Here is a 52,421-nt window from a genome sequence, read left to right as displayed (position 1 = left end):
AGGGAATAGTAACACCAGAGACGAAGCATCAGGGCAAAGGTCAGAAGGGATTAGCTGGTTCAGGGAGCCTTTAAAGGTCTGCCTAGGACTGGGGCATACAGCGGGAAAGCAACATAAAGGGGCAGGTCTGTAAGGGGAGTTCCAGGTTCTTCTCTAGTTGGAGGAACTGAGGATATTAAGAGGAATGTTTTAACAGGCTGACATGACATTTGAGTGTGGTGAATGCATGCAACATAAGATTTCCCATGTTCCCCACACCTAACCACATAGCTTAGCAGCATAAGCCATGTTCAGTGTTGTGAAGGGATCCCTAGCATCTACCTCCAGAATTCTCCATCTTCCCAAACTAAAGCATGGTCCCATTGACCACAGACTCTCCGTCTCACTCCCCTCAGCCCCGACAGCCCGTTTTTGGTCTTCTGTTGTCTCTAGAGGCCTTCTAAGAAGAGAACACTGAAGTGTGATTCATCACGGGACCGGATCAATTCTTTGAATGTGTTCTGCTCCAGGTTCATCCATGCAGTGGCATGTGCTAGAATTTATTCCCTCTTCAAGGCTGAGTGTACTGTGTGCTTGGTCCACACCTGCCTGTCCATTTATCTGTGGAGGCTTGGCGTGCTCTAGCCTTTGGCTGCTGCAACACTACCATGGATGCTGACATCCAAGCATCTGAATCAGCACTTTCTAGTGCCTTGGATAAAGACGAGGAGGGGAAGTTGCTGAGCTGTGAGGAAATTGTGCATGGTCTCTCTGCTGAACTCTTTAAGGACCTGTTGTTCTGAATCGTCTTATGTCAATTTGACACACAAACTAGAGTTATCTGAAAAGAAGATACCTCAATGAGAAGATGCCTTCGCAAGATCCAGCTATAAGGTATTTTCTTAGTGATTGATGGGGAGAGCCTAGCCCATGGGTGGTGCCATCTCTGGGCTGTTGGTCTTGGGTTCTATAAGAAAGCACGCTGACAGTCAACCATTGGACTGAGGTCAGGGACCCCCTAAAGAAGAGTTATGGAATAGATTGAAAGAGCTGAAAGGGCAGCAACCCCATAGGAAAACCAACAGTATGAACTAAACCAGATCTCAGAAACTAAGCCACCAACAAAGAGTATACATGGCTGGGCTGCAGACCCTGGCACATACATAGCAGAGGGCTGCCTTGTCTGGCCTCCATGGGAGAGGATGGGCCTAATCCTGTGGAGACTTGGTGCCCCAGGGAAGGGGGATGTGGTCAGGGGGCAGGGGGGATGAAGTGGATATGAGTGTGTGAGGGGGATGGGTGGGAGGGTGAAGAACACCCTCTCAGAGGCAAAGGGGAGGGGGTGAAGAACTCTTGGAGGGGGGACCTGGAAGGGAGCAACATTTGGAATGTAAATAAATAAAAAAGAAAGAAAGAAAGCAGGCTGAGCAAGCCAGAGGGAGCAAGCTAGAAAGCTGCACCCCTCCATGGCTTCTGCTTCAGCTCCTGTCGCCAGGGTTCCTCATATGAGTTTCTGTCCCGACTTTGTTCTGTAATGAGATGTGCTGGGGAAGTATTAGCAGAATAAAGCCTTTCCCGCCTAACTCGATTTTTGGTCATGGTGTTTCCTTGCAGCAATAGAGACCCTAAGTAAGACACCTCCTGACCTCCTCAGCAGCTGTCCCATCTTAGATTCAGGTAATGGGTGAGGCTCCACATTACTTGTAACTTTCCTAAGCCTGTACTCCAAATCCTGCCCCCATAACAGCCACCTTGTTAGCGTGGGGTAGCTTTTACCCGTGACTTGGTTTACATTGCTCTGTCTGTCAGTGACAGTGAGAACCTTTAATGTGTTCCTTGATACATCATCTTTGAAAAGAAAAATGCCGATTTGTGTCCTTTGTCTATGACTAACTTGCATTTCTTGGTTTTGTTTCTCCCAACTGTCTTGTTATTGGCTTTATTGTTCAGGATTTTACATATTCTAGACATTAATCCTTTATCCAGTCTGGGATTGGCCATGGTCCTATTCTATCCTTACCTTTCCATAATCGAAGGAAAAGGACTTATTTTTATTTTGTGTATGAATGCTTGCCTGCATATATGTCTGTGCACCGTGAGCCTGCAGTACACAGAGAAGCAAACCAGAAAAGGACGCCAGATCCCCTGGATCTGGAGGTACATATATTTGTGAGCTGCCATGTGTGTGCTGGCATCCAAACCTGGGTCCTGTGCAAGAGCAGCCATCGCTCTTCACCACTGACTTTAGACTGAGGCTCTGGTTCAGTTGGTAGGGTGCTTGCCTAGCGTCAGAAAGCCCTGAGTTCCAGCCCCAGCACTGATAAAATATGGATGGCAGTGAACACCTGTAATCCAGGCACTTGGGAATTGGAGACGGGAGAATCAGAGGTTCAAAGCCAGCCTCAGAGACATAGAGAATTAGAGGCCAGCTTGGCTACATGAGACACCGTCTCTTTAAAAAGTAAATAATTTTAACTTGATGAAATTTTACTTTTCTGGTTTTTTTCCTTCTCTGAGCTTTGGCCCCACAGACACTTTTCATTCCCGAAATCTTTGCACATGTGTGACATGTAACACTGGCTCTGTAACATAGGTACAAATCAAATAATTATGGATGATAAACGAAAAGGAAAATTATTTAAAAAACAGTTTTGGGGTGTAAATGTAATTTTACCACGTATTGGAGATAAAAAGCAAATTTACGTACTAATGAGATGGATTGCTTGAGCTTTAAATATTTAATTTTATTTTAATTGTGCATGCTGGGCGGGGGGTGGGGGGTAGTGTAGTGTTCAAATAGTCCCAGAGGCCAGAATAGGGTGTCCAGTCCTCTGGAGTTGAAGTTACAAGTGGTTATGAGCCTTCTGGTGTAGGTGGTGGGAACTGGACTCTGGTCCCCTAGAAGAGCAGTAAGTGTTCCTAAGTGCTGAGCTGTCCCTCTAACCCCAGATATGCTTGCTTAATTTTGCATAACGAATTGCATCTTGGCTGAATTTGAAACTGCAAGACGTAGAACATCTTTGATGTTTTTAAAGCCAATTGATACTTTGAATTTACAATAGTAAAAGCTTAGAATGTCGCTTTACATAACTATGTCCACGAGCTCCATAATGGTGGCACATTCTTTTCATCCCACACTAGGAAGGCAGAGACAAGGGGATCTCTGTGAGTTCGAGGCCAGTCTGGGCTATATAGAGTCCCAGGTCTTCCAGGGCTACACAGAGAGACTGTCTCAAACAAGCAAGTGCTGTGGGGTAAATGGTTGCCAAGGGTTTAGAGGGTTTTCTGCGTTCTTCTAAGCACTTCATAATAATGGCTCATTGGCTCTGGTATTTACACCCTTGATCTACTTGGAGGTCATTGTGCCACTGGTGAGAGGTAAGGGTCTTAGCTCACGCCTTTGTTACTATTCCTTTCTGCCCAGTTTTTCCAGTATCATCCCTGGTGTTCTTGACACACACACCTCAACTATCAATAAGCAGTGAGAGCCCACCTCTGGGTACTCAGTTCTAGCCCCTGGCTATGTACGTGTCTTTCCCCACGATGGTGTGGCACTGCTTTTGTTGTATATATTATTAATTTTATATTACATATGTATATGTTATCCATACTGTTTCACATATCTAGAACCATCTTGTGGTCTCCTGACGTCCCATATGAAGTTAGGGTGGCTTTTGAACTTATCAAAAAAGATACCATTAGCCAGATATGATGGCACATGTCTTTTATCTTAGCACTTGGGAGGCAGAGGCAGATGGATCTCGGTAAGTTCAAGGACAGTCTGGTCTGCAAAGAGAGTTCCAGGACAGCCAAGACTGTTACACAGAGAAACCCTATCTCAAAAAAAAAATCCATTGTGTGGTGTGCATGCATACATATGTGTATTGTGTGAGTGTGCATGCATGAAGCTGTGTACATGCATATGGAGGTAAGAAGTTGGTGCCAAGTATCTCCCTTGATTACTCTCCACCTTAGACCTTGAGCTATGGTCTCTCACTGAACCCAGAACTTTCCACAGCTAGTCTAGCTGGCTAGCTCATTCTAGAAATCATTCCTGCATTTACGTGGGTACTGGGTGTTCAAACTTGGTCTTGTACTTACAGAACGAGTGTTTTAACCTTTGAGCCATTTCTCCAGTCCCCACCATTGGAACATTTATAGGGGTCATATGCAATTATGTGCACGTTTTCCACTTTCAGTCTTTAAAGGAACTTTAGGTGAGTTTTGCAGTTCTTAGTATTACCTCCTTGATTAACTTTATCCCTAAATATTTTATTCTTCTTGATGTTGTGCAGATGAAATTGTTTTCTTTCTAAACTTAAAAATGTTTATTTTATGTGTATGAATATTTGCCTGGGGCAGTGCCCATGGAGGTCAGAGGCTGGTGCGTTAATCCCTGAGTCTGGAATTACAAAGATTGTGAGCCCTCATCTTTGTGCTGGAAATAGAGCCTAGGTCCTCTGCAAAACCCACATGTGCTCTTAACCTGAGCAATCTCTCCCACCTCAAAAATAATTTTCTCCATTTCCCTCTTTACTTGTTCTTTGATGCTGTACAACTTATTCTTAATCAGCTCCGTGGAGGAATTTCAAGGGCTCTGTCTATAAATTCATGCTTCTTTCAACTGAGTAATTTCACATCTTCTTTCCCAATTCAGTGACTCTTAATACTTGATCCTGCCTTTCTGTGCCCAGAAATTCAAATGTAACATTAAACAAATGTAAAAGCAACTTTGTATTCATTTCTGGCTCCAGAGAACTTTGCGTTCACTCCTGACCTGGGAAGAGACCTGAGTGTGACGTTCAGGGTAGGGATTTCACACATGACTTCTGTTATGTCCCAGAGGTATCCTGCATTGCAGGCTCTGTTTTGAGTATTCAAATCAACGTGGCCACAGTTGCTGGTCTTCACTCTGTGAACGTGGTACACCGACCGCTAATGGATGTTCATATCCAGAACCATCTTTGCATTCCAAGAATAAAGCCCTTGGCCATACTGTGCAGTCCTTTCCCCCATTTAAAAAAAATTAGTGTTTGAGAATCTCAGACAAGTATATGATGTACTTTGATCATACCCGCATCCCGCCTCCACCTCCAACTCCCCGTGGGACTCCCCCAGCTCCTGCTTCAAAGTCATCACGCGTCCTCACAGGTACTCACACTCTTTGCTGCCATGTCTTCACCATCATGACGGATTCCATCTTCAAACTATGAGCTAAAATAAACCCTTCCTTTCTTAGGCTGTTTTTTCATCAGGCGTCTGACCTCAGTACTCACTACCCACTGTGCAGATGTTTTAAGGGCTTCCATGTTCACTTGGCTGGTATTCTGGAACTTTTTACACCAAAATTCACAATGGGATACTTGGTATCTCAGCAGGTAACGGTGAGTGCGGCTCCTGCAGTGAACTCTAGTTCAGTTCCCAGTAGCCACATAGGTCAGCTCACAACGACCTCTAACTCCTGACTCCATGGATTTGACACCCTCTTCTGGCCTCTGAGGTTCCTACATTCACCACACACACACACACACACACACACACACACACACACACACACACACACACAAACACACACAAACACAATGAATCCTCTTTAAAAATTTAGCAGTAGGATAGACTGAAAAGATGACTCAGGGGTTAGGAGTGCTTGGTGCTCTTGGAGAGGACCTGCGTTCTGTTCTCAGCACCCACATGACAGCTCACCACCATTTGTAACTTCAGTTCCAGAGGATCTGATAACCTCTTCTGGCCTCTTCAGGCACTTCAAGTGTGTGATGCACACATACACATGCAGACATAGACTCTAAGACATACAGGATTTTTTTTTTTTTTTTGGTTCTTTTTTTCGGAGCTGGGGACCGAACCCATGGCCTTGCGCTTCCTAGGTAAGCGCTCTACCACTGAGCTAAATCCCCAGCCCTGACATACAGGATTTTTAAAGCAAGGTCCTGGCTTCATAGAATGATCCAGGAAGTGTTCCTTCCTCTTCAGTATCTTAGAAGAGTTTGTGGAGAATTGTTATTGATTTTTCCTTAAACATATGGTAGATGTGCTGACCAGGTTTATGTCAGTTTGGTACACACTAGAATCATTTCAGAGAAGAGACCCTCTAATTGATAAAATACCTCCACCAGATTGTGACCTGGATGTGTACATAGTCTTAGCCACTAAGCCCCCAATTTCAATTTCTTAATGTTTATTAACTGTTTTGTATCATTTAAAAAAGATTTATTTATTTTATTTATATGAGTACACCAGAAGAGGGCATCAGATCCCATTACAGATGGTTGTGAGCCACCATGTGGTTGCTGGGAATTGAACTCAGGACCTCTGGAAGAGCAGTCAGTGCTCTTAACCACTGAGCCATCCCTCCAGCCCAATATTCTTGTATCTTAACATTCAAAATAATATCAAAGTTGGGGCATCTCCAGTGTAATATGTAATCTTGTCAGTTTGATGGAATTCCGACTGCCTTAAAAACAAATCCCCGGGGAGCATCCTTCATGGGCTGGGGTTCTGGGCTGAACAAGAATAGCAAGCTGAGCTGTGTTCATCTCTCTGCTGCTTGACTGCGGCACCATGTGACCAGCCACCTCTCTGCTGCCAGGCACACACAGACTTCTACCATATACCAAAATAAACCTTCTGTTACTTAAGCTGCTTTTTGTCATGTATTTGACCCCCAGCAATGAGAAAGGTGATGAACATGTCCATAATTGATAGAGAATGTTCCAAGGTAAAACGTGGCTCCTGCAGTAGCCTGTGTGTGTGGGCACATTGGGTCTAGGCTTGTTTGAGTCTTCCTGGATCTGCTCTGTCCTTGATCAGCCTGATATTTGAAAGTGTGATGTTGACATCTCCCGGCATCATTCCCTAAATTCTGACTGTTTGCTTCACGTATTTTTTGATTCTGTTGTTTGATACATATGCGTTCATATCTGTTGTCTCTTCTGTCGAATCTTTGATTTTGTTAACATGTAGTGTCTTTATTTGCCTCATATAAACTTCTGATCCTAATTAGTTTTATTGTCATTTGAGGAGGAAGTCTCAATTGAGGGGTGGTCCAAATCAGATTAGCCTGTGAGTGAATCTGTTAGGGATCATAATTGATGCAAGAGGGCCCAGCATACTGTGGGTGGCATCATTCCCTAGAAAGGCTACTTGATGATGATCCTTTGCTATTTCCTTGGGAATCCTTGAGAATTTCTCTTTTGTTGCTTTTAAGATTCTTTCTCTGGGGACTGGAGTGGTGCTCTTACAGAGGCCCCAGGTTCCTTTCCTAGCATCCACAGAACAGGTTAGCAGCTGTGTGTAACTCCAGCTCCAAGGGCTTGATGCCTTACTCTGACTTCTGTGGGCACCTTTAAATGGTACACATACACACAGAGACACACACAGACACACACAGACTCACATGTATACACACACACAAACACATATACACACACAGACATGGACAGACACACAGACACACATACATATACACACACAGACACACATGTGTACATACACACAAACACATATACACACACAGACATGGACAGACACACAGACACACACATATACACACACAGACACACACAGGCACACATATACACACATATGCACACACAGATACACGTATATGCATACACAAATACACACAGACACACACGTATACACATACACAGACACACACATATACACATACACAGACACACATATACACACACAGACACAAACACACACGTATACACACGGACAGACACACGTATACACAAACACAAACACACACACATACACACAGAGAGAGACAGAGACAGAGACAGAGACAGAGAACAAAAAAATAAAGTCTGGGATCACCTCTGCCACATCTGCTGTCTTCTGACCTCTCCCCTCCTCACTCTGTCTTTCACAGTCTTCTGTGTTTAGTTGGACTTTTGAAGTAGCAAACTATGACGCCCTTCTGGTCCCCTTTTGCGTGTTTTCTGTAGATATGTGCCTGCTTCCTTAATGATGTGCAACACTGTAAAGATGTCATCATCTCAAATCAATGCCAATTTAACTTTAATTGCGTGAAACTCTATTATTTCCTTCTGTGTCACAGTTTTATCTTTATAACCTTGTATACTCAGTAGTTTATAATTATTTTTATGCATTTGTCTTCTAAAGCCTGCTGAAAACATAAATGGAGTTATGGAGTTACAAACCAAAACTATAACAATAGTGGCTTTTGTATTTCTCCACTTCTTTAGTTTCAGAGAAGATATTCATTTCTTGGTCCAGCTTTGAGCTGGTGTCTAATGACCTTTTATTTCAACCTGAGGACCTCTCTGTAGTGTTTCTTGCAGGACAGATCTGGTGGCGAGAGACCCTTCAGCTTTTGTTGATCTGAGAATTCCTGATTTCTCCCTAATTTCTTTCTTTTTTTTTTTTTTTTGGTTCTTTTTTTTGGAGCTGGGGACCGAACCCAGGGCCTTGCGCTTCCTAGGTAAGCGCTCTACCACTAAGCTAAATCCCCAGCCCCTCTCCCTAATTTCTGAGGAGTAACTTGCTCGAGTCTTGTCTGGTAGCTCAGCGCCTGGACCCTCCCAAGGCCAGTGTATGTTGTTCCTGCTAACAGGGCCTGTTTCCTTGTTTCTTTATAAGCCCCAGATCCTTGTATGACATTTTTTGTACATGCAAATGATTTATTTTGATACTATTCACCCCCAGCCCTCCACCTACCTCCTCTCTGACCTAGGCCCCATCGTCCTACACTCCCACTTCATGTTCTCGGGGTTTTTTGTTTGCTTGTTTGTTTTATTTTTATCTTTCCTTTTAACCTATGGAGTCTAATTTGCACTCTCCTTATACTCTTGGCTATGGGATCATCCACTGGAACGTGTTTGACCTACCAAAAAACCACATCCTGATATTAATCTTTATTAAACTCTGGTTTCCTTAACTCATGTTTCCACTAGAGTTTTGACAGAAATTTCTCTGAATTCCTGGGTCTTCCCGCACTTGTGCACCTTGGCTCTGTGCTCAGGCCTCCTACAACACTGAAATCACGCTCAAGGTGGTGTAGATCCTCGTGGGAGATTTCCAGCACACAGCTGCCTGTAGATGCCCTCATTTCTCAGAGGCCTCCTCTAGTTCTAGCCCAGGCCTTACATGGTTTCCGACTGTGCTCTTCCCCGCAGGAGTCTGCGGGCCTGTGATCTCCAGAAGCATTTACAAGCTGTGCAGTCTGCTCTTCCTGCCCCAGTCAGGCAGAACAGGGATGGCGACTTTGCCACCCTAGTGCATGCTGGCAGATGAGAGCATGGGCACACAGTCCACTTTGAGGACTGTCTGCTTGCTCTCCTGGCTGTGGGGAGACAGAGGACACAGAACCCTGGTGTTCTGTGCCAGATCTGCCACACACAAGCATGAACCTGTGACGCTGTTTTGGAAGTGGAGTCTTCTTGATTCTTTGCTTCATTTCTGGAAAACTGTCCATCCCCTAGAGCCCTGGCCAAGTTAGGTCAGGCAGCATCTTCTTGCTTTGGCCCAGATCTGGGTATTTCTGCCGAGTAAGGAGTATAAGGTTTTCCAGTCTGCTGTTTTGTTGACTGATTAATTCCTTTTAAAAAGTAAGAATGTGTGAAGCTGGGGCTGGGGATTTAGCTCAGTGGTAGAGCACTTACCTAGGAAGCGCAAGGCCCTGGGTTCGGTCCCCAGCTCCGAAAAAAAGAACCAAAAAAAAAAAAAAAAAAAGAATGTGTGAAGCTGTGTTGGGGTAAATCATTAATTAAGCAATTAATTGATTAATTAATTATATAGAGCTCAAACTTCTGGTGTCCGTCCAGCTCCCGATGCTGACAGACCTAGACTCCTAAGAATTTTGGTGAGAGAGAAGCTTCTTTTTCTAGCAGACAGCAGTCAATGGAGAAATATATCACTAGCCATAATGCTTCCAACCAGAGACTGAATGCTCAGCCCTCAACAGGACACCCATCACACCACCCACTACTGAGGCTCAAGGAGCATTGTGGAAGGGGAGGGGGAAGTGTTAGAGTCAAGGAAGGGAAGCAGTGCTGTGAAAGCTCACTTCTAGATGAACTCATGAACTCATAGTGGCTATGGTCATCTACGCAACGTCAAGTTAGCCAAAACTCTGGCAGAGATGGGGCCTTACTCCTTACTGAAAAGATATCGGCAGTTGACAGCACCTGAGGGAGGGAGAATCAATTCTTCTTTAAGGATGTGGTCACTGATAAGCCTCCCTTCCGGTAGTGGGTGCTCTGCAAGTGTGAACAACACTAACTGAACTTAGGGGGCTACCATAAAAACAAAAGAAAAAAGTTGGGGGGTTAATAAAGGGATTAGAGGGGGAAATAGAGAATAGATATGCTTGTATTTCATTGTTTATGTGTATGAAATTCTTTAAAACAAAGAAAAAATTAAAAATCGGATAAAAGGGAAAATCTTTCCTACAGAGGAGCACCAATAAGAAAAGAGGAAGGGATCAGAAAATCCTGGTGGGTGCCACTCAGGCAGAGCCAGGCAGGACACTGATGGGCCCCACATATCCCCACAGCACTTACTAATCCCAGCGGCTCAACTTCTCAGTAGGGAAGTCCTGAGCCAAGTACGAAGGCAAATGTTCCAGTGTGGTCCAGGTTGGGGGAAAGGGGAGAGGCAGGAGGAGGGACGAGAGTGGGAGGGAGAACGAGGCAAAACTCACGTCCTTGACCAGACATGAGTCAACCTAACATGGAAAGACAGATTGTGGGTTCTGTGCCAAAAACCTAAACCCCTCAAAAGAGCAAAGTCAAGAAATACAGAAGCAGACGGGCAGATGCCTCGTGGTTAAGATCAGGTGCTGCACCTTCTGAGGACGCAAGTTTAGTTTCCAGCACCCATGCAGAGTACTTACAACCACCTCTAAACCCAGCTGTGGGGGACCTGATGCCTCTGCCCTTGAACGAAGAAAAAGAGGAGACAAAGAGGCACTGAGGACGGTTCCCAGAAGGCAGGAACCACAGGCACGAACCTCTGTACTTTGGCCATTTGTCAGTATCTATGACGAATGCAGCCACGGCTGAGGGGTCAAAGCCTTGTAGTGGCTCTCAGCAGCAGGGTAGCCTGGCCCCAGCGGGTTGGATGTGGGGATACAGAGAACAAGCTGAGAGGCCCAACACAGGCAGAGGTGAACAGCTGTGATGACAAACGCAGCCACACGGTGAAGGTCCCACAGTTCCAAATGCTGGCACCGTGGCCAGGTGAGCTCCTCTGTGTGACCCCCGCCCTGTGTCCAGGGGGCACACCCATATCTACCAGGGGAAGGGCACGCTTCTTAAACTCTGGTGGTTCGGAAAGGATTATGTACATACAGCATGCGTAAGCAAAAGTTGACGCAGACAGCAAAGCACACATTGGTTAATACAGGGAGGGAGCACAGGGGAGCTCCTGCTTCTATTTCTGCAACATACCTGGAAATTCAAACCCTATCAAGATTAAAGTCCCTTAGAGTGCTCTGTGATATGTGACTGGAAGACTTGGGTGGATGAGAGGGCAGAGCAGAGCAGCCACAAACCTCACCTGGGCACAGATGCCCAGGAGAAACGTGCCCAAGGACCAGGGTGAAGGCAGCAGCTCAGGAGAGGAGAGGGTGAATGTCTCCAGGATGAACCCCAGGAGTGGGTGGCACAGGAGTCTGAGGCAGTCAATGGATGGGGCAGTTGTTCCAGGTGTCCCAGCCACGGCCTAGTGTCCCTTCCCATTTCCAGAATGCCTACATAGGGCCAAGACCTTGTGGTGGCTCTCAGCAGTTGGGCTGCCCAGCGCTGGCACTGATAGGCAAGTTGAAACGTGTGTAGGGTTGGTAGAGAGAGAAAGGTGAGAAGCAGCCCCCTGCCACCAGGTTTGCTCAGGATTAGACAGATTGAGGGAGAGCAAACAGAAGTGGGGCCTCAATGTCCTGTCCCTGAACAGAGATGCCAAACGGACAAACAGGCCCTTCCCTCCTCTCCAGGAACCCTGTTGTTGACTTGCTGCCCACGAGGTTTGCTAAGAGGCCTATGGCCTCCTTCCCCCATGCCCCTGTGCTGAGAAAGGCACCTGGTACCAAAGCCAACTGGATACCCACACCCAGGCTGCACTGGCCTCTCCCCAGTAAGCTCATACCACCTAGCCACAGGGCCCCTGTGGTAACTGGGCTATGGAGCCCCAACCCAGCCAAAGGACACACCCTATGCAGGTCTGGGCACTGGGAAAAGGGACACATAGCCTGCCCTGTCCAACAGGTCTCTTGCAGGAGTCACAGGCCCAGAAAAACCCTCTGCTATCATGTTCAGATGCTTCCTGTCCCAGGGGCCCACTCGTGTCTCATGGCAGGAATATAGCCAATGCTCAGAAAGGAGCAAGAAGGAAACACATGAACTGTTAGTTCATGCTCCTGGGAGGCACGAGTCTGAGCTGCCCGGGGCCAGCATTATCATGAGAAACCCCAAAAGACACACTGCAGATATGAAGGAGTGACTTAGTCATAAAGTCTCTGGTCCATTCGCCCCAGACTCCTGTGTATGGAGAGGGGCTGCAGGCTGAAGCCCACAGATGGGCTAGCTTAGAACGGCTGCCAGGTGAGCCTGAACAGGACATCCATACATCAGTCAGGGAACCCGCAGGTATGACTAGACACACCCCCACATGCAAACAGTGAGCCATGGCTCTGAGCTCTCTAAAAGCAGACTGCAAACGAGCCCAATCGTCACTGCAGAGACCTTTTGGGAGGTGTGGATGGAATCTCAGCACAGCTGTTTAACATCCAGTTCTCAGGACAGCTGCCAGGCACTTCCCAAGCCAACACGGGCTCTGGTTCTAGCACGGCCACCTTAGCAGCGTACTCAGAACAAGGGCCCCGAACAGAATCCAAGTACAGGGTTTCCATGCTGGGGGACTTCATCCCAGCGTCTCCAGGGTTCACAGCAGGATAGAGTCTCAGGGATGCTCTTCTTTTGTGGAATCTGGAGGCGCAGGAGTTGCCTGCAGAAGATGAGCCCAGCCTCAGACTATGGAAGCTTGTCTGGCAGTGGGCCAGTAGGAAACTGATCTCCCTCTATTTCACAGAGGAAACCCACACCTGGCTTCATGCTGAGTAAGGCTGCATAGGGAGGAGGCTGACCCCTATCCTGGTGGAGCTGACTGGGATGCAGGAAGAAATCCAAGTCCAGAGATGGCAGAAACTTCTGAACCCCTGGGCTGTGTTTCAGTGTGTGAGGTAAGGTGTCCTTCTCACCTGGGAAATGTCAGAGGCACGGGCTTCTCTTGGTGGAAGGAAGAGAATGGAGCCAGAGTGTGAGTAGAGTGAAGCTGTCTTAGCAGGTGCCCCTAGATGCTTCTGTCCCCTTCAGTGTCCCCTGTGCAGGCTAACATCACTGGAGATCACTTCTCTAAGGCTGGAGCCCTTGGTGCTCTTAATGGGGGAAGTGGATTGAGACACTACAGAGGATATTTTCAGGTGGGTCTGAGCTAGGCACAGGCCTGGAGACCTATGGATAGTAAAGTGGTCTTGGTGACTGCTTGCTGGCAGCTGACTTACAGTGTCAAAGAGCATGAGCTGTTGCCTTGAAGGAAGATGGGTTTACACTTGACTGTGTAAGTTATGATCTGTCTTGAAGACATTCGCACACCTATACTCTACCTGACATCCCCACCAGGCCTCAGAAATCCATCACTCAGCAATGGGGACTTCAAGGATAAACCTAAGCATGGCCCATTAGGTGGGTTTGGGAATCTGAACAGCCTCTTCAGGGTTGGGGTAAGGTAACTATGGAGCTTGTGGTCGAACATGTCTGCACAGGTCTGCTCAAGGGTCCACTCCTGATCATCTATCTTGGGACTTGTAGACAGCAGCACTGTTTGCTTGCCTCTAAAAGCACTAAGGAGTCTCTCTTCACTTCTGAGCATCCTCAAGTACCAACCTGTCCTTATCTTAACTATTGGAAGACCACAGGTCAACTAGAGTTTGGCCATGGGACTTGAAGAGGTTTCTCATCCCTGACCACCAATGGACCATACTCCCCTCCTAGCCTTGTGCTGCTCCCTCTTGCCCGTAGATGCTTCAACAAGGGTTCCCCACCTTGCCTTTCGAGGAAGTAAGTCACAGGGAGCTGCACCTGGACTCTGACCTCAGACCAAGCAGATGCCCCACTGTGGGTGAAAGCAAGGTGCTGGGGTGCTAGGTGAGGGATCAGGAGGAGCCTACCCAGTCCTCTGTCCATCCTGTTCCCAACTTTGGAAGCTTCTAAAACATGGAGGGGGGACCTCCACCCTGCGCCTCCTACAAAGGTCCTGAAGTTAGTCCTTCTTAAGCCTTCATTCCCTTCAGAGGAGCTGGGGCCAACCCACTTTCATGGGGCCTTGTTCAGATACATCAGCTGTAAAAGTTTTTCTTGCCCCCTTCCATGGAAAGTCCAGGTGTGGGGTCAAGGGGCTACCCCTGTGGCCAGGGTGGAGACCATCAAGATGTGTGTAGGCTCCTGTCCAGCTCTTTGGCTCTTTTCAGAAACAATGCATTGCACAATCTGGCTGAGGCTGTGGTGGGGGAGGGTGTGTAGGTAAGAAAGGTAGCCATTCCCACCCTGGGGTATGAGATCTGGTTGCTTCCTGCCAGCACACCCGCCACGATTCTAGGCAGAAGTGACTAGGAGGGAGGACCTCAGTCCATGGGTACTCCAAGAGCTAGGGGATTAATGACCACCGCACTACCCCACTGAGAGGAAGAGGTGGCTCTCTGGGATACCTGATACTCTCCAGGGGCAATGGCACTGATTAAGGACTGGCAGCCACTAAGAGGTCAGTGGGGTAAGCGGGCAGCAGAGTAGACTCCCATAGCCAGCCAGCCTTCTTGCCTATACGAAAGGTCACGGTGCCTCAACCCGGAAGTGTCCCTCTCGGCACTGGTTGGGGATAGGGATCAAGCTTCAAAGCAGCCCATACCATGGGAAGCAAACAACGCAAACTGTAGGGCTAGGGGGAGTGTCTGCAACCCTTAATACTATGCTGATAGGACTTGTCTGCCTGAAACCCAATGCCAGGCATATTGTGAGGCCTGCCATTGGGACAAAACCCTTCTGACTTGGGGCCAGACAGGGACTAGATATATCTCTGATTTTCCTAACTTGAAGATTACATTCAGGCAGGATGGACCTGAAGGTGTCTTGGCAATCAGACCAGGCCTTGACTGGCAGGGCCGACAGACAGGTAGAAGGACTGTAGTTCTCCAGCTGAGCTGAGAGCTTGCCTGTCCAGTGGGAACATCTAGGAAGAACTAGAGGGCTGTTCTTACAGGTTCCCTTAGACTCTGGGAAACTCCTGTCCCCTCTAAGGCTTCAGTTCTGCTTTGTGCTGTCCACAAGGAGCAGTCTACCCAAGAACAAAAGCCCAGATCCAGAAGCCACAGAAGCCCAGACACAAAGGGGCAGAACTGGGCTTGCTCCACCTTATGGTGGCTTTGAGGAACACAACTGAACTCCAGAAAGCTGGTTTCCCAACTGGCCATGAAGGGTTGCAGGAGCCCCAGACTAGACCCAGCGGAGCCTGGTTCTTATATCTGAGGCAGCATGAAATAGAAGCACTGGACACTGAATTCCTGGAGGCTGGGCTTGAATACATGAGTCCGGGTTCCCATGTACGCTGCCAGCTTGCTGCCTTGCTGGGTCAGACACAAAGGCCTATGTGAGAACTGTGTTCCCCCCTCAGGCCACGCCACAGACATTTAGACAGGATCGGACCACAGCCCACTCTATCTACTCCACACATGTCCAGTGACCACAGCTCTGAGGTTCCCACCCTAAGCCCCAGGATGCTTCCAGGGACACAACAAGGTCTAGCTGTTTATCTCCTGTCTTGTCAAGTTATAGCTCCTGCTTGCTAGAAGTGTCTAGGTCCAAAAGACTGACATTTTACCCTCTGCTCCTAGTGTCTACTCTAGAATTATTCACCCTGCTGCCCTCCATGTGTCTGCTCTTGAGTTCTGGAGCAGCTGAGCACTGGAAAGCGGAATGGGCTACTCAGCCTCCACTTCAGGCCTCTCTGGGCCATGGGATATCCAAAGTTGCTTAGCTTAGCTGGTCACCACCAGATCCCTCTCATCCGTTCATACATTGATACGCTTACCCATTTACCACTCAGTCAACCACTTGACCATCAGAGCCTTCATCCACCCCCACAATAATCCACTCCTTCATTCTCCCACTCATTCACTAATTCCCTCACACGCTCACTCCACCACCCCTTCCTAACTTATTCACTCATTCTCCCACTCATTCAATTACTTACTCATTCACTAACTCACTCATTCATTCACTAATTCACTCAGACATTCTTCCATTGTCCTCTCCAAGGATGCTTTTGACTCTGAGCATCATCCAGGCTCTTGCCAGCGTCTGTGTAGTGACTGTCACCTTTTGGGATGTACCCTCTCTGGAAAAAGAGGCAGAGGACTCCTCAGTGGCCTTCACTGGGCTTCCAGGCCCCTAGTGAACAGCCTGACATATGAGCTCTCTAGAATACAGGCCCGACCTTGTTCAGCTCCTGTATCATGTTTGCTTGTTTTTGTTTTGTTTGTTTGTTTGTTTGTTTTAACAAAACAAAACACACACAGAGAGAGAATCCACAAATGCTCTTGAGTATATTTATAAAACATATTGGTCATTTCCTGGGGATGGGGGACACAGGAGCAGGGCTGAGGTGAGAGCGAGGCTGATACCTGCATCCAAGTGACTGTCACTCCTGGGACCCTTTGGTGATAATGAAGTTCTTTCAAAAGGAGCCCGTGGCCATCACGCTCCTAATCAGTGGAGAGGGGCCTCTCCCACCTCCAAGAACATCCGGGGTCCCTCTTGAAGAGGAAGCAGCAGGTAGGTAGAATTCAAGCCACTTGGACTAAAGTACACGTCCTGCTGGCCTCAGGAGGACTTCTTGGTTGGGACGGCAGTGCTGCTTGGTTTACTGGAAAGGCCCAAGGGTGTCCTCGCTGACCCTGGATGCTGACTGCTGGCCAGGTTCCTCACTTTCCTTGGACTTGAACTCTTGTTCTGAGGACTCTGAGTGGCTTGTGTCACCTGGAGCATGGCACCGCTGGCCCAGGCAGCCACACTTCTCAACCTGGGTGTAGCTGAAGGTCCGACTGGAGCCGTCATCACAGTGCAGAGTCACACTCCTCTGTGAGGTCTGCAGCTCCTGGCAACACTCACACGTGTGTTCCACCGTGTTGGCCTCCAGAGAGTACCTGTGAGTAGACCTGCTCAGCACCCGGTCTTGCTGGGAGCTGTCTGCCCCTGCCATAGATTCCATGTCCAGCTGGCATGGTGCCAAGCTCCTGAGGTCCTTGTCACCCTGTCTTCAAGACCCTATTTACTCACTTGCCAATTGCCCTGGGGCAAATGTTTCTGCTACAGCTACCATTGGCCACCAAGTGTCCTAAGTCTACAACTAGATGCACAGGAGGTCCCTGCTGAGTACCTTATATCTCTGATGCGTCCACAGATACCGCCTTAAAAGTAGTCAGTACAGCCCAAGGAGCTTGGAACCCTGCTGATGCTACCTCGGGATTCATGAGTTATTAGAACAGTCTAGAAGTCCCTCTTTCTCACTCTGCCCTGCAACACACACCCTACTCCACCCCTGCTACCAATAGCACTTCTGAACACCCTCTGGGCTCCCTGGCACCCATACATACATGGAGGTGCTGTCCCCACAATTGCCCTGGCAGTAGGAGAGGCTCACTGGGCCCTCAGAGCTGCAGTTTTGCTGACGGATGATCTGCTGTCTTTGGTGCACTGTACATTCTGGGAGGACAGGAAAAGAGGCAGAAGGCAAAAGTGTCTGTTCAGTAACATCCTGGGTGCCCCAGCCTGGGATCACCCCCTTCCTTGTCAGATCCCCACTTACTCTGCTGGGGTACGAGACAGTCATAGCAACATCCGTCTTCTCTCAGCTGAGCCCAGTCCTGTGCCAACAACGGGCCATTGTGAATGTCAAGGGTAATAAGGCATTGAGAAATGGAGGAATAAGACATGAGGCCAAAGGCAAACAAGACTAGGAAGCCCTTCCACTAGAGAGGATGTGCCGGCTGGTCATACAGCACTGCTCTCCCTCTCATCTCCAGGGAGCTGCCCTTTAGGAAGCCTACACTTACTTGTGGACAGTTGATCTTGGGGCACTCTATCTTCACTGTCACCACCGTGAGTACATCTTGGAATTTCTCACACTTATGAGTCACACACGGGTTCCCAGGTTCTGGCCAGAACTCACCAGGCTGCAAAGAGGCCCAGGCTGCATAGTGAATGTCCATCCTCTGTCTCCTTTCAGCCTATTGCTTCCAGGGAGACACTTGCATAGGCCAGGCAAATGTCTGCGAGATAGGGCTTCCCAAGAGCCCCCAAGGTTCTAGGACCTTTTCTACTCAGCCTGGAACCCTCCCAGAACCCTGCATGATCATCCCTGAGCTTCCAGGATTTAGGCCACTCGGGTCCAGTGCCCCCCCCAGAACCCTGATTGCTCTGTTCACAGATGTTGTCCGTTTTGTATTTTCTATACCTAGGTTAGAGACTTGGAGTAGTTTGGTGAGTGTTGTGGCTTTGCCCCAGCCTGGATGGAACCTTTACAGAGATGTGGTCTGCTGTTCCCAGCCTCAGTTCCCCTTCCTGAGGTCACCTAGCATGGCCCAGCAACTCACCTTGTAGAGGGAAGTGGAGTTATTGCTGTTTTTAAAGGGGCAGGTCTTCGGTACACACTGGCCACAGCAGTGCCCTGGAGTCGTCTGGTAGTCAAAGCCCTGAGGAAGAATGGTGCTGCCTGAGTTCAGGCCAGAGGCACAGGCTGGTGAGAGCAGAAATGGGACCAGTGCTCACCTTAGGACATTGGGTGTTACAGAGCTCAGTCTCACAGTTGACTACAAAGACATCAGAAAAGGCATTGCTGGAAACTTCACACAGGCATCTTTCACATAGGCTGGAGGAGACCACGTCACCAGGCTGGAAAGAGTCCCAGCTGGGCATTAGTGGGCTCAGGCTTGAAAGAGACTCTCCCTATACTCCAACTGGCCAGTTGCCCTGGCTGCCCATCAAGCCAATTCATTCCCTTGGTGTTTATTGTGAAGAGACCGTGATTCAGGTGCTGTCATGAGGCGGAACCTATAACTCTGTCTCTATGTCAGGGCACCCATGATACCACATACTTGGGGAATGGCATAGAAAAGCACTGCTAGGGGAATTGAGGTGCTGGCATATCCAGTATCATTTCAGGGAGCAGAGAGCTGCTAGAATCCTGATGGTCCTAGATGCCAGGTATTGGCAGCTTCAAGGATACGAGGGCCAACTTTAACTACACTGCTCTGAGCTATGTCCGTGGAGGCTTTGTTCATGGGTCTGGGCAGGGTCTAGAGAGGCTCAAGAGCTCCTTGGCTTCTCAGATGTCCACCTGAGCTCCAAAGGGCTAGTGGGAAGCCCCAAGTGAGAACTCAGTCCCTGTAGGCTGGAAAGCCTGAACACCAGTGATTCCTACCTGGTACAGAGTCCCGTTGACGTCACAGCCCTTCTGACCTGTTCAAAAGACATACTGGCTGCAGCCTGGGCCTTGCAGGGCACAGCCTGGCTTCTGCAGCAGTAAGTTCTGCTGCTAGATACTGGACCGCGTCAGGCTTCCTTCCCACCAAAGGCAACCTCCCATCTCCGAGTATCCGAGTATCCGTAACCCCATCCTTCCCTGGGGAATTCCAGACCCCAGTGTGGCTTAGTGCAGGGGTTAGGGGCACTTACTGCTGCAGTTCTGGCTTGGGCAGCAAGTTCCCTCCTCATATGTGACTATCAGGCTAGAACTCTCCGGGCAGTGCAAAGGAGGAGGGCAGTGGCTGGAGTTGCAGACTGTGGGTAGAGAAAGCTGTCAGAGGCTGGGCTTCCTCTATACATGCTTCTCTTCTGCTCTAAGAGCCCATCCCCCAACCTCAGGATGTCACGGCAGCTCCCAGAACCCCAGGAGCAGGCTCCTCAAGTTGGGCAGAGGAGTCTCCACCACACGAAACTGAAGAACACCTGCTTGCTAGGAGATTGTCAGCTCAGGACACAGCCAGGTCCCTTGGGCAATGTGCAAAGCCTGGGAAAGCATGGCTTCTCCTCCCCGCCTCCTGAGACCATGTACACAGAGCTGGCTGCTGACTCAGTGTACCTCAAGAGACAGTCCTACCCATGGATATGGGGGCAGTAGCAAAGGCTCACCACAGCTGAACTGGGAACAACACTGGCCAGCCTCCAGGGCTACAGACACCGGCACAAAGCCGGGTTCTGGACAGGTGGGCTGGGGGCATAACTTCTCTTGGCAGGTCAGCGTGCCCTCCTTACAGATGCAGTCCTGGCAGTTGATGCTGATGGTGTGGCCCGGCTATGAGGGAATGACACATGAGCCTGACCTGTGAGTGAACTGCTCAGCCCAGGGGCAGCTGTAGCCAAGCCTCACAGTCAAGCCCCACATGTGCTGAGGGCCTGTGCAGCAATCCTGGGGAGAAGGCTTCCCAAGGGCAAGGCCTGAGGCACGGAAGGCCAAGCATGGAGGTCAGGAGCTGAGGTGGGAAAGGGGCTTCATTTAGTGAGCAGCCCTTCCCTACAACTCATAGCATGTCTCTTCAGGGAATAAGGAGTCCCAGGAAAGAACAGGGCTAAACCAGTCCTTATGAGACACCCAGCAGCTCCAGAACACAGGCAGGACAAGCCCCAGGGAAGATGACCTTCCTGGATCCTGTTGGGGACACCAATACTCTCCCTGCCTTCACCTGGCCTTTGGCACACTAAGAAAGCCCCCACCCCAGCCCTACACCGCCTTCGTTGGCAGTGCCTCCCGCCTCAGTCTCTGGTCCCCAGAGACCATCACCATTTATACCTACCTCCACAGGTTCCCCATGAGGCCCCAGACACCCTGTGGAGAAAAGTTCTGTCATTTGTGTGGCCACAGGAATAAAACCCATTGGGCACCACAGTGGGATCTGGGGTCAAGTCACATCCTGGCCCTCTAAACCCACACCCCATGCCCTTGGGGACATACATTGGCAGGAAGGCACGCAGATTGAGTCGTTAGAACTGAAAAGTGTCATGTCATCTGGACAGAAGCAGCCCTCTGACTTAGGACCAGCCTTTTGAATGGCCCTGTGAAAAACAGAATTGATGGGTCCTTCACCCCCCAAGTAAGAAAGGGTCCAGCTTCCGAGAGTCAAATGGCAGAATTGAATACCCAGGTTTGTCAGCCCTGTGAACAGAGTACTGGTACTTACAAGCTTAGGCTGATATCATCATTCCTGTAGCAGTAGTGAGGGTTGGAAGGACCACAAGGCTGGTATACTTGGTTTTCAGGGCACGTGAATGCTGCATGGAGAGAGAGTCACACCTGAGAAGCTGTCTCAAGGCCCCACTTCTGGGTTCCTCCAAGCCCCAGCCATTGCTGAGTGCTGACACCCACTTAGAAGTCATTGATGTGGCCCTTTAATACAGTCCCTCATGTTGCGGTGACCCCACAACCATAAAATTATTCCACTGCTACCTCATAACTGAACTTCTGCTACTCCTTTGGATCTAATGTAAATATCTGATGTACAGGATATCTGATATGGGACCCCTTGACCCACAGGTTGAGAACTGCTTGTCTAGGTCCTTAGCTCTATTGTTTGTCCAAGACAGGCAGCACCCCAAGCCCTAAATCCAAAGACACCTTAACTTGACAAACCCCCTTTCTCACAATAAACCCAGTGCTTGTAGACTTCCCTCCAGGGAAGACTGGTCCTGAGTCTGGATGTCCTTCTCCTTACCCAGGCTATCTGCCTAGTGCTCCTAAATGCTCACAACAGAGGATAGAAAGGTGACTTGGCTGGGCACTCACGACAGGTGTTGTTGGTATGGCTTCTCCAGGGGATGCACACGCCTTGGGCTGCACATAGTGATGCATAGAGCTCCAGGCCTGAGCACACCACCTCCAAGTCCAACATGTGGCAGTAGTCAAATAAGCAGCCTTCATAGAACTGCAGCGGGGGGATGATGTCATGGCAGAGCTTGAAGACGCTGTCGGTGAGCAGAGACAACCATGGGGCTGAGTACATCCATTCTATTCAACTTGCCACCCAGAGACGGACTTCCAGATCTGTGACATCCCCTCAGAGGCAAGGTCCTGGGCAATGACTAAGTACCTATGAGACTGTCTTCCAAGGGCATCCCACCTCTGTGTGTTCCAGAAAAGATATTAGCCACAGCATTGCTTCCTGATATGCCTCTCCCCTTAGGCTCCCTCATTCTGAAACCCAGGCCTCTCCCCTCAGGCTCCCTCATTCTGAAACCCAGGCCTCTCCCCTCAGGCTCCCTCATTCTGAAACCCAGGCCTCTCCCCTCAGGCTCCCTCATTCTGAAACCCAGGCCTCTCCCCTCAGGCTCCCTCATTCTGAAACCCTGGGTGTTGCCCAGGTGCAGGCAGTGACTGATGCTCATTACCACTGAGAGGAGCTGGTGGAGGACTTCAGAGATGAGCCAACACAGCCACTACCAGCCCTACAATAGCATTCCAGCAACAACCACTTGACAAAATCCACAGAGACAATGCCCAGAGCCTGGAACAAGGCAGGTCTCACTTTTCTTAAGGACCATGTAGCTTTTGGCAGATGGGGCCAGCAAGGTTACCCCACTTCTTGGAGTCTTACTCGCTTAGGATGAGCTGACAGAGTGGCGATGGTGAGCACGGAGTAGGTGTAGACCTGGGTACCATTGAAGTTGGTGTTGGTGGAGGCCCTTGGCAGGAAGGCTGGTTGGGCACCTTCCAGTGGAGGGACATCTCAGAACAAGAGGAGGCTATGGAACCTCCAGGCAGGCGGCATTCATCCTTTTTGTCATTGGTACAAGTGCCTGCAGATAAGACAGGGGTGAGTCAGCTGGGCAGCAGGAGACCTGTGCCCAGTGTACTCCCGTTGAGGAGCAGAACTGGCATCGTGTTGCACTCCCTTTCCTGTGCATCTGGCTTCCCCAGAAGTCAGCTTGGTTTCCGGTGTACAGCAAAGCCGCCAGGGAACAACAGATGTGAACCATGTGGTCCACAGTCTGAACTCCCTCTAGGCCCATGTGGAGGCTACACTATCCAGAGTGGAGCTTACCGCATTGGCCCTCCGTGTTGTTGGCAAACAAGTTGAAGGGCACCTCAACTGAGAAGATGAGGCCTGAAAACATGACCTGGACACCAATCTCTTGGATGGTGACATACATCTTGATACCCACACGGGAGATGATAATGCCATTCTGCTGGAAGCCAGGACTCACGACCTTGTTGTTGAAGATGATCTGGATACAGGCAGCAGCAGAAAGTTTAGGATTAGGGTCCCTATCCCAGACCAAGCCTGCCAAAACCCCTCCACACGCAAGGGCGTGCCCACCTGGTTGGTCATGACCCCGTGAACCGGCCTGCGGGTCAGCACCACACGGTCCTGGTGGTACTCGACAATGATGGACTGTGGGCAGGAAACACTGTCTCCCAGGTCACAGTAGTAGTTGTCAATGAGCACACGGAAGTCTCCAAACACAGGCACAATCTGCTGCACCAGCACGTATGTGCAATTGTCCAGAAAAGTGTAGTAGGTGCCGTCAAATGTGATGTAGTGGGGGTCACCCCAGCCGCTGCAAACACCTGTGGGTGCCGGGTAGCTTATAGCAGGGCCTCCATACCACCTCATGAAGTGACTCTTACCCAGCTAGTCCAACCCCTCCCCTGTTGCCTGCAAATCAGAAACTCCAGAAACCATTGTACCCTTCTGACACACACGGATGGTGCCTTCAGACTGTGGCCTGGCAGGCCCTTCATAAGCTGCTGAGATTCTAAGACACAGAGGAAGCTTCTCTTCTTCCACTGGGGTCTATGGCTCTGGGACTCCATTCTCTCCACTTGGCATTCCCATCCCTGCCTTGATAATGGAAAATCTTTCCTAGTGTCCACTTCATTCTCTCCTCCTCTGTCATGCCTCCCCTTGTTGAACCCTAGTTCCACTCACACTGGCACTGGTAGTGCTGGCAGCAACCGTCCTGGTCATCCACCTTCAGAGGTGGGTAGCCATTGGCACAAGATGGCTCCTTCACCTCTGGACACTGGCGTGGGCTCAAAGAGACAACATTGTTGCCCTCACATGTGGCTTGGGAACAATTAGGCATGGGCCAGGTCTCCCCTTTCTGCAGAAACAAAGCCAGTTGTGGGTCTGAGTCCTGAGCCATGGGACCATTCTTCAGTTTTCAGGGTTGTATCGCCCCATTCCAGCCCATGGTCTCACCTCACCCCTGCTAACATATGGAACTGGATATAAGGGCGCATGATATGGAACTGCCCCTCCCCATATGTCATGCCTTCCCACGTGCCACTACGTCCATGGAGTACACCATCCCCTCTGCCACCTGCACTCTCACTGGGGGTACTTTTAAGCTCCAGCCCCAACACCCCCCACTCCTTGGCAAGAACATCCGTATCTGCAAAGCACAGACCAGCCCTGCAAGGCCATAAAAGAACCCAGCCCAAAGCTCACCCTGTGTCAACTGGGGACTGGTGATCTTCATGGGGATTGACGCTGAAGTCTAATTGCAAATACACAAAGGTCTGCACAGTGGCCATGAATCTCCAGAAAGAACGGAAGATAGACTTACCAGTCTTGGAGGAAACACATTGCACCAATCCCGCTCAGTGACAGGTGGGGCGGTAGATGTGGATAGAGTTGGTGTACGGGGTGGCATGGTGGAGGGGCAGTCCTGACTAACCCCTTTGACCACCTGACAATCATGGCTGCACATCGCATAGTAACAGTGGCCGTCAAGGTCTGTCTGGTTGTAGATGATGGTTCCTGCCAGACAAAGAGGTATGAAAAAGTTGGGAAGGCCCTGGGAGAAAAGTCTGCTTCCAAGGTAGTGGGCTCCCAGCCTCAAGACTTTCTACTTAATAAAAGGATAAGACGAGAAATGTTTGAAGGCAAATGGGGCACCATGTGCCGAAACCAAGGATGTTCACATAAGAAAATGAGGAAACAGAGTACCTTAGAATTCCCCATACAAATATCTCACTTACCCAAAGGGTATAATTGGCCTGACATGGTGCAGAAACAACGGGTGGTAGAGTGAACTCTAGGACTGGTAGATGAGGATGTGGACACAGATGATGATGACACAACTGGAAATGAGGTCTTGTGGGATGTCACAGGAGTCCGATCGGTCCTGAGGCAGTCTTCAGGAACGTGACAGCAAAGCAGTCGCACCTCATAGTTGAGGCACATCCCAAAGGTGGGTCCCTGGTCGCTGTTCTTGCACACCAGGCCCACTCTGGGGTCACACTGCACCACCTGACCCAGATCCTCCATCGCTCTCTCAGGGTAGTCCTTAGCCCTGCATTCCAACCGTGTGATCTCCTCTGGCCAAGGACAGAGTCTCTCTCCGCTCTTCTTGATGTTGCCATAGGTTTCCAGGTCCCCTCCATGTGGACCAGGAACTGGGAAGTCAGTGTCAAGCCACTTGGTCCAGTTGCACTGTGGCTGGCAGTGGGCCGTCACTGGGGAACGAGTCACCTCAAAATGAGAGCTGGAACCCGTGGTGCTGGTAGGAATGGAGGTGGTGCTGGTTCCAGGACCAGAGATCGTGCTGGTTTTCCCCACGAATGTTGTGTGGGCCATCTGCGTAGAGCTGGTTCTGATATCCGTGGTAGAAATGGTGCTGCTTTCTCCTATGGGTGGTGAGCTGGTGTGGGTTGTGTGGGTGGTGTTGACCCTTCCTGTATTTGGTGAGCTGGTGTGGGTTGTGGAGGTGGGGCTGGTTCCTCCTGTAGGTGGTGAGCTGGTGTGAGTTCTGTGGGTGGGGCTGGTTCCTCCTGTAGGTGGTGAGCTGGTGTGGGTTGTGGAAGTGGGGCTGGTTCCTCCTGTAGGTGGTGAGCTGGTGTGGGTTGTGGAGGTGGGGCTGGTTCCTCCTGTAGGTGGTGAGCTGGTGTGGGTTGTGGAGGTGGGGCTGGTTCCTCCTGTAGGTGGTGAGCTGCTGTGGGTTCTGTGGGTGGTGCTGACTCTTCCTGTATTTGGTGAGCTGGTGTGGATTGTGGAGGTGGGGCTGGTTCCTCCTATGGGTGGTGAGCTGATGTGGGTTCTGTGGGTGGTGCTGACTCTTCCTGTATTTGGTGAGCTGGTGTGGGTTGTGGAGGTGGTGCTGGCTATCTGCACAGAGCTGGTCCAGGCTTCTCCTGTTGATGTTGAGGTGGTTTGAGTTGTGTGGATGGTGCTGGCTCTCCCTGTAATGGGTGAGCTTGTTTGAGATGTGGAGGTGGTACTGTCTGTCTGTACAATGGTTGTCATAGTTTGGGGCATGGAAGTAGTGCCAGGTGTTGAGCTGGTGACAGTCGTACTTCGGGTGCTGGAAAGAGTTGTACGTTTGGTGGTGAGGCAGTCTTCGGGAACGTGACAGCAAAGCAGTCGCACCTCATAGTTGAGGCACATCCCAAAGGTGGGTCCCTGGTCGCTGTTCTTGCACACCAGGCCCATGCTGGGGTCACACTGCACCACCTGACCCAGATCCTCCATCGCTCTCTCAGGGTAGTCCTTAGCCCTACATTCCAACCGTGTGATCTCCTCTGGCCAAGGACAGAGTCTCTCTCCGCTCTTCTTGATGTTGCCGTAGGTTTCCAGGTCCCCTCCATGTGGACCGGGAACTGGGAAGTCAGTGTCAAGCCACTTGGTCCAGTTGCACTGTGGCTGGCAGTGGGCAGTCACTGGGGAACGAGTCACCTCAAAATGAGAGCTGGAACCCGTGGTGCTGGTAGGAATGGAGGTGGTGCTGGTTCCAGGACCAGAGATCGTGCTGGTTTTCCCCACGAATGTTGTGTGGGCCATCTGCGTAGAGCTGGTTCTGATATCCGTGGTAGAAATGGTGCTGCTTTCTCCTATGGGTGGTGAGCTGGTGTGGGTTGTGTGGGTGGTGTTGACCCTTCCTGTATTTGGTGAGCTGGTGTGGGTTGTGGAGGTGGGGCTGGTTCCTCCTGTAGGTGGTGAGCTGGTGTGAGTTCTGTGGGTGGGGCTGGTTCCTCCTGTAGGTGGTGAGCTGGTGTGGGTTGTGGAAGTGGGGCTGGTTCCTCCTGTAGGTGGTGAGCTGGTGTGGGTTGTGGAGGTGGGGCTGGTTCCTCCTGTAGGTGGTGAGCTGGTGTGGGTTCTGGAGGTGGGGCTGGTTCCTCCTGTAGGTGGTGAGCTGGTGTGGGTTGTGGAGGTGGGGCTGGTTCCTCCTGTAGGTGGTGAGCTGGTGTGAGTTCTGTGGGTGGGGCTGGTTCCTCCTGTAGGTGGTGAGCTGGTGTGGGTTGTGGAGGTGGGGCTGGTTCCTCCTGTAGGTGGTGAGCTGGTGTGGGTTGTGGAAGTGGGGCTGGTTCCTCCTGTAGGTGGTGAGCTGGTGTGGGTTGTGGAGGTGGGGCTGGTTCCTCCTGTAGGTGGTGAGCTGGTGTGGGTTGTGGAGGTGGGGCTGGTTCCTCCTGTAGGTGGTGAGCTGGTGTGGGTTGTGGAGGTGGGGCTGGTTCCTCCTGTAGGTGGTGAGCTGGTGTGGGTTGTGGAAGTGGGGCTGGTTCCTCCTGTAGGTGGTGAGCTGGTGTGGGTTGTGGAGGTGGGGCTGGTTCCTCCTGTAGGTGGTGAGCTGGTGTGGGTTGTGGAGGTGGGGCTGGTTCCTCCTGTAGGTGGTGAGCTGGTGTGGGTTGTGGGAGTGGGGCTGGTTCCTCCTATGGGTGGTGAGCTGATGTGGGTTCTGTGGGTGGTGCTGACTCTTCCTGTATTTGGTGAGCTGGTGTGGGTTGTGGAGGTGGTGCTGGCTATCTGCACAGAGCTGGTCCAGGCTTCTCCTGTTGATGTTGAGGTGGTTTGAGTTGTGTGGATGGTGCTGGCTCTCCCTGTAATGGGTGAGCTTGTTTGAGATGTGGAGGTGGTACTGTCTGTCTGTACAATGGTTGTCATAGTTTGGGGCATGGAAGTAGTGCCAGGTGTTGAGCTGGTGACAGTCGTACTTCGGGTGCTGGAAAGAGTTGTACATTTGGTGGTGAGGCAGTCTTCGGGAACGTGACAGCAAAGCAGTCGCACCTCATAGTTGAGGCACATCCCAAAGGTGGGTCCCTGGTCGCTGTTCTTGCACACCAGGCCCACGCTGGGGTCACACTGCACCACCTGACCCAGATCCTCCATCGCTCTCTCAGGGTAGTCCTTAGCCCTACATTCCAACCGTGTGATCTCCTCTGGCCAAGGACAGAGTCTCTCTCCGCTCTTCTTGATGTTGCCATAGGTTTCCAGGTCCCCTCCATGTGGACCAGGAACTGGGAAGTCAGTGTCAAGCCACTTGGTCCAGTTGCACTGTGGCTGGCAGTGGGCCATCACTGGGGAACGAGTCACCTCAAAATGAGAGCTGGAACCCGTGGTGCTGGTAGGAATGGAGGTGGTGCTGGTTCCAGGACCAGAGATCGTGCTGGTTTTCCCCACGAATGTTGTGTGGGCCATCTGCGTAGAGCTGGTTCTGATATCCGTGGTAGAAATGGTGCTGCTTTCTCCTATGGGTGGTGAGCTGGTGTGGGTTGTGGAGGTGGGGCTGGTTCCTCCTGTAGGTGGTGAGCTGGTGTGGGTTGTGGAGGTGGGGCTGGTTCCTCCTGTATTTGGTGAGCTGGTGTGGGTTGTGGAGGTGGGGCTGGTTCCTCCTGTATTTGGTGAGCTGGTGTGGGTTGTGGAGGTGGGGCTGGTTCCTCCTGTAGGTGGTGAGCTGGTGTGGGTTGTGTGGGTGGTGCTGACTCTTCCTGTATTTGGTGAGCTGGTGTGGGTTGTGGAAGTGGGGCTGGTTCCTCCTGTAGGTGGTGAGCTGGTGTGGGTTGTGGAGGTGGGGCTGGTTCCTCCTGTAGGTGGTGAGCTGGTGTGGGTTGTGGAGGTGGGGCTGGTTCCTCCTGTAGGTGGTGAGCTGGTGTGGGTTGTGGAGGTGGGGCTGGTTCCTCCTGTAGGTGGTGAGCTGGTGTGGGTTGTGTGGGTGGTGCTGACTCTTCCTGTATTTGGTGAGCTGGTGTGGGATGAGGAGGTGGTGCTGTCTGTCTGCACAGAGCTGGTGCTGGTGTCCTGGGTGGACACTGTGCTGGGTGTCGGCCTTGTTCCTGGTTGAGGGGTTGTGTGTGTACTACCTGTGACCCAGGTCTTGGTGTTTATGACTGTTGAGTGACCACTGGTATTCTCGGTGGAAAAGGAATATGTGTTTGTGATCCAGTTCGTCTTTGTTTTTATGCTGACTCCATGTGAGGTGGGCTGTGTGGTAGCTGAAGTTGTGGAACAGATGTTTACTATGGTGCAGCATTCTATCCGGATCTCATAGTTGTAGCAAATGGGTGGCAGCTGGTTCTTGTTCAAACAGATCAAACCCACTTCTCGGCTACAGGTCACATCCTGTCCCAGCTCTTGCAGTGGTGTGTTGGGAAAGAACTGAGCCCTGCACTCAACATTCCATGGCTTCTCACAGAACTTGTACCCTTTGGCTCTCAGGTTTACAAAGGTGTCAAAATCACCACTGCTTCTGCCAGGCTCAGGGTAGCTGCCATCTATCCAATCAGTCCAATTGCAAAGCTCCTTTCTGCACCCATGAGTTATCTCAGGGGAGGCTAGGGTGGACCCTAAGGTTGAGATGGACACAGACGATGTGGCTGAAGTTGGCTCTGGCATTGGGCTTGTGGTGGGCAGAGTTGTTTTAACAGTGGTAGAACTGACTGGAGTAGGAGTCGATCGAGCTGGAGCTGATGAAGAAGGTACGGAGGAAGAGGGAGAAGGACCTGGGGTATGGGTAGAAGGACTTGAGGCAACTGTGCTATATGTGTGCTCAGTTGAGGTGACAGGGACTGAGGAGGTTGTGTCCTCCATCGTACTTGTCCTGGAGACTATCAAATGGGTGGTCTGGGTAGGACCAGTGGAGGTTGGACAGTTGATGGGGGTACAGCATTGGATTTTGATCTGGTAGTTGTCACAGAGCCCTGACACCTGGTCACTGTTGTAACAGATCAGCCCTACAGTTGTGCTACACTCCACATGCTGCTGTAGTGCATGGAAAGGCACCCCAGGGTTATCCTCAGCACGGCACTCCACTGCTTTTGGCACTGGGCAGATCTGGTAGCCATGGGCATGGAGGTTCTCCAGAGTGTCAAAGTCACCACTGTCAATGCCACGTCCAGGACGGCTGATATCCATCCAGGGAGACCAGAGGCACTCCTCTTGGCAAGCTGGCATGGTTAAGGTGGAGGCTGAAGTAGATGTAGTCAAGACAGAGGTTGTTTCAGGGGTCTTCACAGACGATACGCTGCTGGCTGTCAACACGGCCTTGCTTGGGGACCCCGGGTACACTACGCTCGGGGTAGGGCTGGAATGTGTGCTGGAGGGTTGCATTGAGGTCATGACTGTGGACAAAAGTTAACAGGGGTGAGCACTGGGGCCTTGGGGCTGTCCACCTGGTCCCTGTCATAACCTCACACCTCATTCATTGACTCCCTTGTGGGTCTCACCACCCTGGTCATATCAACTTTGAAAACTGAGCATTGTAGCTGTACCAGTCAGCTTGTCTTCCCAGACCCTGCCTTTTGGTGGGCAGAAATGGAGTCTAGTGGGTCCATGACCAGACAAATTCATCTCTAAAAGGAATCTACTCTCTGAGCTATGCCTTGAGAGGAATCTATATGCTAAAACCCCTCAAAACTAGTTTGGGTGCCTAGTAATCCATGCAGTGTGAAGCAGGCAGGCAACTATGCATTCTGGGAGAATCTTGTGTTCATGCAAGCCTGGCCTAGGACCATTTGTACTGGAAGATTCTAAACTAAGGCCTGTTAGGCTGAAACGCCTGCTTGCCCCACACAAGCTGGCTCTCTATCCCCCAACCCCACCCACATAGATAAAAATCCTCCACCCCCTTAGAGAAAACTCCTCGTCTCCGAGTTTCTGGCAACCCACCTGAGAGGGCCCATCCAGGGGCTCAGTTTCTGATCACGTATGGACACTGTCCCAGCTCCTAGCTAGTGCATCATCACTCCTCACCTAAGCTCTATAAAACCCCTAGCTTTAGCCTGGTTACCTGTGTGATCTCACTGAGCTCCACCTGCGAGATCAGTGAACCCACCTGAGCTGCCTTGTGATAAATCTGCCTTTATATACTTTTAATCTGGTCTAATCTGGCCAATATTTGCATCACCAAGAGAGAGAAAGCCTTTTAAGGTCCACATTCTCTTGAGATCGTGTCCAGTAGCTACAGAAAGAAGTACCATGAACACCAGGCCTGCCAGAATGGGTCAGTGAGATTGATCCCTTTCTGCTCTGGAACAAAGCAGGGTACTCCTATCCCTTCCCAGCTCTTGCGCCCTTCTTGAGCCTCATGGCCTGCCACCAATATCCAGAGCTAGCCATTAACCTAATATTCAGCAAGAGAGGTGGTACCAATCAGCATGGAGAAGGATCCCCCAGAAAACCTAGCATTTTCTGCTGTTAGTCACATCTGTCTTACCCAGCGTTGTGGAGAAGGAGAAAGTGGTGGGGGGTGGGGGGCTGGTGGAACTGCAGGTGTCAACGATCCTCTCAATGGTGCCATTGTCCCTGCAGTGTGCAGAGATACAACCTCCCATGCCATCTGTCGTGTGGTAGATGGTGTCCCCAGGATGGTACCGTTGCCCATTGTAGGTACAAACACAGGCTGTGGGGAAGAGATGTTTAGCCTGTCAGGATGTGCTGAAGTGCTGGCAATGAGTGCCCCGTCCCACACACCACCCCATCTCCAGCTCAAAGAGAGCTGCAGGTACTCACCACCAGCATCATGGGTACAGTTCACACCACTCTCCGTACAAACGCTGTCAAGAGAAACAAGAAGTGGAACTGAGCGCACAGGACCTGGAACTGTCTGCAGAACCTTCTGTGCTTAGAGTTGGTGATGAATTAGCCCTGCCACAGCCCAAGCTGGAGGCTGAGGTCCCGCTGCTCTACTAAGGTCACACTCTCTCAAACATCACCCCTGTCAATAACCTGTGGAGACAATGTGGACTTTGATGGACATTGTCCCTCATCCCTGGGAGGACATCTGGACTGAGGACACAACACATTCACATACAGATGGATCTTAGGCCAAGAGTTTCCTCACTCCCAGATGAGCCTTAGGACAAAGGCACCCCTCCTCTCACCTGAGCCCCATGCTGAGATTACTCTCCCCTCATTTGAAACCCCCAGGCCAAGGGTGCCCTCCCTGTCAGTCCAGCCTCAAGCCAAGGGCAACCTCCCTCCCAGCTACAGTGATCTCCCTTCTAGCTGAAGCTCAGGCCGCTGGGGTTCTGGCAGATATGCATTGCAGGAGGCCCACGAGGCTGGTAATGTCTTTCTCCTCAGCTCAACCTGGAATTGAGGTTCTAGACCTCAGGTTGATGCTATAAATAAGGTCAGTTCGAATTCCCACACCCCAGTGTTTCAGGTTATATGTGACTGGCTAAGTAACTTACCAGGAATAACAGTTTTCATCTGAAGGTATCGGTGTACCTGGTCGGTACAACTTTCCATTGACACGGCAGGGTGAGGGGCTGACTGTACAGTTGGATACACACTGCATAGTGCCCTCATCAAAGATGGGGGCTGTTGATGGGCACTTGGGGTAGCAGCCTGTGGACCAAGAAACCTGAGTCCCAGACAGAGTCTTCCCAGAGCCCTCTCACCACAGGGCCAAGGTCTGTCCCCTGGGACCAACCTCATCCACAACACTAGCATTTGAGGTTGAAAGCATAAAGGTTCCTAGTGGGACCAGGAACAATAAGAGGATCCTAGGCCTTAGATCCATGGATAGACCCCAGTCCCAATCCTAGGAACCCAACAGATCCTACCCCTCCCAGTTCAGCCTTCAACCTACCTTCCAGGCCACGGAGATCTTGTAGGCACTGTCCAGTAGGGTTCTGGCAGGTACGCATGCAGGGGGCCCCACACGGCTGGTAGTGCCACTCACACTGACCCTCTGGGTTGTAGTAGTCACAGAACAGTGCTGGAAAATGGAAAGATTTACTGGGATAAGCCACTTCCCACCCCACCTGAGAAAGGGTAACTCAGATAAAGGTCTCTGGCTAATGGGAGTGCCAGGAGCAGCAACCACCAAATGGCACTCTCCAGGTACAGCAGCCACCCTCAGCCACACCACTCCCTCAGGGCTCCACATAGACTGTTCTTAAGAAAGGGTATTGATGCCTCCACTGCAGAAGGTTTTCTGAGGCCAGGCCTCCTCCTCCAGCTGCTCACCCTCATTTCTGTTTCACCTGCCTCAGGAAACTATTGGCCCTTTAATGCATCTTGAGGAAAATACCATCTGGCCTCGCTTGCCTGGAACCCTAGTCTACAGCAGATATCATACCCCATCCCTGGCAGTTCCTAGCCCTTGGAGCTGCTCATATTAGAGACACCTGTTGAGTGGTCAGAGTGTGCACAACATGTGCATGCGTGTGTGCATGCACACAGAGTGGTACCCTCCCTCCCAGCTCAGCCTCAAGTCAAGAGCCTTTCCTCCCAAGGCAACAGTGATCTCTCTTCTAGCTGAAGCTCAGGCCACTGGGGTTCTGGCAGGTGTGCATGTGGTGGGAGGGAGTGCACACACACACACACACACACACACACACACACACACACACACACACACACACACACACATTGGCCAGAACCAAATCAGGAGGAGCACAGAAGGCTATCCCCCACCTCATCCCCAGCCCCAACGTTCAGCAACCCAGACAAAGCGCCACTCACGACAGATGTCTGGAGTCCTCCAGGACACACACACTCCCACTTCGTGGCAGGCCTGGGCATAGGCAGCCACAGCAGTGCAGAAGCACTCGCAGTCACCCCCTGAGTCACAGGCACAGGCGTCATTCACACAGGCTTCATAGTACTTGGCCGGTTCCACCTGAAGAAGACAAAAGCATCAGGCTCCGGGGACTCCTCCTCCCCCATCTCTTAGTGCACACAGTAGCCTAATCATTTGGACTAGTTTCTACTAGTCCATGGTGACAAATGTATGATCATGAATATCCTGCCAGACCATCATAGCATCCATAGGCTGGCCCTGATCGTAGAGCTGCCTGAAGCTTCCTCAGTCCATGTTTAGAGTCAACAATCCCCAAACAATAGTCCATTCTGATGTATGCATGTGGGTCCCTGAGCCCCAGACATCCATGCCCTTGGCTGATGGCTTCTCCATCCTAAGGTCCAGAGCCCATCCCACCCCATGGCCGTACATGAGCATGGCAGGCAGAGAAGGCTGCGCTGTTGATGATGCTGCATTGCTTTTGGGCCCAGGACTTGCGGTAAGGGTTGGCAGTGCAGGGATCCTTGGACACCGAGGCATCCGGGCAGGATGGAGACAACTTCCAGCTATTTCCAAACTCCAGCATGTCACTGACCACAGACTGGCTGCGTGTGGTGAAGTCATTGATGGCGTTGTCATCAAAGTTCCCACACAGGCCACAGACCTTGCCCTGTAGAGAAGCACAGAGATTAGAGGTGTGGGACAGAGCCCCCTTCCTTTACCCTGATATCTGATCTACCCTACTGCCACCCAGCTTCCTGAAGGATGAGTCCAGGAAACACAGTGAATGTGAGTTTGGAAGGCAACCCCTCTGGTGTCCAGTGGTAGTGCATGGTACTTGTGCCCATTCGTGTCTGCCCTAGGCCATGACCCCTGCCCATGACCTCCTAGGAGGGCTAGGAGTCCCCCAGCTTGGAATCTCATTTTTTCCATGAGGCCGCTTTATCCTTCTTCTCTCTACATTGACTTTAGAACCAGTTCACAGTCACTTTGTCGGGTGAGCATGGGGCCATCACAGTCAGCTTAGAGCCTGTCTTGGATAGCAGTCCAAAAAAATAAAAACTACTGTGACCTGAACAGTGGGCCCATATTTGTTCTAACTCTGGTGCCTGTGAATGGTGCCTTCCTAGAAACAGAATCTTTGAAGATGTGGTCAAATGATGTAAGGCTCCACTAAGGCAGGGTGGGTTCTGGGTCCCCTGTCTAGTGTCCTTATTAAAGAGAAAAAAGTATAGACACAACCACTTATGGAAAAACTATGTGGCAACAGAGATAGAGACTAGGATAATGAAGCTATAATCCAAGGCCACCTGGAGCTCCAAAGGCTAAAGAGGCAAGAAAGATCCTCCCGAGCCTCCAGAGGGGTCGGAGCCCTACTGATACATCACTTGGGCTTCCAGTGTCCAGGTACAAAAGAGAACTGGCCACCCAGTTTATGGTCATTTGTTACACCCCCCACCCACCCACGCAAGATATGCACAGCAGGAGGTCTCCTTATTGTTATCCTAAGGCTTCTTCCCATCCATCCCCCATCCCCTCCCTCTATCTCTCAAAAATGTATTACACTAATTATAGTGTGTGTGTGTGTGTATCTGTGTGTGTGTCTGTGTGTGTCTGTCTGTCTATTGTGTGTTTGTCTGTGTGCGTGTGTCTGTCTCTGTATATGTGTGTATGTGATGCATGTTCCACAGGGCTCTTTCAGGGGTCAGTCAGTGTGTATTACATTAATTGTAGTGTGTGTGTGTGTGTGTGTGTGTGTCTGTGTGTGTGTGTGTCTGTGTATGTGATGCATGTTCCACAGTATTCTTTCAGAGGTCAGTCAGTGTGTATTACATTAATTGTAGTGTGTGTGTGTGTGTGTGTGTGTGTGTCTGTGTGTGTGTGTGTCTGTGTGTGTGATGCATGTTACACAGTATTCTTTCAGAGGTCAGTCAGTGTGTATTACATTAATTGTAGTGTGCATGTGTGTGTGTGTCTGTGTGTGTGTGTGTGTCTCTGTGTGTGTGTGTCTGTGTGTGTGATGCATGTTCCACAGGGCTCTTTCAGAGGTCACTTCCTTCTGCCATGTGGGTCTTGGAGATTAACCTCTAGACTGGGGTCATAAAGCTTGTCAGCAAGTGCCTTTACCTACTGAGCCATCTCCACCACCCTTCTTTTTCTGTCTCTCTTTGCCTTTCTCTGTCTCTTTGCATGTGTCTTGTGATCTCTCTCACTCTCTCTGTCTATCTCTGACTATCTCTCACTCAATCTTTCTGTCTCTCTGTCTTACTTTTCTCTCTATGTCTTTGTGTGTTTCTGTCTCTCTCTGTTCATCCCCCCCCCCCCCAAAATCCTTGAGAGGGATAACAGAAGGTGCCTCCTTGGCTCACTCAGCCTCACCTTGAACTCAGGGCTGAGTCTGAGAAAGATGCTGGTCTTCTTGTCCCACAAAAGCACCAGGCCAATGTCGGTTTCCACCACCAGGTAGTTGCCCATCTGATGGACGAAGTAGGGGGGCTCCTGCCCCACACCCTTCTGGACCACCTCCATCTTGCTGTCACTCAATTTCAGCTCATAGCTCTGTGTAGCAAGAGATCCTCAGGGCCTATCCAGGACCACGTTCCCTCCATGTGCCCCTGCACCACTCTGCAACCCCAGGGTGTTCTGCTAGTTCAATTCCTCTTACCCCCAGGAAGATCTTGATTCCCTTTGAGCACGTAGTCCCTGTAGTACCACAGGGAATGTTCTCAGTGACAACACGAAAGGCATCCTGGGAGCTGCCGTTCCCACCACAGTTGTCCTAGAGCAGCAGAAGACTATTAGAGGACATGGAAGGGTGGTGAGTTCCTAGGGCTGTGTGTGGCCATGGGTGAGGCTATCAGACGAGCATACCTGCAGCAGTGTGTACTCGCAGTCCCCACTGAAACTGTAGCGCTGCCCATCAAAAGTGATATAGTGGCCATCCCCGTACACAGCACAGGTGGCCAGGCAAGGCTTGTCTGTGCACTGCCACATCCTGTTCTCACAGGTGCTGAGTAGAAAGTGGAGGTCAGCTGAGGGCTCCCACCAGAATGGACACCTTCCCAGGGGACCCCTTCTATGGGGACTCCTTATGGGAAACTGAAGCACAGAGCTTAGACACGTTGGGAGCCTAGGCCGTGCGTGCCATCAGAAGCTGTGCTTAAGCTCAGTCCATTCCCAACAAAGCCTCTTCCGCTGTGACCCCCACATACCAGTTGTTGCAGCCCACTTGGATGGTCTCCCCAGGCCTGTAGGTGGCCTCATTGTGCACACAAGGGCAGTCCTCAGCAACAACACAGCTTCCATTGCCATCTGCCACCAGCCCATTCGGGCACACACAGCCAGGCACACACTCGGAGCTGTACTGTATGGAATATGGACGGGGTGAATGGGACTGAATATGAATGGATGCCTGGGGCTGGCATGTCCTTTTGGCCTGCAGAGCTGCAGGTACCATGGGAACAGGACACTCAACAGCAGAGAGACCAGAGGTGCTCAGAGAACACAGTCTACCCATGCTGCCCTGATGGCCCTCAGCATTGGAAGGCCCTGCTGCTCTTCTCCAGAAGCAGACATGAGGGGGGCTAATGGTCTCCACAGACACCGTAGCAGGAGAGGTCAAGGAAGTAAGGGTTTCATCAGGAAGGTCCCAGGGACGGTTATTAGGGAGTGACCAGGTCACTTACGCAGGTCATATCTAGGGTGTGACAGCTCTTCTGACATCCAGCTCCAGTGTCACCAGGTGTGGCATTACGACAGTCAAAATAGATCATGGGGGCATCACACACTGAAGAAGGAAGAGGACCAGTGAGGTTATGCCATCTATCCCTGCCAAGCTTTCTCTGAGGGTAGCCAGTGCCATGATAACTTAGTCATTTGTTTCCAGACAGCCAAGCATGTGCTGCCTACCTTGTGATGGAGGGGGGGGGGGCGGTGCACATCCATGTTATACATGCAGAGTGCATGTGAGTGTGTATGTGTATTATATGAGTTGAGAATACACTGAATGTTTCATGATTATATGTGCACAGTGACCACACCCTCAGTTCCCCTGTTTTGGAGCCCAAGGGCACACAGACACAGACTGTGCCACAACAGTGAAACCGATCATCAACCCAGCTCTGTTCACTTGCAGTGGGCATGAACCCTGGTACCTCTTTGAGTGTTCTCCCAAAGTTGACAAGCTTCCTTAAAGGCTCACCTGGAGTCAGGACAGGACCTCCAATACAAGTTAGTGCTCCTTGGGTGCAGGTGCTGTAAGTAAAGGGCTTTTAGAATATCATCCACTCTAGGCCCTGTGAATCCCCACCATGTCCTCCTTGTTTGCATGATTACAGGTGCATGGGAACAAGGTGACAAGGTCCTCTGGAAACATACTCTGCCAGGACTAAGAGTCTTACCAAATGGCCCCGTTGTCATGCACAGACTCGCCATTGGGAACTGGGGATCCCTTGTAATAGCAAGGACAGCTAGTGGCCTGTACACATTTGCCCGAATCATCCAAGAAGGTGCCTTTGGGGCAGGTGCAGCCATCCACAGGGATGAAGTTGACATGGCAGGTGACATCTTCCTCACTCAGAGACCGGCAGGTGGGCTGGCAGGTGCTGATATGGTATTGATAGGTCATCGACTTGGGACAGGTAATTGTAGGTTTTGCTGTGTGAGAACAGAAAGAAGGGACACTTAGAATACTGGTGGACACATAGCCTGGCAATCACCACAAGAGGACCTAGCAGCTCAAAGCCTTTTCAGCTCCCCAGACACTGTCTCCCAATTAGTTCTCTTGGTAACAGTGGCTTGGGTCTCCCTTGGTTTCAGAGACTGACGTAGGAATAAGACCCTTGGAGCATCCAATTAGCTATTAGGCCAAGGATAGGGCCCTGGCCTGTACAGAAAAAGAGTTGTTTACCCACAGCATACTCACCGCATATGCCCTCCCTCCAGTCACTGAGCAGCACGCCTTTGGCAGCACAGGCACGCACGTAGGAGGACAGGGCGGCACACAGGCAGTCCTCACTCTTCTCACAGTTGCACGTGTCAAACATGCAGTTCTGGATGTAGAGACATTGGGGTATCAGGGACCCAGCCTCACATTCAGGAGCCTGATATCTGACTGCCCCTTCCCCAGTCCTAATGTATGCCTAACTTCCTTACCGTCCTCAGGACACTTCCCCACCTTCCATTCCTCTTTAGTTAATTTTAATGTTGAGATCTCTCAAGCAGCCAACCTTCCCTCTAGGACATAGATTCTGGGAAGACCCTGGCCCTTTATCTCTGTGACCCACCTGGCCCACCTCTAGAATATCCTGTCTTCTTTACTGTCTTATGACTCACACGTCTCAAAAGATTCGTATTAAGTCCTGTTCCTAGTACAGACCTGAGGTTTGATCTAAACTTAATGAACATGCAATGAGAAAATAAGGACCATGGATGTCATGGAGGTACAGACTTGGAGAATATTTCTGCCACAAGCTGCCTGTCAGTTGCCTCCCTCCAGTGTCTTTTGGTCTTCCAACTATGGAACACACAATGCAGTGTTGGAGTCCTAGCTAGCTGAAGAAGCGGTGAGTGGGCATTACCGAGAAGAAGGTGCTGGGGTTCACTGTGGCATGGCACTGGGAAAATGGGCCATTGGCATCAGTCAGCTGAGAACACCAGTGCTGCGCATACTTTTCTGTGGATAGAAAGGTATCCATCAGCTACTTATTTACCCAAGCCCCTGGGTTTCTCCCACGTGGGGTCATGAGGCATAGAGAAGTTACAATCATTGTTTCTCTTCTTTCCTATGTCCCCAGACCTCTCACCTCCTAGGAATATGAATGGCCATTGCCATGGACAAATACTCAAGACTTCTGGACAAAAATACAGAGGAAAATGATGAAGGATCAGCTGATCCTGAACCCCACCTCCTCAACCCTACTTATGGGGCTGGACAATGTCACAAGTACATTAGAGCATTATTCCTTTCTTTTATTCTGAATCAGGGTCCCTGAAGTCCAATGCCCTGTGTACAGAAGATGATGTCCCTGCCATCTTTGAATCTGTCCTGGAGATCCATCATATCTTCCTGCCATATGATGCCTACACGGAGACTGGTCACCACCCTTCCCTAGAGTATCCACATTTGTTTCACATGTAATACTACATGGTATAAACTGTAGCAATAAATTTTTTCTGAAAATACCTGTGGTCTTCAAAAAGAATGTACTTTTTCCAGATGCTAGAGTCAAGTTAATAATAAGCCTTGTGACTCATTGAAGACAGTGTACCCAATCTGCTGCCCTATCATACGCTTAGCCTGTTCAAGTTAACCTGCCTTTAAGAGAACCATATAACTGACCTTGCTATGCCTTGGACTTCTTCCATAACTAGCTTTTACAATATAAGATAAATTTATAGTTTTAATCTTAAATTGTGTCCTTTTCCATGCCCTGACCCAAAATAATGAACATGTATTATTATAATCATGTGCCGAAAGCATCCAACAGGCTGAAATTAGCATTACACAAAGTAAATGCCCCATAAATGTTGTAAACAGCAAGCAGATACAGGTTGATAAAGTCTGTGTGTAGTTTTGAGTGATATTCCAGGTCAACTGAGGTCAGGAAAATTTTTTTTTTGTAAAACTGTTAAAAATGTCTATGAAAAAGAATTTCTCATTGCTTCTCCATATTTTTCATGCTGCTTAATAAAATATGGGGCAAAACATTTTGTTACAGACAGGCAACAAGGACAGATCAAATACAATAGACAGGCCACTCGCTACAAATGTAGACATTTGGAAAACACCAGAAGAGAAATAGAGGATTCAAATTTGAGCTCACTTTGAGTCAAACTATTCCAAGAGAAAGCTTCCTTTTCCCATTCCTCCATATGACATCTACACACTTTAGTGCCCTCTGTGGGGTATCTTTAGTGTGTGATTGACACAATACAGTACACACTAGTTTGCTTATTCATCACTTCGGGGTAGACAGCTGGTATGCTGGCTGGTTTTGTGTGTCAACTTGACACAAGCTGGAGTTATCACAGAGAAAGGAGCCTCAGTTGAGGAAATGCCTCCATGAGACCCAGCTGTAAGGCATTTTCTCAACTAGTGATCAAGGAGGCAGGCCATTGTGGGTGGTGCCATCCCTGGGCTGGTGGTCTTGGGTTCTATAAGAAAGCAAGCTGAGCATGCCAGGGGAAGCAAGCCAGTAAGTTAACATCCCTCCATGGTCTCTGCATCAGCTCCTGCCTCCTGACCTGCTTGAGTTCCAGTCCTGACTTTCTTTGGTGGTGAGAAGCAATGTGGAAAGTGTAAGCTGAATACACCCTTTCCTCCCCAACTTGCTTCTTGGTCACGAGCCTTGTGCAGGGATAGAAACCCTGACTAAGACTGCTGAACACCAAGCCCGGTCAGAGTTCGCTGAGAAAATGTTTCTTGGGAAATAACCAGATCACAAATGAAACCAAGTACACAAACCCCTCGGCATTCAGCAGAGTATAGACAAACAGCTAAATAAACAAATTCACCATTCTCCACGCTGAGCGAGCAGGGGTCCTCAAAGATATTCTTAACATTGGGACAAGCCGCCTGAGTCTTGAAGGTGTTGAAGAAAGCAGCTGCTGTGCCCTCCACAACCCCACTGATGGTCTGGAAGTCATCGGCCTGCATACTGTTGAAATTACCACAGAGCCCTAGGAGCAGAAAAGCAGGTTGAGGCCCCATGTGGGCTCTAAGACAGAATGGGCTCAGACACAGTCAGGGCTTCTTACCGGAGGTTAGCCCCCTGAACTCGGGTGCTATACGCACAGACACCTGCATAATGGGATGCAGCTGGATCTCAAGCTGCAAACCCAGGTTGGTCTGGCCAATGATGAAGAAGGTTGAAGGCCGGAAGAAGGTAGCGTTGGCTGTGGGCAGAAAATGAGGATTTCAAGGTGGGAGATGTCCCATGGGCTAGATCTACACATTCAGAATCACAGAAGCAGCCCTCACCTGTGGATACCGGCAGCTGGGTATAGATCTGGTTCACAAAGACCTCTCCAGTGGCTTTCACTGTGATCACCTAGAACCAATTGCAGAGCCAAGGGCGTCAGTATGGGACTGAGCAATATCTCTCCACTGTCCCGTGGTAACCCACACAGGCTGTGAAGTGTGCTCACTAGGAGACCTTGGGCTACAAATCTGTAGTCCCCATGAGGTAAACGTGTTTCAAGATCAGGTCCCATACTTGCCCTGACTTTGTAAACTTTCAAAAGAATCATATCTTAAGTAATATAAAAACAGAAAGTAATATATTAAAAAAAATAATGGAGAAGTTGTACTGGATAGAAATGCCTGAGTCCTCTTTCTTGGGTCCAGCTGGTGCAATCCCAGCAGTCCCAGTATCAAACACCCGCTGTGTTCCACTTAAGGCTCACTGTTCAGGATGTGAATCCAGGGACTAGGCGGAGGTCACAGGCAATGGGAACATGTTCTTTCCACCTTCCAGGACCTACCTCTTCCAGGGTTCTCCTCAGCTCTCCCTGTGATACTCACCGTCTTCCCCCCACCCAGGTTCAACGTCACAGTCTTCAGACAAGTCTCGCTCTCAGTCAATCCACACTTCCGCAGCTCAGCCAGCACAGTGAAGGCATTGCTGTCATAGGGCTACGGGGAATGACACAGGTCCTCACATACTGCCTCAACCCCTGCCCACCTCATCCTCTCACTGCCCTTGTTGAAAATCTCAAGTCCTCCACTGCTGTAGACTCTAAGAAGCAGCCATTTGAATCCAGGAGGAAGGTTCTCTTAGGAGCACATGCCACGAGCCTCCCTATCCCCCAACAAGGGGGCTCAATGTACCTACTGAATGCAATAATTCTAAAAGTTGGGAGGGAGACTGAGGGGAATTGGGAGTGGGAGAGAAAGTGATCAAAATGTACATTGTGTACATTTATGAAATTTTCAAAAAATAAATAAAAATACTTTTAAAAGGAAAACAGGTGTGTGTGTGTGTGTGTGTGTGTGTGTGTGTGTGTGTGTGTGTGTGTGTGTTTTGAAGATCAGTGGTTTCCAAGGTGGAGAGGAAGATGGTCAGGTACAGTCTAGGATGGTCAGCATGGTGAACTACTGGATGATGCTAAGGTACAGGATATTTCACATTTGTGAAATCCTGGGGCATGCTCAGGAGTCACCCTGATGGTCTCTGCCGTGGACAGGAATGGCTGACTGTTTTCTCAGCATTAGTTGTAACCAATGCATCATACTAAAGCAAAATGTTCCTTCAGGGGAGGCTGATGGAGTCGGTGAGGTTTAGGGACTCCCTGGACTTCCTATTTATTTGTAAACATAAAATTATTCCAAAAATAAAACAAGACAGGGGCTGGAGAGATGGATCAGTGGTTGGGTACTGCTCTTGCAAAGGGCCAAAGTACAGTGCCCAGCACCTACATCAGGTAGCTCATAACCACCTGTAACTCCAGCTCCAAGGAATATGATGCCTCGTCTGGCCTCCATGGCACCAGGCACATGTACACACAGAGAAACACATGCATACACATAAGTAAAATATGCAAATAAAATATTAAGTCTCTTTTAAGAAAACAAGATCAGAAGGGCCAGAGCAATGTGCAGGGGTCATTCAGAACTAGAGGATCAATCAACAGCTGACTGACTCCATAGAGCCCTGGGCCAGCAGGCAAAAATATTTCCTCATGACTTTACCATGAAGTCCCCCAAGGTTTCCCTGGTGCAGCAGTGATGGGAAGCCTAGGCTAGTGATACCTAGGGAGGCCCTTGTCTTGGTGCAGCTCCCCAAATCAGAAAGCCCAAGGTGAGGACAACATAGACCTCACCTTGCACAGCACGTAGCTGCAGTCCCCATGTACTGTGTACTGCCTTTCATCAAACGTGGAGATGTGGGAGCCTCCCATTACTGAGCAGGTACCAGAGCATGGAACTTCCTGGCAGCTCCACTGACCTCCAGAGCACGTGCTGCATGTAGGAAGAAGGACATATTGTGTACTAGTCCCATACACACTCCTATGATTTTTGCCACCAAACTGAAGGCTCCTGCCCATGGGGCACTGGCCACATCATCCTGGGACCTAACAAGTTCACAAATCCCGAGGAAGAAAGTATATGCCAGGGTCTTGAATGGGGAATCCAAAACATACCACTTGGTGCAGTCAGTAGAATAGCTGGTACCCGGTGCATACAATGTCCCATTGTACAGGCAAGCACACTGGGACACAGGGACACAGCCCGTCTGGTTACTGTCATCAAGCACCATACCTGTAGAAAGCAAGTCCATGTGATAGGTGCCATCTAAGAACCCCAGGAAACATCAATAGCACAGAGACACTTTCGGCCAGGGTCATAGGGATCTCTCACCAAGGCTGGACAATACAGCAGGATCACCAAAGCAGTTGTGTGCTTTGGAGGTCTGGGGTTAGGGTTGGGGTGGAGACTCCATCTTACCCTCAGGACAGAAGCAGCCAGCAACACAGTGGTCCTCACAGACCTGGGAATGCTGGGGGTTGGAGCAGGTGTCTACACAGGGTGAGCCACATTCCTGGTACTCCATGTTGAGGAGACAGGTCTGAGCTGCAAGAAGACCAGAAAGAAAGGTCATATCAAGTCAGGTCCCATTTACCAGACGGGTGATGCTATGATGGGAAGGTGAGGCTGAGGGTACTTACGGCAGAGGTTGGGACCCCGCCAGTTCTGAGGCTGTCCTCCGGCATGTGCACACTGCCGAGAGTACTCAGCCAGGGTATGGCAGATGCAGTTAGACGGGTCAGAGCTCTCACAGAGACAGAGGTCCTGCTGGCAAGCCTCCAGGTAGCTGCTGATGTCCACCAGGGCCGCACAGTTTGAGAACAGCTGACCTTTCAGGATCTCTTCACAGATGCTCTAGACAATGGCAGGTGCCCACGCTGAGTTTTGATCCCAGGCTTCCCAGAAACACCTAGGTTAGCCCAGAACCCACAGCCCTCCTCCCCACCCCGTCCACCCATTCTTCTCAAGTCTCACAGATCTGATGGAGCAGTTCTTCTGGGGCACGGGGAGGGGGTCCTGGCACTGCTCTGTGGGGCCGTCCATCTTCTGAAAGTTCCCAAACTCAAGGGGTGTCAGCCTAACATCTGCAGGAAGTCCAGAGCAGCTCTGTCTACAGGTCCCAGGCTCTCAGCCCATCATCTCAATGGCCAAGCCCAAAGGGTTGACCCCTGCTAGCCTATATACAGCATTGCCTGACAGAAGCAGACATACACATGGATAGGTTGTTACCCACAGCTTATATGGGACGTGGGGAGACTGAAAGAGGGAGGGGTGTGGGAGTATCTGGATGAGACAGCTGCATCTGTGATTCCATTACATAGTGGTAAAGAAATATGACCCTCTCAGGCCTGAAAGAACCAAGGATGATTCCATGTAAGGGTCTGTGTCCCCAGAATAGCTGTATCAAGAACCAGAGCTTTGCCGGACATCTTGTTCCCCACATGCACCTGTGAGGGGTGCCAAGAGTATATGCACACAAATATGTGTATATACAGATGTGTCTGTGTGAACTTATGCATGAGCTGGGATTGTGAGAGGGAAGCCTATGTGTATGTGCATGCCTGTGTGAGCAGCAGGCATATGCAAGTTGTGAGAGAGAGTGAGCATCTGTTTGCATACACATATAGATACTCGGTTTGAAATACTGGGAGACTAAGCCTCTTGGGGCCCCAGGGGCATTGCCTGGGAACTTACTGTGGGAGAGAAACTCGCTGGATTCTGGACTGCCATTGAAGTCTCCACAGAGACCACAAGTCTTGTTGGCATATTTGGTGTCCAACTCCAGCTGAAATTGGAGGAGATATCAGACACCTGTTGCCACTATAGACACCCCAGGATGTAAAATATAGACTCCCCAAAAGAAGGTGAGGGTTCTCAGAGAAGACACAAGCCAAAAGACCCTCCCCATCAGTTATATGAAGACTTGACTCAGAGCAGGGCTCAAGAAACCATCCCAAATACACAGGACCTATGTCTGGGGGCAAAGACCGTGAGGTTCTGCTGATATCTGGATGCTCACCTTCTCTAGCTGTGTGGGGCCTTATGCCCCTTCTCCTTACCCACCTCCTGATTTCACTAAGAGACTCCATTCTTTGCCCCCATTTTACCAGAAAGCTATGTCCACTCCCACCCATGCCCACCCCCCACCAGGAGACTCTACTCTCCCTCACCAGAAGACTGTCATCATCATTCCACATGAAGACCAGCCCCAGCCTGGCCACCACCTTCAGGTAGCCATTGCTGAGCTCAATGAGGACCCCAGACTGGCTGAAGGGCAGCTGGACCCTGTAAAAGAGAGTAGGGATAAGGTACTGAGGGGCGCAGAGACAAAAAAGACCCCAGGTGAGAAGATCCTTACAGTCATGTGTGTGACAGAGACATGGACCTGGAATGCCAGGATTAAGGAAGAGTTTAAGAGGCAGTTCTAGTATGGGGTTTGCTCCTCAGAGTAGAGTCTTGCTAACAATGCCAATGTCTCTCACATCCCTGAGATACCACCAAGCACCTCCATCCAATACTGCCCCAGACTCACGGGTGGTTATTGACTAAGACGGAGCTCTTGGTCAGCTCAACAACTAGGCCATCAAGCTTCATGATGACCCTGCTCAGAGTGGTGGAATTAGACTCCAGGCCACGGCGTAGCTGGATATTGAAGTCCTCGTAGGCAGCCCCACAGTGTTCCGAGAACACATAGTTGCACAGACCAGGGAAGTAGAAGACCTGTCCATCAAAGGTCTTGTAGTGGAAGTTGCCCCATGTGCTGCACACCCGCCTGGTATGTGCTGGGTTGAAGGCTGTGGACCAAAGCAATGACAGGCTCTGAAGGCAACTATTTTGGTCCCAGAGTCCTGATGTGCCCTCCATGTTTTTCCTTTAACATGGCACCTTTTTCATGCATCACTGGGATCAGAGAAGCTGCTGCCCACAGTGGGCCTCTGAGATCCTATCTGACTTAGGAAACCCTGGGACCAGCTCACAGCAGCTTTGGACACCCCTCTCAACATTCCTAGGTTTAAGTATCATCCAAGACCAGGTACCCTTGTCTAAGTAACTCTTCAGGCCTAAGAGAGCATACCCCAGCTAAGCAGGCCTCTTTCCCAGGTACACTTTGGGGTTCACTCACCTCGTACCACAGGAATGGTCTTCAGAGGTGGGATGATGGTCACTCTATTGAGTGGGGTACCTATGGAGGCAGGAGCTTGGGTCATCGGGTGCACAGTGAGGTAATGGGGTGACTGTGACACAGGGGAAGAGGCTAAGGGCACAGAGCCAGCAGAAGCAGACTCCCAGGTCTCCAGTCCAGCGTGGATGCTACTGCCTATTGAGATCCAGGATGGGGCCTACATCCCACATTCTCTTCTCTCACTGACCTCTGAAACCATCATTCTTTAGTGCTCTCAGAGCCCGGAAACTTCTGTTCGCACATGGGGCTTGTGTCCTGATCCTCACCAATGCCAGAATCTAAGTCAACAGCTTAACCTCGCACCCCTTCCCTTTTTTAACCAGTTTGGGGAAATGCAAGGTGCCAGCTGGCCCCAGAGGCCCCCCGAGGCCCCTTGCTTTGACTGATTCCCTAGCTCCTAGGGTCAAGACACAAAAGGTGAGTGTGGTGTTGAAATGGGTTAATCAAAGCAAGAGAGACAGAGGTAGGATCTACATAGGTGGAAGCCTGTGTCATGGCCCAATCAACCTGACAGACTTTCTGTAGCTCCCTCCAGAACCTGAGCATAGATGCCTGTGACACTTCCATGAGCTGGATTAGCTGGGAACAGGAGGAGAGCAGCCATTCCGGGTTCCGACTCTTCGGTGTGCTAACTGAGGAACCATTAAGGCAAGAAGCCCCCGGGGACCCAAGGCCATACTCTGGTAGAGTGGTGGGGACCTGGCAGGCGCAATGGGGACCAAAGGCTAAGACTCACCAACATGCCCTTGAGGTTGAGATAAGTCAGAGTAGTGTTCAAGGTGAGATTTCCGAGTGTCCTCAAGGGCCTGACCTACAGAAGAGGAGATGGGCCTGAGCTGAAAGCCAGACAGGGACTTCAGGCAGCCCAGGCTGCTGGCCACCAGCAAGAAGATGGAGGAAGGAACATAATATATCACTAGTTAATGACCGCAGTGCAAAGTCACTTAATGGTGGGTGAATAGCCCACTCCCATCCTACACAGAAGGTTTGAGCAAAGTTGGGACTGACTTGCCCCCTAAGCCTAGTTTTCTGGTGCCTCCACCTCCTGCTAGGGCCGGGTTAAGGGACACTACAACATTCCCAGGACCGCTTGCAGCTCACGGTTTCTTGTGAGGTTTTGCCAGAAAGCGTTGTGAGCATATGAGCAGGCTAAGAGACTACCTTGGCCAGTTTGGGGGCTCTGAGATGTAGCCTTCTGCTCCCCAACATTGGATGCCCATCTTCCATTCCCTGTATACCAGAGTTACTTCCCTGCCTCTTGAGTTAGAGACAGAAGTTGTCAGATCAAGGCAAGGGCTACATGGCAGGACCCTCTCACAGACACACTCTTAGAGCTTGCCAAGACCCAGATAAGACTCTGAACTTCACTGCCCACCTGAGTCCAGGGCATGGGGGAGTGAAAACGTCTCTCTAAATGGCCTAGGAAAGATGGACACTTTGAGTCTTACCTGTGTGTTGGTTGAAGGTCAGAGCCAAGGCTAGGACCCAGAATGGGGCCAACTTTCTCCGGCCAACACCCATGCTATGGAGCATGGGGAAATGTCCCCACTGGCAGCCTCTGAGGAGAGACTCTAGTCACCAGCAGCCTTTTGTAGTCCAAGAGCTGGCTCCAGCCCCAGTGGCTTCACGTGTGTGGGTGGGGCAGGCCTGTGGTTCCCCCTCACCCAGGTAAACAGTGGGCACTCAGTCACTTCAGGCTGGGTAATAGCAGCAGTCAGGGATGGGTGTGCCGGCAGGTGGAGCCTGGCTTCCCCGAGGCACCCCCAGGTCTCACCTGTGTACTCCTCCCCAAGCAGAACCCACCCAGACTTTCCCAGGCCACCTTCTAAGCCACGAGTTCCTGGTACCTCATAGACATATCTTCCGGCCTGACCAAATGTTGCCTTTGAGACTCCCCCTGAGCTTGTCCTGGACAGTCATCCTCCATTTCCTTGGAGAGGAGCTCAAAACTACTAACCTCCCTACCTAGCTTCATACTCCCCAAACCTGGGCTATTTACTTCAAGTTCCCAAACCCAAGTGTCCTCAAGGGCCTGACCTACAGAAGAAGAGATGGGCCTGAGCTGAAAGCCAGACAGGGACTGCAGTAGACGCTCATACCCACTGGATGCTTCTGGATGCCAGAAGCCAAGGCTTTTAATGCCCACTGGGTTGGAGAGATGCTACTGACACTGCCTGAGAGGAGCCTGTGCTCACTGTCCTGATGTCCAGATGGAAAAGCCTCAAGAGACACTGGCCCTCTCCCTGCTGGAGATAGGTCAAAAGTTAAAGAAAGAACTACATTTTAACTTGCTGGTTGCTTCTGACCTCCCTTGATGACCATCTCAGGCCTATCCTGGCCAGGTGGTTCTCTGTACCTACCTTTTATGCATGCCATGCCTTGGTCCCAGTGTGTGTAGGGGGGCGGGGAGAGAGAGAGAGAGAGAGAGACAGAGACAGAGACAGAGACAGAGACAGAGAGACAGAGAGAGACAGAGACAGACAGAGAGAGAGAGAGGAAGGAGGAGGAGGAGGAGGAGAGGAGAAGAGAGGAGAGGAGAGGAGAGGAGAGGAGAACACTTCAGACATCACAGGAGTTTGAGGACCCAGAGGAAATATAAATAAGAAAATGAGGGAATCAGGGAAGAAAGTTAGTGAACGAATAAATAAGTGAGTGAGTGTATGGATGCATAAGTGAATGAGTGAATCAATCAATGAGAAAAATCAGATGAATGAACAGACAAAGAATGAATGAATGAATGAATGATGAATGAGTGCAAAGGTGAGTGGACAACTCAGTAAATGAGGTGATGGCTAAATCAATAAGTGTGGATGGATGGATGGATGGATGGATGGATGGATGGATGGATGGATGGGTGGGTGGGTGGATGGATGGGTGGATGGATGGATGGATGGATGGATGGATGGATGGATGGATGGGTGGATGGATGGATGGATGGATGGATGGGTAAGTGAAGAATGAATGACTAGAGAAGTGAATGAGTGCATGAGAGCGTGAGCTGAAGGATAAATGAAAGAGCAGACACACAGGGAAAGACGTGGGAGGTAATGGGATGTATGAGTTAGAGGACTGGGCTTAGATACATGACGACCCCCTGCGCCAACCACCAACTGGTGCAGAGCTTGGAGCCTTAGCACAGAACATGAAACCTGGAGAAATGTCGGTGGTGAGTCCTTTCTGTGGGCCAATGGACAGGGCTAACAATGGCTGGGTGTCTGGACTGTGTGATTTGGGACCGGTGCCACTGAGGAGTCCATAAGGAGCTACAGGTGACCCAGACTGGGAGCAGCACATGACCATGGCCATCCCTTCCTCACCCTTAGCAAAGCAGGAGGCTCCATGGCCAGCAGGATTTTGGCCCTAGCACAAAAACAGCCTACATCACATCGTCACCCCTGAGCCCTTTGAGTTATCAGCCTGGCTTTGATGGATATCATGTCTAGTGTCTAAGACTGGGTTAAACCACAGTAAGGGAGTTGGGGATTTAGCTCAGTGGTAGAGCGCTTGCCTAGCAAGCGCAAGGCCCTGGGTTCGGTCCCCAGCTCCGAAAAAAAGAATAGAAAAAAATATATAAAAAAATAAAAAAATAAACCACAGTAAGCTGATCCCTTGACCAGATCACAGACAAGACCACCCCAGGCCGTAGCATAGAGAAATATTCTCAGAACTGCTCTGGGGAAAATGCCTGTGTGACTGCCTGGTCCTGTTATGGCCATGTGGGTGCCGAGCTTCCTTAAGTACCCAGTTCTGGGCACTTCAACCATTGGACATTGGCTACCAGGCCTGTTAGCTGTCCCCATGTATATTCAATCTAGCTGGACCATTGGCAGGCCCCAGTACTCTCCCAGAGGCTGAGCAGTCTCAGCACTCAGGATTCACATGCCCACCCAGTAAGGCTCCAGTGGCTTCTGGGCCCCTGCCTCCAGCCTCACTCTGACACCTACGGTAGACTCCGGCCAGACTGGCTGGCCTCTTGCCCCTTCTTCCACCCTGGAACTGAACCTGTTCAGCTTCTGATTAAAGGTAGGTATGGGAGCAATGGGTAGGCCTAGAAGCCGGGGTGACAAGGCCTGACTTGCAGGACGGATCACAAGTGGGGCTGTGCTCAGCTGCTGGAGACTAAAGGATACTGTCCTAAAGGACATACAGGGAAAACACTGTGCACATGAAAGCAAAGGGTATGGGGCCAGGGCAGTGGCCCAGAGCCTTCCTCTGGCCCTGAAGTCACTCAGCTCAGGGACTGGACCTGGGCTGGAGCCCTCCCTTCAGGAACTGATAAGTGAATGGCTCACTGCAATCTGGCAATCTGGCAAGGAAGGATTATACCCCAGCCATTGCCATGGAGTTAGGAAAATGTTAGGGACCAGAACAGGGCAAAGGCCATGGCCATATTCCAGCGCATCCCTGCCACACTGTTAGTCCCACCTCTGCAAACCCCCCGCCCCCAGTGTGTTACAGGAAGCCAGTATCTGATATCCCCTCGATCCTGGCAGGCTAGCCTGGTGACTCAGTGGAGATTAAGCTGGATCACGTTGGGATCAGCCCCAGAGGAGGGCAAAAAATAGCCAGTCTGGACAGCCTTGAGGATTGGAGATGTGGCTGGCAATTCCGAGACTCCATGACCCACACGAAGACCCTCCCTCATCTACAAGTTTAGCCCTTCTTTGGAGGATGCTTTGAGTTCTCCCTGGGACAGTTATGTTCCAGCTCCCTTCCCACCTGCAGTAAGAACCCCTTAGGGGTTTTCTTTGTCTCGGGCAGAGCCTTGGGCCTACACCCTCTTAACATTAGTGTACCATACCCACTCTACTGCCTCCTGCCTCCCCCCGCCCAGCCACAGCCTGACTCTCGGCTCAGCCCAGCACTGATCCAAATGAGCTACCTCAGATCTCAGCGTCTGGAACTCCAGGGCTGGCATCTTCCCACTGCCCACACTTCTCCCTTCCAGGTTCTAGGCACAGTCCTGAAACCCTCATGTCAGCCTCACTCTACCCAGAGAAGCCCATGTCCCTGCAGCCATGGTAGACCTGAGATCCCTCAGCTCTCCCTGAAAATCCGGGGGTACACTTTGCCATAGAGTTTGCTTCCCGGCAGAAAGGAGCATCCTGCATGTGGTTCCTGACAGTTATGTGGCCCTGGACCAGCCCATCATCTACTCCATGTCTCAGGGTCCCCATCTGTAGGAGCTGTTGCATGGTGAACTACCAGCCCAGTGATGACCTGAGTTCAAATCAGGACCGGATCCTCTGCACTGCTCCCTGTCTCTGGAAAAGTCCTCTGTGGCAGTCCTCCGTCCTCCCTAGGAAGGATGTGGGGGAATTGCTCCATTTCCCAGAGACTAAGCTAATCAAGGAGCGTGAAAGCATTCCTGCTTCCTCAGCCACAACGCTGAGCAAGTTCC

The 52,421-nt window shown here is 50.5% G+C and overlaps 1 protein-coding gene across 1 annotated transcript; it reads right to left on the bottom strand.

The window, feature by feature from the left end:
* Nucleotides 1-16,594: 16,594 nt before the first annotated feature.
* Muc5ac (mucin 5AC, oligomeric mucus/gel-forming) lies at nt 16,595-48,580 on the bottom strand. Its single transcript, NM_001419868.2, is given in 52 exon segments — nt 16,595-17,218; nt 17,669-17,777; nt 17,881-17,938; nt 18,128-18,247; nt 18,668-18,766; nt 18,843-18,965; nt 19,495-19,532; nt 19,749-19,853; nt 20,205-20,367; nt 20,867-20,898; nt 21,025-21,125; nt 21,251-21,341; nt 21,853-22,031; nt 22,661-22,862; nt 23,108-23,291; nt 23,384-23,634; nt 23,996-24,170; nt 24,636-24,829; nt 25,051-26,003; nt 26,964-27,327; nt 27,404-27,407; nt 27,410-30,399; nt 31,494-31,679; nt 31,790-31,833; nt 32,473-32,629; nt 32,874-33,002; nt 33,752-33,908; nt 34,240-34,479; nt 36,189-36,368; nt 36,475-36,588; nt 36,681-36,819; nt 37,022-37,173; nt 37,496-37,596; nt 38,011-38,063; nt 38,210-38,465; nt 38,734-38,860; nt 39,389-39,483; nt 41,325-41,489; nt 41,568-41,705; nt 41,791-41,860; nt 42,334-42,444; nt 43,632-43,770; nt 43,956-44,070; nt 44,257-44,382; nt 44,478-44,691; nt 44,812-44,921; nt 45,532-45,622; nt 46,008-46,122; nt 46,370-46,631; nt 46,961-47,020; nt 47,757-47,831; nt 48,469-48,580. Coding segments are annotated over 52 exon segments (10,812 nt in total). The 5' UTR covers nt 48,542-48,580; the 3' UTR covers nt 16,595-16,935.
* Nucleotides 48,581-52,421: the final 3,841 nt, after the last annotated feature.

Source organism: Rattus norvegicus, chromosome 1 (assembly GCF_021556685.1).
Source record: "Rattus norvegicus strain SHRSP/BbbUtx chromosome 1, alternate assembly SHRSP_T2T, whole genome shotgun sequence".
Classification (NCBI taxonomy): domain Eukaryota; kingdom Metazoa; phylum Chordata; class Mammalia; order Rodentia; family Muridae; genus Rattus; species Rattus norvegicus.
This window is presented reverse-complemented; position numbering and strand designations above follow the sequence as displayed.